General features: G+C 33.3%; 4 protein-coding genes across 13 annotated transcripts; 2 read left to right on the top strand and 2 right to left on the bottom strand.

Annotated features, from left to right (window-relative positions):
• The first annotated feature begins 21,338 nt into the window (after positions 1-21,338).
• LOC120085656 (catalase isozyme 1-like) lies at positions 21,339-24,331 on the top strand. Its single transcript, XM_039041779.2, has 8 exons — positions 21,339-21,484; positions 21,572-21,668; positions 21,797-22,074; positions 22,625-23,401; positions 23,524-23,613; positions 23,722-23,789; positions 23,926-24,019; positions 24,111-24,331. The coding sequence occupies exons 1-8, from the start codon at positions 21,470-21,472 to the stop codon at positions 24,168-24,170; spliced, it is 1,479 nt and encodes a 492-aa protein (XP_038897707.1). The 5' UTR covers positions 21,339-21,469; the 3' UTR covers positions 24,171-24,331.
• A 5,065-nt stretch (positions 24,332-29,396) lies between these two features.
• Positions 29,397-35,227, top strand: LOC120085671 (protein NLP5-like). Of its 6 annotated transcripts, none has more exons than XM_090317219.1 (7): positions 29,397-29,558; positions 30,009-30,369; positions 30,747-31,752; positions 32,352-32,399; positions 32,520-33,200; positions 33,303-33,546; positions 33,829-35,227. In XM_090317219.1, exons 3-7 carry the CDS (start codon positions 30,880-30,882, stop codon positions 34,722-34,724), a joined length of 2,742 nt encoding a protein of 913 aa, XP_090173345.1. In that variant the 5' UTR covers positions 29,397-29,558; positions 30,009-30,369; positions 30,747-30,879; the 3' UTR covers positions 34,725-35,227. The 6 variants fall into 6 exon arrangements, with proteins under 6 accessions (XP_090173345.1, XP_090173343.1, XP_090173346.1 ...); XM_090317220.1 differs by having other exon boundaries at positions 29,399-29,558; positions 30,039-30,369; XM_090317218.1 differs by having other exon boundaries at positions 29,411-29,558; positions 30,039-30,369; positions 32,517-33,200.
• Positions 35,228-37,141: 1,914 nt separating this feature from the next.
• LOC150034120 (uncharacterized) lies at positions 37,142-39,635 on the bottom strand. Its single transcript, XM_090317237.1, has 2 exons — positions 39,516-39,635; positions 37,142-37,777 (listed from the first exon to the last, which is right to left on the bottom strand). The coding sequence occupies exons 1-2, from the start codon at positions 39,633-39,635 to the stop codon at positions 37,142-37,144; spliced, it is 756 nt and encodes a 251-aa protein (XP_090173363.1).
• A 1,545-nt stretch (positions 39,636-41,180) lies between these two features.
• Positions 41,181-57,192, bottom strand: LOC120085788 (uncharacterized). 5 transcript variants are annotated; one of them, XM_039041978.2, is made up of 39 exons: positions 56,931-57,192; positions 56,186-56,259; positions 55,875-55,974; positions 55,604-55,707; positions 55,064-55,180; positions 54,182-54,332; positions 53,528-53,775; positions 53,246-53,434; positions 52,785-52,861; positions 52,587-52,704; positions 51,774-51,857; positions 51,534-51,629; positions 51,278-51,379; positions 51,039-51,107; positions 50,742-50,837; positions 50,546-50,653; positions 49,588-49,701; positions 49,301-49,384; positions 49,010-49,138; positions 47,760-47,958; positions 47,513-47,653; positions 47,362-47,405; positions 46,533-46,616; positions 46,373-46,441; positions 46,156-46,232; positions 45,305-45,374; positions 44,971-45,120; positions 44,598-44,666; positions 44,303-44,447; positions 44,120-44,184; positions 43,941-44,006; positions 43,637-43,730; positions 43,231-43,267; positions 43,076-43,133; positions 42,869-42,979; positions 42,428-42,495; positions 42,225-42,291; positions 42,073-42,141; positions 41,181-41,582 (listed from the first exon to the last, which is right to left on the bottom strand). In XM_039041978.2, the coding sequence occupies exons 4-39, from the start codon at positions 55,607-55,609 to the stop codon at positions 41,496-41,498; spliced, it is 3,558 nt and encodes a 1,185-aa protein (XP_038897906.1). In that variant the 5' UTR covers positions 55,610-55,707; positions 55,875-55,974; positions 56,186-56,259; positions 56,931-57,192; the 3' UTR covers positions 41,181-41,495. The 5 variants fall into 5 exon arrangements, with proteins under 5 accessions (XP_038897906.1, XP_038897903.1, XP_038897902.1 ...); XM_039041975.2 differs by having other exon boundaries at positions 55,604-55,711; positions 56,931-57,146; XM_039041974.2 differs by having other exon boundaries at positions 55,604-55,711; positions 56,355-57,066.
• Between the last annotated feature and the right edge of the window lie 14,897 nt (positions 57,193-72,089).

Raw genomic sequence — 72,089 nt, 5'->3', positions numbered from 1 at the left:
TCACTTGGGGAAAGAACTGCTCACTGAGCTCTGATACCACTTGTTGTCTGAGATGACTATGATCTTCACATTCACAATCACAAAACACTCAGATTTAATGGTCAATAACAATTCAAGAGTCAGGGGATGTAGTATGTTGAGGCTTGAAATTCTTCTGTTGTTTACCAAATGGCAGCTCGATCGTGTAGACGAAGCTCCAAGAACTAAACGAATTATGTAAACGATTGGATGAAACGCTAGATGATCATGTAGACGATAGTTGACAGGAGCTAGATAATCATGTAGACGACAGCTAATGAGCTAAACGATCGTATAGACGATTGGACTTGGAGCTAAAGGATCGAGTACACGATGTGATAGGAACTTCACGATCGTGTAAACGATACTTTAGTAAATTCTAAGCGATCATAGAGTTAGAAAGAAAAGACACAGGAGTTTAAGTGGTTCGGCCAAAGGCCTACGTCCACTGTGGATGTTGAAGAACAAGTTGTTGAGGAAGAAACTGAAGAAGAAAGTTGAACCACCATTTTTGTTTCTTGTTTATTCTGTGTACGAAGAATCAGGATGTTGAACCACCATTTTTTTTCTTGAGCTATATACAAGAGTTTAAGCAGTCATTTGGAGCATTTTTGCAAGAGTTTGGATGTTGATATTGTCAATTTTCTTATCTCAAACTATTTTTTAGTTTGACATAAATATATTTAAACTAGTATCAGTATTTACCAAACTTTAAATATATATTATATACTTTTGAAGTCTATCATTTTCATAGTTTACTGATAGACATCTATCAGTATTTATCAACTCTCAACTCAATTACTATGATGCTATAATGCTTCTAGTTTTGATGCCAAAAAATGAATCAACCATGCATATTCTTAATATTGCAACAAATTTTACATAAAAAATGAAATCAATATATAAATTTTAATAACCAAAACTGATATACTGTATCAAATGGTAAAGAAGAAACCCTGACTTTCAATGACCATTAGACAAGTTCGATATCAATATCCTTGATCAGTTAATCAAGTATCTTCATTTTCAGAATAGCAGTGATATACACTGATTGAAAGATATGAAAAACAGGGCCCTAATAATTATAATCAGTAGCAAAAAAACCTAAGGAAAGTTGCACCAACCAAAACCCAAAAATGGTGTGAAATACCGAAAAAGCCCAGCCTGATTTTTCCTCTTCAACCGATTTTTTCCTCCATCATTTCATCTCTTTCTTCAGCCGATTAACTGTTCATCTCCTCTCTCGCCAGACTTCGATCAATCTTCTTCTTCTTCTTCCATCATGCTGCTTCACGTTGACTTGGTTCTTTTCCATCACGCTTCTTCGATTGAAGTCGGTTCATCTTCCCAATATTTTTCTATTTAGGTCCTTTTCTTCAATCAACTTCGTTCACTGCTTTTTTTCCCTCTGTTTACATCCCTTTTTCATCCACTGTCTTGGTCTTCTTCTTCTTCTTCTTAATTCTTTTGTTGCTTCTTCTACCACTACATCAACAAAAAAAGGTATAACTCTTTTCTTTTCGTGATTATAGTTATTAAGTCTGATTTTGTTTACTGGTAATATTTATTAAACCTAAATATTTATTAATCCTAAGTTTTATGTACAGATGGTAAGCAACATCAAAATGAAGACTGTTAAAGAAGAAGAATCATCAAATAAACAAAAGAAGACAAAAACTCAAAAAGGAGAACAAGGGAAACTAAAACTAAAGGTATAAACAAACTATGATAGATATTGATAGAGGTATATCACTGTCTATCAGTGATATTAGTGATATGAACATTTTCTCATATATTTTATGTTGTCTATCATTCATACCATGTTTAGTTGGGGCCACTTACAGTTGGTGTTTTGATATTTCTTTTATAGATAATGTTTTTATCATTCATAGGCTATTTACAACTGTCATGCTTTAGTATATAACGGGACAATAGACAGTGATAGAATTCAGATTTTCATAAGTGTCTATCGATGATACTTCGATAGACAGTTATAGACACTATCACTGTTTTATCATATTTCATGGTATGCAATATATAGTGATAGAATTCAGATTTTCATTAGTGCCTATTGATGATAGACACTGATAGACTTCTATCACTGTCTAATGCAAACCATGAAATGTGATAGACAGTGATAGTATCAGCAATAGAAAGTGATAGAATTCAGATTTCCATCACTTTCTATCAATGATAGACACTGATAGACTTCTATCACTGTCTATCAATGATAGGCAGTGATAAAAGTCATTAAAAGATAATAGTGAGTGATAGTTTATGATAGAATATAGACATATATCACTTGTTTATTGCCGATACTTGTATGTTTAAACAGGTGGAACAAGAACATGAACATCAAACAATAATGCAAGATCAGAACAAGCATTTGAAGATAACAATGTGCATCTTATTAGATGTAATACAAATTATTAAAAACCAATCAGATGATAGGAATTTAAATACTTTTAGAAATGGTTCTTTCAGACATTTTCTCAATATAAAAATTGAGAAAATGCCCACAAGATTCATAAACTACCTTCTAAGAAGACAATGTATCACAAATAAGCCAAATGTCTTGGCTTTTAACTTTAATGTGCATATAACAAAGTTTGGATTGAAAGAGTTTTGTTTAATCACAGGTTTAAGTGGTATTCAACTACCATCAATAGATTTAGAAGAAAAAAAAACAAATTTCTGAACTTAGAAAAATAGTCTTTAAGAATGATGATTCGATTGATAGAAAAGACACTGAGAGAAGCTTTAAGTTTCTACATGATTCTGAAAGTGATAGTGTCAAGGTTAAGTTGGCAAACCTCCTTCTCTTAGAGTCCTTTTTAATCTCAAGGCAAGGACACAATGTTGTTAATTGAAACATATTGACATATTGGACAACGAAGAAGAATTTAAAACCTTTTTCCTTGGGGACGATTGTCATATAACTTGACATATCAAGTTTTCAAAAAGGTTTCTTCTACTGAAAAGGATTTTGTATGCCTTCAAGGTTTCCCTTTGGCACTAGTTTATTGGGCATTCAAAATAATACCAAAACTTTCAACAATAGATATTAGATTTGGAAGAAAAATTTGTAATCAAAATCCAAGAATAATATCATGGGAGTGCTTGCAACCTGATCATTGGAGAAATCTTGAAGAGAATATCTTTCAAAGAAATGATGTAAGTATTTTCTATAATTTCATAGTCTTGTTTTTATTACTTGCAATGGTTTTAAACAAAAAAAAGATAATAGTCTATCATTGATAGATAGTGATAGACTTTTATCACTATCTATCAGTAAAAACAGTGATAGACATATATCATAAAAAAACTTGTTAGTGTTTTACTGTTTTTGATCTAATGATTTAACATGTGTTTAAACTTGTAGTTTTGTGTAATTCCACTAGTTCCAAAAGAAGAAGAATCACAATCAACCACTATCAAATATTTGATAGATTTGGAAGAAAATGATAAGGATAGAAAGAGAAAGAAAAGAAGAAGAAGAAATAAATGAAGAAAGAGATTTAATTGGAGGAAATAAGAAGCATGGGAAAAATATAATGGAGAAAACAGAAGAACTAAAAAATGGCCAACAAAAGATAGAAAAAGAGTAGAAAAGTTTGAAACAAGACTAAGAAGAGATCATCAAATGTTAAAAACTATCATAGAAAGACTTCCAATTGAAAAGATTTCATAAGAAGAACAAGAAAGAGAGGTTGAGGAGACCATAGAGAAAAACAAAGCTCCTTCTTGTAGCTTACAAATTCTTGAAAGAAATTATGAAATTGACAAAATGTTGAATTATGCTAAGAATTATGTAGCTCAGGTAAGTCTTTTGCAATGTGTTATTTTATTTTTAAATGTAAACATGCATTTACTAACTAAACTAAAATTGTTTTTTCTTGTAGATTAAAATTGGAAATGAAGGATAGGTTTGTATTCAAGTTTTTGTATTGATAGACAGTGACATATCACTACCTATCAATGCATTTTTCTTCCATTGTTTTGTGTCTTTTATTATAGGAATCTCATTCTTTTCATTATCTTTATATTTGATTTATCTTTTTTTTTTTTTTTTAGAATCTTATACACAAACACAAGAGATTCAAGCACAAGATCATTTTGATGATATACAACCTCTACCTTTGGAAACCCCAAAGACACAAGAATTAACAATAGTGTTCGAGGAAGAGGATGGAAAAGAAAAGGTTTGTTGCGTTCTTAAGCTATGCGTTTTATCTGTTAAGCTACATATTTTCATGAAAGTCAATTAGATCTATCACTAGATCTATCACTGCCCATCAGTGATAGACACTAATAGAATTTTATCAGTGTCTATCACTAACAGAAAATTCTATGACTTTCTTGATTATTATGTAACAATGACACATTACATTGTATTGTATTATTACAGCAAAATGAATTTGAAGCTGTAGAGCATGTCGAAAAAATTGATGATGATCAGCAAAAAGTAAATATCTAAGTTGAAATCTAAATGATAGACTTTTAATAGGAAGTGTCTATCAGTGATAGATATTCCCGATAGAAGTCAATGAGGTCAATCACTGCCCAACAGTGATAGACACTAATAGAATTCTATCAGTATCTATCAGTGATAGACATTCAGATAGAAGTAAATGAGGTCAATCACTGAACTGATGGAATTCTACCAGTGTGTGGTATACTTCTATAACTTCCTTAATTCTCATGTTTGCAGGAAAAAGAATTTGAAGATGATGAACATATGGAGAAAACTGATCATGTTCAGCAAAAGGATAAGGTAAATAAATAGACACTATGAAATAAAATAAAGCGATAGGTTGTCTTCTTAAGTATTATAGAATTTTGAATCTATTGCAGGAAGTTGAGCTTGAAGAAGAAGAAGAATTTGATCTATCTGACAAAGAAGAAAAAAAAATGAGAAAAGATCCAAACTAAAAAATGAGAAAAAGGTAAATATAATTAATTAAGATTAATGATATTTATAAAATACTATCAATATACTATTATTTTATTTATTACAGCCTGTTGATAAAGGAAAAAATGTTGTTGAACAAGAAGAGCATGTTGAAGAACAAGTTGTTGAGAAAGAAACTAAAGAAGAAAGTGAGAATGAAAAGAAAAAAAAAGACTTGAAAATAAAAGAAAACAACCAACAGAAAAGAAGATAACCTAAGAGTTGTTGTTGTCAGTCATATCTAATTAGAAATTTGTACATATTAATTTATATAATGATCGATAGAATGATAGTGGTCTATCACTATCTATCATCGATAGATAGTGATAGACCATTATCACTGTCTATCAACAGTATATAGTGAGAGATTTTATTATAAATCAATTTGTTTGTCACAAATATGTTCATATATTTATTGATACATATATATAAATAGTTGATGATATCATGATATGTAGTTTTCAAATTCTAACACTTAACTTTCTTTCTTATTACTATTATTTTAGGTTGTTGAAATTGCAGGAAAAGGAAAACGTACAAAGTTTAGACCAAAAGTATTAGATGATGACAAGAAAATTGTTAATGAGAGACCCAAGAAAGAAAGGAAAGAAACAACAAAAGCAAAGGAAATGAAAAAAGCATCTCCTAAAAAGAAAAAAAAGACCGAAACGACTTCATTGATGGACAGTGCTCCAAGCTTCAAGAGAGGTAGTATGTTGAGGCTTGAAATTCTTCTGTCATTTATCAAATGGTAGCTCGATCATGTAGACAAAGCTCCAAGAACTAAACGATAGTTCAATTATGTAAACTATTAGATGAAATGCTAGATGATCATGTAGACAACAGTTGACTGGAGCTAGACGATCATGTAGACAACAACTGATGAGCTAAACGATCGTATAGAAGATTGGACACGGAGCTAAAAGATCAAGTACACGATGCGATAGGAACTACATCGTGTAAATGATGCTTTAATAAATTCTAAACGATCATAGAGTTAGAAAGAAAAGACACAGGAGTTTAAGTGGTTCGGCCAAAGACCTACGTCCATTGTGCATGTTAAAGAACAAGTTGTTGAGGAAGAAATTGAAGAAGAAAGTTGAACCACCATTTTTGTTTCTTGTTTATTCTGTGTACGAAGAATCAGGATGTTGAACCACCATTTTTTTGCTTGAGCTATTTACAAGAGTTTAAGCAGTCCTTTGGAGCATTTTTGCAAGAGTTTGGATGTTGATATTGTCAATTTGCTTATCTCAAACTATTTTTGGTTTGACATAAATATATTTAAACTACTATAAGTGTCTATCAATATTTAAATATATATTATATACTTTTGAAGTCTATTATTTCCATAGTTTACTGATAGACATATAGACATCTATCAGTGTCTATCAACTCTCAACTCAATTACTATAATGTTATAATGCTTCTAGTTTTAATGCCAAAAAATGAATCAACCATACATAAGCCTAATATTGAACAACTTTTACATAAAAAATGAAATCAATATATAAATTTTAATAACCAAAACCAATATACTGTATCAGATGGTAAAGAAGAAACACTAACTTTCAAATTGACCCTTAGACAAGTTCAATATCAATATCCATGATCAGTTCATCAAGTATCTTCATTTTCAGAATAGTAGTGATATACACTGATTGAAAGATATCAATGGATATCAACACAATGGTATATCAGTGTGTATAAATGATAGACACTGATAGAAATCTATCAGTGTCTATCAGTATATCAATGTTTGTATAAATGGGTATATCACATGTTTCAATCTAGGAAAGGAATATAAACAAAGAAATTCAAGAATTTTATTCATATAAAGATAGTGTTCCATTCACTTACAAACTCAATAATAGAACCAACCAAGGGCAAAAATAACTTTCATAAGTTCTAATATAATCTATTTGGCAACACAAGGGAAAAAATGAACTATAATGATTACATCATTGACTAATTAAGTGAAGTTTGCAAGTCCTAGAATTGTGACCTTTAGAATGACAACGACTACATCTTAATGAACTTACGACTTAAAGGAATTGACGGGGGCCCGCACAAGCGGTGGAGCATGTGGTTTAATTCGATGCAAAGCGAAGAACCTTACCAGGGCTTGACATGCCGCGAATCCTCTTAAAAGAGAGGGGTGCCTTCGGGAACGCGGACATAGGTGGTGCATGGCTATCGTCAGCTCGTGCCATAACTTTTAGCTTCACCTATAGATGGAATCCTTTGTTTTTTAGGTCTTCTTGCTGAACGTTTAAAAATAGGAGGTAATACTCTAATACCATCATCTAAAACCCTCCAATCTGAATGGACTCCAACAGGTCGAAAAAAACTCATATATGTCCATGACAACGCGCTTGAGTAATAATAATTAGATACATAGGAATAAATATCCATGTTAAGCAGCTGAAGAACAACAAACACATGAGAGCATGGAATTTCTTCAAAATCTCATACTCGACAGCTTTACTAAGAATTGTTTATCACCATCCATTACTGAGTATTCAACATTGTTGATAGGATGAACCTAATAAATATAAATGGGAAAAGAAATCAACACATTACAAACATACCAACATACCAAATATACAAATAAAAAAAAAGTTGTAGAAATTTATCAATGTTAGAGTGATAGACTATCACAGTCTATCAGTGATAGACAGTGATAGAATTTTATCACATTCTATCACTGATAAACAATGATACAAATCTATCACTGCCTATCACACTCAATCTCATTCTCTTATCAATTTTATAAAGAACATTTACCATGAAACTTCTTGATTATTCATGTTGGTTGCGTAATATATTCTCTACCTAAGGAGTCAAAATTTTTGTCATTGACAAACTAGTTTTCCTTCGATCATGAAACCATTTTTGCAGTAAACATCTAATTGCATTGAGTAAACTTGCAACCGGTAAGTTCCTATTCTCTTTCAAAACAGAATTTACACACTCTGAAGGGTTTGTTTGAAGGAAATTAGACACGAGGATTTCCATGAGCAGCGGAAGGATCTTTCCAAATTTCAATCATATATGAACAACAAAAATTATAGTCACAAACGAAAACATATGGTTATGCGGAAAAACACATATTACAACATGCTTTACTACACAATCAAAGGAAGGAATCAACAAACCTTTGAAGACTCATCTTCAAGTTCCTTGATCACGAACGCTCGATCACAGCAACACAACAACACACAAACGTTCATACAACAAGACCGCTACACTGCACGGTCACAACAAACTCGAAAAAAGCGATCACTATGCTCACAAACACCCCCAACACCACAAACAACCTCCACAGAACCTCGACTGTGTCGAGTTAAGAATGACACCACCAAAAAGGTTACCTCGGTATTCTCGGTGTGGGAATCTAGAGTGTGGGGTCTGTATGGACTTGGTTAGAGGAAGAAACTAGAGGAAGAACAATCGTGTAAACTATTGAGCAAGTGGGAGAAGATAAAGCCTATCGTATAGGTCGATGCCCAATCTTTTAACAAAAGCTATGTGATCATCTAGCAAAAGCTATGCGATCGTTTAGCTCATCGTCTAGCTGAGTGTCTATCGTGTAAGAACACTTCACGATCATCTAGTCTCTCCAAGCAGTCGTTTAGTAAATCTGATCTACTTGACAACTATTTCGTGAGTAATTTTTTAGATTGGAAAATCTCAAATCAACCACTTACCAAAATTAGGAAAACATTTTCCTTTTATCTCAAGGTTACCATGAAACTACAAATAACCTCTCACTCAATTGGTTGTTAGAGAAAAATAGATAATTATCCAATAATTAATATTATTATAAATATAAATGATAACCAACTTATCATACTATATTTATAACCTATAGTTTTAATATCTCATCTCATGAAACATACAAACCATAGCTATTTTTCTATTCCATGGCACTTAATGTAAATCTCATTTATATTAACCCTTCACTTGATGTATCTCATACACCATACCGATCATATCATATATAATTGAATTACCTCTTGTCAATTTGAACAATTCAAATCAACACCAAGAACTGATTCTCAACTTGAATCCTTTGAGCTACCAAGGAAACCTTATGGACCTATAGTTCGAAGTCTTGGGGTTTGTGCCCTAAAGTCTAATGTTCTGTAGTTTGTAAACAACTTTGTACGAACACTTGTGATGTATAATATAAATGATATTTATTTCACTACTTGACTTTGTACATTTAGATGTTTTTTATTTTACCATAAACCAATAAACTTAATATCCCTAGTTGTCTTTATGTAACTTAAGCATGTATGTAATAGTCTGTGGTATATGGATATAGGAGGGAAACCTTATCCTGGTAACACTATGGGCGCGGCCCGCTTTGTGGAATTGTTACAAATGTTATGACTTGTCACAGATGGTCTAATTATGATAATTCGTGTAGTGGGCATGCGAGCAGGGGCGTTCTATACAAAGAGTTTGTATAAGACTTGACCTCGGAGTGTTAATGTCTTGTCATATAACACCGTTCATGACTAAGATTTCACTTCACTAGGATAACCATAGGTAACATGACCTCAATCCTGAGTGAGTTGGGAACTCCTGCCATTGAGGGAGGCCCTTTGATTTGCATGGGTGTGAGTGGCCAGAACGTCGACTCAAACCTACCATTTTGGGGATTCGTCTGATTTGGAAGTTGGGAACTCAGCTTCACAAGATGGAGTTCATTTCTTCCCCAAAGTAGGGGTAAGTAGATAGAGTACTCTCTTAAAGGCTGATCCCGGGGCTTGAACGATGTGACGCCACACACCTTCTCATGGCCTAAGAGGTATTCACACATAGTAGGACTATGTTGTATTGTTCATTAGAGGGATCAGTGGTACTTAAGGAGGAAGATGTAATTACAGGGGAAAAACGATAAATTGGCCTGTTGTAATTACGAGCATCTGTGAAGGGTCATCATACTGATGATTGGTTATATCCATTGGGTGTAGAAATATACCTATGGCAAAAAGAGTTCAACTGTCAGTCTTTAGTGGAATGCCTGACAGCTAACGGATGGTGGATATTGTGATAAAGAGTTTAGTCAGCTATTCACGTACCATTGGAGTTTTGAGCCATAGGTTCATAAGGTCGCCTTGGTAGCTTTGATACAAGTTGAGAATTAGTTTTTGGGTCAATTTGAAATGTTCAAATTGACAAGAGAGAGTTCGATTATATATGATATAATTGAACGAGTTAATTAAATATGATATAATTAACTTTATGTATGAGATACATTAATTTGGAGGAAATTGGATATAATTATGATTTATATCTAATAGAGGAAAATATTATAATTAATATATGATATTAATTTATATGTTACGAATATGATAAGATCACATTCATTGAATGGTTATAAAGAAGATGGGAAGGCGTATCTTCTGTTCTAAATAATGGATGAGCGCATTATAAATAGCTGACGGTGTATTGATCTCGAAGCGCGCGGACATTATGAAAAAGATAGTGTCATTGTTTAGAAAATCAGTGTCTATACGATAGTGACTGCACGATCGCTTACATATACAATATTGCTAAGCGATTGCATACCGATTACACCATCATGCGCTATTATCTAAGCGATAGTTTACCTTTTTCCTAAGCAATCGTTTAGCTCCCGATATTTACTAAACGATCGTATAGACGATCAATTAGTTTTAACTACGTGATCGTTTGGACGATCGCTCATTCTTTTCCTACATGATCGTTTATACGATCGCTTACCTTTTCCTACACGATCGTTTAGACAATTACTTATTTTTTCCTACACGATCGTATACATCATTTAAACGATCAAGCATCTTGTCTATGCGATAGACGACCTCATCTCCCACTTGCTTGATTGTTGTGTACGGTCTCTCTTCCTCCTTTCCTCTACCAAATCCAAACAAAGCCCACACTTTGGATTCTCACTCCAAGAATACTGAGGGTTCTGAGTGGTGTTGTCTTCTTTGTTTCCTTCTATTCGAGTGGTGATTGTTCGAGGTAGACGGTTGGGTTTTAGATTCGCTATGAAGGAGAACTCCTCATCTGGTATGATATCTTGATCTTTTTAGCATTATGAATGTATATTAGTATGTTTTGAATGTATGTGCGGCAATTCTGTCACAATGAATTAAAAGGATCCGCTTCCGCTCGTAGGTACTCTTGAATTAAAGTTCCTTCACGAAGCTCCAACGGTACGTGAATAACTTACTAAACTCTTTAGTCACGGGATTCGCCATCTGTTAACCGTCAGACACTCCAATAAAGACCGACAACTGAACTCTCTTTACTATAGATATATTATGTGTCCATCTTAACCAATCAACAATGCGACAACCCTTCACAGATCGCTCGTAAGTACGGCTTGGAAAATAATCGTTATGCCCCCATAGTTACATCTAACTCCTTAAGTACCACTGATTCCTCTAATGAACATAAGTCATAGTCCTACTATGACTAAGTCCTCTCTTCCAAAAAGAAGTTGTGGCCACTATGTTCAAACTCCAGAATCAGCTCTTAAGGGAGCAATCTATCTACTTACCCCTACTTTGGGGAATGAGTGAATTCCATCTTATGTTATTGAGTTCCCAACTCCCAAATCAGACAAGTCCCCAAAAAGGTAGGCATGTTGAGTTGACAATCTGTCCACTCTCACCCATACTAATCAAAGGATTTCCCTCAAAGGCAAGAGTTCCCAAAACACTCATGATTGAGGTCATGTCACCTATGGTCATTTAGGAGAGATGTAAGTCTTCAGTATCACAGTGTTATATATAGAGTCTAGTTATCTCGTGGTTCGGTCTTATATAAACTCTTTATATAGGACACCTCCACTCGCATGTCTCTACATGAATGGTCAGAATCTACCATTTGTAGTAGTTTACAACACTTGAAAACCCCTACAAAGCTGGTCGTATACGTAGGTTCACTAGGATTAAGAATCCCTCCTTAATCCTTATACTACATACCTATTTAGATTATCACTTAAGGCATGATCCACTTGTATCTGTCATATACATTCTTAAGTTTACATACAATAACCATGGAGCTTTGTTTATTGGATATGAGTAACTGCTATAATAAAATAACACTTATTTATTCATAAACAATTTATATAACTACAAACAACGAGACTCCGAGAGAATTAGAACACAAATCTCAGCATTGTTGTCATCATTTCATACCTTCTTCTTTAAGAATATGCACGAGTCCACTTCTCAAATCCTAATTAATAAGGTAACTTCGAATAGTTGGAGAAATTGACTCCATAGATCTCATATTAAACTCGAAGTCATCAACAGTATAAGATTTAGCACAATTAAAGTAAAACTGGTCAATCAAATGATCCTTGAACAACTTCTTCAAATTTCGCAAAACATGTTGAATGTGTTGGAGAGGTAACAACACACAGCGGAAGAGAACAAGATCAATAAGCACTCTAATTGATTAATTTTGGTAGAAAAGAAACATGCTTAAATAGAGTATAATGGGTTTCAAGAACATACCTTTGTCGAACCGTTGAAATCTTTATTTCCAGCTGCTAAATCCTCCAAATCTTTGTGCAGACTATCATGCAAAGAGATTTGATGCATGGGATGCAGCTCGTGCTAGGAGTAAATGAAGGTTGAAGAAGTGGGTTTCATTGCAAGCAAGTTGAAGATGAACATGGAAAAATCCTATTTTTCCTTTTTGTGTTTTTCTATTTCCAAAATCCAAAATTTATTTTAAAATCATATTTTATTTCTAAAATCAAAATTTATTAATTTTACAAATTAATTTCATAAATTAATTTTCTAATAAAATTAATAAATAATTATGTAAACAATTTAAATAATTCTAATTAATTAAATATCCAATATTAAATTAATTTTTACACAAATTCATCTTCATATATTTAAATCATATTTAAATATATTTTCTCCAATTTCGTTTGATTCTAATTTGAACGTTTCAAATTAACTTATCACGCTACTTTAGAGCTAATCTATTTTCAAGCTAGTAGGGGGACCTTATGAACCTATAGATCATGGGCTACAACGATTCGAGATTAATCGGCTAAACTCATTAAACCAATCTAACTCCCATTTGTCAACTAATGGGTCACTCCACTAAAGCCCATAGTTGAACTCCCCTCACCGTAGATATATTATGTCCACTCGATATAACCATGATTAGTAAGTCGACCATTCACAGGTTGTTCGTAATAACGCCTGGGTCAAATCTCTATTTTACCCCTGAAATTACCTCTTGTTCTTTAAGTTCCCACTGATCCCTTAATGAACAATTTTTTTGTGATCTAATCAACAAAACCAAATCCTTCTCAGGCTAATGAGAGAGCGAGATCCCTTGTTCAAGCCCCAGAATCAGTACTAAAGGGAAAAATCTCTCTACTATCCCTAGGGTAGAAGTGAATTTCCTTTTGCACCTTATGTCCCCAGCTATCTATCTGGATTTACCCCTGAAATGGGAGTCTTATTGAGCTGGCGCTATTGAGCCAACCCTCACCTATGCAAATCTAAGAGTAATCCCGAATAAACAGGTCAAGTTACTAGGTCATTGCTTTGAAATAGCCAGTCTTAAACAGTAAACAACGTTATAAAGTAAAAGTGACTGATGTCATGGTCCGATCTTGTACAATCTCTTTTGCACAAGGACACCCCCACTCCTCATGTCCAATAATAACGAATTAAGATCACTTCGTTTGTAGCACTTTACAACTCCTTGTAATAACTACAGAGCAGGTCGCATCCAATAGTGTTATCAGAATAAGGTACTCAACTTTATTCATATACTATAGATCATTTTGACTATTTACTTGAACTTGATCCACCTTTATGTCTCCACATAAAGCTCAAGTACTCATCCAATAGTCAAGGGACTTTCAGGTTTATTGGATTTCTATCAAGTAATAGATCTATTCATTAACACCTTTATTAAATTTTCAGAATAAGTTCTATTGTTTACATACCACGAGTTTCAGGACATAAAACCTAACAGAATACACACACAGTACTCAACATTGTTAAACACACTTAAGAAACCCTTTGGAATACTCAAATTTCGATCAGAGACAATGACTAAATGTTCTCTATCCCCTAAACTAGTTTGTATATGTTCGAAAAAACATTATTATGATACATCATTCTCAGAATCTACAATAGCAAATGCAAAGGGAAAAATATTATTGTTACCATCTAGTGTGGAAGCTGATAGTAGAGTACCACCAAACTTAGACTTCAAAAATGTGTCATCAATGGATATGGTAGGTCTACAATACCTCCACCCCTCAATAGATGCACCAATAGCAATGAAATAGAATTTAAAATGTCCATTTTCATCAATCTTTAAAATAGTGTACGTCCCTGAAAAAATAAATGAAAACAATTATATTAGTCACAATGGTAACAAATCAATCATTGTCTATCATTGCTAGATAGATAGTGATAGATGACTATCACAGTCAATCAGTGATAGACAATGATGCACAACTATCATTAATAGACAGTGATAGATGACTATCACAGTCCATCTACAATACACAGTGATACAAAATTTATAAGAAGAATACTTCATTTGAAATAATACTTGGATTCATTTCTTTCAACCTTTCAAAAAACTATGGAATCAAGCTATATGATTCAGCTGCATCACCATTTAATGATCTTAATATTTTTTCTTTTGCCCTCCAAGCTTTTTGATAATTAATATTAACACCAAGCTTAGTACGAGCCTTATGAATAATATCTCTAGGAAGGGAGTGACCAGTAGAGATGAACCTAAAATCCTCTTTCAAGCAATCCCCAATTACAGATGAAGAAGCTTGCTTATGACAACTTTGAGTTGTATTCATTGAACAATTAGGGTCGAAAATATACTTTCTAAGCATCCACAACTCACTCTTCTTGTATCGAGATGCCCGAGCATACCATTGACAACCTTCTTGCAAACATTTCAACTCAAGCGACTTTGAATTTGACCGTGTAGTCCTGAATTGAAAATTTTTATTCACTGCTATTACATAAAAACATTTACACAGTATTTCTTTACTTCCAAATACATCTTTTTTCCCTCAAATCACCATTATAACCAATATTTCGTATAACTTGATCATTTGAAGAATTAGAAGAAGAACCTAAACATAGCAATCTATCACCACCTCTACCACCAATACCACTGAAAGGTCCTTCTACAGAGATGACTGACATGAGCAACTAAAGGATGCCTAGTCTTTGAATCTTTAGTGAAAGACAAATACCAACTGACATCCTTATCTTGCTTTATTTGAAATACAGATTGAATATTAGTTTGACCAAAATCCAACAATACTGATAAATCTATTGAAACATCCAACTAAATTTCACCCAATATCAAACTAACTAAACCAAGTCTATCATATCATCAACAAAAACTCCAGCAGCACTATAATTCTCATAAGAATTGTAATGAGTCCACTGTCTACCATAAAAAACGACTACATGAATATTAACCATAGTATCAATTTACTGCAATAAAAGTAAAAGAAGATTCACTGTTATAGAGGGTGATAGAGCTCTATAACTGCCTATCACTGGTAGAAAGTGATAGAACTCTTTCACTATCTATCGGTGATAGAGTTCTATCACTTTGTATCATTGATAGATAGTGATAGATGTCTATCACTGTCTATGAGTGCAAAGCTCTATTATTGTGTATCACTGATAGACAGTGATATCACTGTCTATAAGTGCAAAGCTCTATCATTGTGTATCATTGATAAACAGTGATAGAGCTCAACCACAGTATATCAAGCATGGTATATCACTAGTAAAAGAGCTCAATCACTGTTATAGAGAGTGATAGAGCTCTATCACTTTATATCAGTGATAAACAGTGATAGAGCTATATCACTTTGTATAACTTATAGACAGTGATAGATGTGTATCATTATATATCAGTAGTAGAGAAATGTTCACATCCATACATAATCACAACAAAAACTATCTATCTGCGGAGAAGAAGCCATAGATGGACGGTGCTACATGATCGTTTAGCATGCAAGGATGCGTCGAGTATCCAATACCGTACAATCTTCTAGCAAGCGAGCACCTACGCGACCATGCAACCAACGCAACACGATCGTATAAAAAACTCTACACGATTGTGTAGTATTAACTATATGATCGTTTAGAAAATTCTACTCGATCGTGTAGTAAACTCTACATGATCACATAACAAAAGTTATCTGATCGTTTAGCTTTAGCTACATGATACGAAAACCTCCATTTCGTTTTCTCCAACACACTACAACCCTTCTTCTGAAGCCTCACGAGCGACTTAAAATTTAACAAATACAAACTTGATTTCAAATTATTGCCCAAAAATGCAAGGGCCCTTACAAATTAACTTTGTAAAATTTAAAGAAATCCTTAAAACGAGAATTCTATCCCAAAACATCCATTAACACTTCATCCACAAGTATTTATCACATAAACGCAATGTAGATAAAAAAAAATCCACCAATACTGTAAACGAATTCGATAAAAGAACATATATTTACAAACACAAAAAATAGAAGAAAAAAACTGTATCGTGGTCGAGGAAGAATTTCGATGAAGAAGATCGGTGAGGAAGAAAACCACGGTGTTGAGAAGAAGAATGGGAGAGGAAGAAGATCACGATGTTCGATGAGGAAGAAGGAAAAACAGTATTAAGCGAGGAAGAAGATCAATGCGTTCGACGAAGAAGAAAGAAGAACAGAGTTCAACGAGCATGGCAAATCAAGTTTGAAGAAAAGCAAAATCGGCGAGGAGGAAAATCATGGTATTGAGAAGGAGAATAAGTGAGGAAGAACATCAATATGGTGTTTGTAATTAGAGAATGGCGAGGAGGAAAATCACAGCATCAACAAAGAAGCATAGTTCAACGAGCGAGCGCGACAAATGAAATTTCAAGAAAAGGAAAATCAGTGAGGAAGAAGGGTATTTTTAATAATTTAATAAAAAAAAAAGGAAAACTAGAATTTGTTTTTGCTATAAATTGAAAATATTTTTGTTTTTTTTTTCCTTATTTATAAGAATTCCTATAATATAAACTACAGGCTATATGTTATATGTGATATAATATATAGTTTTATTAACATATAATAATGTTAGGTATTATATATTTTATTTTGTTTAAAATTCAAATTTTATTTATTTATTTTAATTTTGTTTTTTTTAATAATTAGGGAGGAAGTTATTTTGATAACTTCTTCCCATTAATCTCTCAACAAAACTTTTTTACGTGTAATCAGATCACGTCTCACAGAGGCTTGGGATCGTCTTCTTCCTCCTTGGTTTTCTCTATGGAAAAAGTTCTCAGAGAAATTATCTGCTGTGAATTTTCTCTCATAAATCTCCTACTCTAGAGTTGGCAACGAGGTCGGGCCGGAGCAGGGGACATCCCCCGTCCCTGCCCCGTGGGGGAAATTCTCCCCCATCCCTGCCATTTGAAGGTGGGGACGGGGGCGGGGATTCCCCGTCGAGGAAACGGGGTCCCCACAGGGCCCCATTCCCCGTTTCCCGTGGGGATTCCCTTATTAATTCCCCACGGGGAATCCCCTACTAATTCCCCGCGAGGATTCCCCATTTTTTTAATTAAAATTTTATTTAAAATATGATTAAAATTTGGACTTGATTTTTGGGCTTAGATTTAGAATTTTGATATTTAATATTGGGCTCCGCAACATTAAGTCTATACATTATAAATTTACATATAAATAAGTTATTTTATATATTATAAATATATATTTATAAAATATTAAAAATATAAATATATCAAATCGGGGTCGGGGTCGGGACGAGGGTACTATCCCCGTCTCCGGACGGGGCCTCGGAAAATTTCTTCGGTTTGACCTCATCCCCGGTCAAACTGGGGATTCCCTGCCCTGATCGGAGCGAGCCCCGCGGGGAATTTTGCCAACCCTATCCTACTCCTTTCTCCTAAAATTAATCTAATTGTGAGCCCACAACTGCTAGTGATTTTCATCTTTGAGAATAACGAGGAAGGCCTCATGGTGGTGCCCATTGGTTCTTTCTCCTTTGGTGCGTTCATGGAGGTGAGATTAGAGAAGGCAAACATTCGTGAGATTGGGAAAGGAAACAAGAAGAACATTTGTCTTCAAGGGTGAGACTTAATTCTCTTCTTTTTTTTCTCCTCTCAAGCATGCGATAGATTTTTTTTTTTTTTTTATTTTGTTTATCCTGGAACAACAATTGGTTTACTTTGTATTTTTTGTTTTGGATCCGAATTGAAATTAAAATTATACGGTGTTCACGCACTTCCGCTTGGGATTTAATCCCTTCACTTTGAACTTTGGCGGGACCTCTTTCCTTATGATTTCATCGGTGGGGGGGGGGGGGGGGGGGGGGGGGGGGTCCACTTGTTCAATCAGAGCTTCTAGATCCACACCCTTTTTTGCAGTTTTGCAACGCATATCCCCCTGTAGGCTCTTGATCTCTTTCTGGATATTTCGTAACTTTGCTTTCTAGGGATCTTCTTGATGGTCAATCACCTTGAGTAATTCGTGCTACATCCTGTCCCATCCCATCCACCTTGGTTTCCAATTTTTCATATTTCCTTCGCATGTTAGTCTTCTGGCTGAGGCCGATGAGCCTTTTCCTTCCAGACTCGCCGATGGTGGCATTCTTGGACCAATTCATCTTCATCAAAATTTATGTTCGCGAACCTTTAACTCATTTTGAAAAGATTTTCTAGGCTTGCTTTTGAATAATCTTCCCCACAGTTGGCCCCCAATCACCCCATAATTGATTTAAGTAAGAGGTGCATCCTTGTCATTTTTTCTGTAGTTTGATTTTGGCCAAAATAATAGGAAAGTCAATCTCTAATTAAATAAAGAAGTTAATTTTTTAGGTTAAATAATACTTTTGGTCCTAAATTTTAATGAGAGTAACAATTTAGTTCTTGAATTTTGGTTTGGTAATTTCAATTTTGTAATGATTTAGTCTCTAAACTTTAATATATAACAATTTAGTCATTGTACTCTCAAATTTGAAAAAAATTAATCTCTAACATGCAAAAATTCCTCAAAATTAGATATCATTTTTTATTATTTTATAATGTAGACTTTGTATTTTATAAAAATATTGAGTCTTAAATTACTTTATTGATTTATTTATGTAGGAAATCTCATTAAATCTTAATATTAATTTCTACAATAAAGACTAAATCGTTACTTTAAAGTATAGGAAATAAATTATTACATAGTAGAATTTGAGGATTAAATTATTACAAAATCAAAAGTAGATGAACTAATTATAGAACAATGTTTAAGGACTTTTTAACCAAAATAAACAATGCCAAGAGAATAAATTTTGGTTGGAAAAATTGACTCCAAAGCTAAGTTAACATGTGACCATTTTAACTTTATATATATATATATATATATATATATAAATAAGGGACATTTGACTCATGATAAAAGTAGAGAGTTGAATTGAGTTGAGTTGGTAATTATTATCTGGAGAGTTAAATTATCTTGAAAGTTACATTGTCTGTGTTTGGTATGCAGAGTTAAGCTGAGTTGGTAATTATTGTATGTATTTGGATGCTGAGTTGAGTTGAGTTGAGTTGGGATATCTAGTGTTGTTTTTATAAATGAAATTTATTTTTATTTATTATTTTTTTTGGGCTATTGTTGATTTTAGTTTTCAACTATACACATATTTTTCTAACTTTTTTTAGATAAAAACAAAAAAACTTTCAATTCTTTTCCATTCTCAAAATATAACAAATTCTCTTCAAAATATTCATATACATAACATAAAATTTTGAATTCAATTTTTTAAACACTCAAATAGAAGTGATTATTCCATTAAAAAAAACTAATATAATCATTAATTACTGTAAAAATTAAAAAGAAATGAAAAATTAGTGTCATCAAATGAAACTATTGACATTGTTTTAGATAGAAGGGATGACACTTAAATGTTAATCTTAAAAAAAACCAAAATCTTACAACTAAATCATAAAATCAACTATTAGATAGTCTTTTTTGACCAATTTTTAGATTAAGGATTTACTTTTTTTCTAAAATCAGTGAAATGACTTTAGAAATATTGATGCTATTTTTTCTACTATTATGTTGCATCAGTCTATAAACTATCATTAAAAAAAAAAAAAAAAAAAAAAAAAAAAAAAAAAAAAAAAAAAAACTTGAGCCATAATTTTAAATTCCACTATTTCATTAAAATTATTTAATATTTGAAAACATCAAGGGATAAGTTGTTTAAAACATATCGTTGAACTTTTGTTTAGTGAAACAATAATAAGACATCGTATGTAATATTTTTTAGATCTAAGAAAAAAAATGAAATAGAAGAATAATAGTTAGATCTAAAAGAATAGCAATAGAAAGAAAATTAAAAAAGAGAAAGGAGGAGTTGAGAAAGAAAAGAGAAAATAAAACACATACGAGCCAAATAGAGAAAGAAGAGAAAATGAGAACGAACCGGACGACGAAAGAAGAGAGAAGATGAGAGTAGAAGAGTAAATGTAAAGTGAGCATGAGAGAGAGAAACGACAAAGTAATTGAGAGAATGTAATTGAGGAGTTGGGTGAGTAAATGTAAAGGAGAATAAATGTAATTGAGGGAGTTGGGTGAGTAATGAAAACACATGGGAAAACAGGTGAGAGTAAGAGTAATAAAATGATGGGTAATTAAATCCACCATTTTATTTTTATCAGTAGTTGTCGAAGTTGGGCACACAAAGGTGGTAGGCAAAGTATGTCGCCGAAGTTGCTTGTGTGAAGGTAGTCGTTGGAATTAGTCACTAGAGTTGTCGTCGGAGGTGGTTGGTGAAGCCTGGGGTTCTTCGTTGAAGTTGGTCGTGTGAATGTGGAAGTCAGAGTTTTCTTTACTAAGGTGGTTGTCGGAATTAGTTGCCAGAATGTGGTCGAAGGTGGTTACTGAAGCTCGAAGTTGGTTGTCGGAATTGGCCACTCGAAGGTGGTCATTAGAGTATGTCGCCGGAGTGTGGTAGCGATAATCGCCAATGGAGACCGATGGGGAGAGTTGAGGTGAGTTAGTAAAATAACCAACTCAACCCCACCAATATTTAAAGTTAGTTATCAAATATTGAGATAGTAAAGAATCTAAACTCAATCTAACTCATTGGTTGTCAAACATCCCTAAAAGGGAAAGAGTAGAATACATTTTGTTAAAAATAACGAGAAGTCAAAGATAAGGAGGAAAGACAATCCTATGATTTTTTTTTTCGAGGGCGTGTGGTGTGACAAAGAATAAAATATGGATATAAAGGAAAAAAGTGAGAAAAGATGGGGATGCCATTAATAAAGCGCAAGCCACGGGTGCTTGTTGCTATATATATAATCCTCATTCTACCTTTTCTCTTCGTTGATCGTCTCTTCATTCATCGGTTCGTTCCTTCCAGTTTTTCCAGCTCGTCTTCCACTTTCTGGGTTCGTCTCTAATCTCCTCTTGCAATGGATCCTTACAAGGTATTCTTCACGCAACCGTTTGATTTATTTTTCGGATTTGTTGTGAATCTTTCGCCCAAGTTTTTCCATCTGTTCCTTACAATGCAGCGACGACCTTCAAGTTGTTACAACACTCCCTTCTGGACTACCAATTCTGGTGCTCCGGTGTGGAACAACAACTCCGCCTTGACCATTGGATCCAGAGGTAACAATTGGTTTCTGAACGTAGTTGTTCAAGTATTAGCAAGACTACACTGTAGATGGTAATACCAAAATTGTTGTGGTTTGTCATTTTTATTTGAAAGAAGATTATTGATGAATATACTTGAATAGGACCTATTCTCCTAGAGGATTATCATCTTGTGGAGAAACTTGCTAACTTTGATAGAGAGCGGATCCCAGAGCGTGTTGTTCATGCTAGAGGAGCTAGTGCAAAAGGGTTTTTTGAGGTGACTCATGATGTCACCCACCTTACTTGTGCTGATTTTCTTCGAGCCCCTGGAGTTCAGACTCCAGTTATTGTACGTTTCTCCACTGTTATCCATGAGCGTGGAAGCCCTGAAACGCTCAGAGATCCCCGAGGTTTTGCTGTTAAGTTTTACACCAGGGAGGTAATCGAGTGTTATTACTCTATGCTTTATTGGTTGCACATTAACTTATAATTACAACAGTTTTGACATTTATGTTAAAAAGAAGCACAAGATTGCAGTGATAGACTGTGCAAAGATAAATAGAAAGCGTAAACAGTACATAATCAATACAAAGATTTGTGTTTCATTAACAATGCTACGTCCACGGGCAAAGGGAGGATAGTTTACTATTAGAGAATATAGTTCAAATTACAAAACAGAGGTGCCTCAAGAGTTTATATAGCACATTTTTCTAAACAAGGTAAAAAACGTAAATAATGTAAATATGACATATATGAATAGATTCAAGGCATTGCAACAATAATATGATATCATATTTCATCAGCAGGATGTACATAATAATTAAATTTGTTTCTGCTGTAAAACTATATGATGTAATTCTATTAGCTTGGAATATGCATCTTTCCATTTGCTTAAATGTAAAATGTAAATACATGCTTTGATTAGGATTTGTTTATATGACCGCATGCTAATGCAAATTTCAAGCGTCCTGTTTTCTTTCACTCTTTAGGGTAATTTTGATCTTGTGGGCAACAACTTTCCTGTATTTTTCGTCCGTGATGGTATGAAGTTCCCAGACATGGTACATGCTCTCAAACCGAATCCCAAGTCCCACATCCAGGAGAATTGGAGAATCCTTGACTTCTTTTCTCACCATCCTGAAAGCCTGCACATGTTCACATTTCTATTTGATGATCTTGGCATCCCACGAGATTACAGGCACATGGATGGTTCAGGTGTTAACACTTATACTCTGATTAACAAGGCAGGGATAGCACACTACGTGAAATTTCACTGGAGGCCTACCTGTGGAGTCAAGTCTTTGTTGGATGAAGAAGCTATTCGTGTTGGAGGAAGTAATCATAGCCATGCTACTCAGGACCTGTATGATTCAATTGCAGCTGGCAACTACCCTGAATGGAAGCTTTACATTCAGACCATTAACCCTGATCATGAAGATAAATATGACTTTGACCCTCTAGATGTAACCAAGACTTGGCCCGAGGATATCTTGCCCTTGCAGCCAGTTGGTCGCTTGGTTTTGAACAAGAACATTGATAACTTCTTTGCGGAGAATGAACAATTGGCCTTTTGTCCTGCCATTATAGTTCCTGGAATCTACTATTCAGATGACAAATTGCTTCAGACTAGGATCTTCTCCTATGCCGATACTCAGAGGCACCGTCTTGGACCAAACTATCTGCAACTCCCTGCTAATGCACCTAAGTGTGCTCATCACAACAATCACCATGAGGGTTTCATGAACTATATGCACCGAGATGAAGAGGTATTTCAATACTGATTTTGCTTTGATTGTTATGATCTTTGTCTTTGGTTTTGCTTTGTTTCAGGTCTTCTTAATAATTTGATTGTTATGATCTTTGTCTTTGGTTTTGGTTTTCTTTTCAGGTCAATTACTTCCCTTCAAGAATAGATCCTGCTCACCACGCCGCGAGGTATCCTCAACCACCTGCTATTTACACTGGAAAGCGTGAGAGGGTCAGTGATCAATATTGTACCTTTTTTAATGTTTCAACATCAACTCCTTCTACTATTGTTGGATTAACAAGTATGGTTACCTTTTAAAATTCCTCTTGCTGTCTTTAGTGTGTAATTGAGAAGGAGAACAACTTCAAGCAGCCTGGAGAGAGATACAGATCTTGGACATCAGACAGGTAACTTTTGTTTAACCAATGTCTGCTATTAATTATTGGAAAGTGTTTACATTGTTGTTATTCATATTCTGATCATGTAACTGGATAGGAGGATTTGTTAACCAGGGGTTTGTTTGTTTGTTTGTTTATAACGCAGGCAAGAACGATTTATCGGTAGATGGGTGAATGCTTTATCGGACCCTCGTGTCACCCACGAGATCCGTAACATCTGGATTTCTTACTGGTCTCAGGTGTGTATGTTGGATGTTTTTGTGAAGTTGTATGGAGGATTGTTTATGAAATTGAATTGATGGTGTGTTTTGATATGGTATTTTGGAATAGGCGGACAAGTCTTTAGGCCAGAAGCTTGCATCTCATCTCAATGTGAAGGTAGGCATTTGAAGGTGTGTGTTCACTTTTTCTGTGAATTATACTATACGTAAAGGGGAGAAGCGATTTGAGATAATCAATCGGATGCAGATGTTAATCCATGCTGTTTTAATTTATAGCATGTTTTACATTTTAAAACTGGAAAAATAATTTGAAAAATTATCCCTTCTCTGTACAACAATTTTCTAATTTAAAATGTTATATTATTATTATTTTTTAAAATCACTGTAAAGACTTTTTAAACTTTTTTTTTTTTAAAAAGAAAAAAAAATTAAAGACTAAAAAAGTTACATCTTAAAAACTTTGAGATCAGACACACTTATTCTTTCATTAATTTTCTCCTTTTTTTCTGTTTTCTGTTTTTTGTTTTTTTGTTTTTGTTTTTTTTTTGTTTTGTCTGTGTGAGGTTGGAAATTTTAATTGTCTGGATATTGAGAGAAAAAGGGACAAAATAAGAAAAAAAGAATCCAAACAAAATAGTAAAAATATAGTTCTTTGAATGGTGGGGTAAAGGGGAGGTTACTTCATTTTTTCATTCACATGCAGAGGGTAGGGTAGTGGCAGGATAATAAGGAGGGAGCGGGAATAATTTTTTTTTTCTGTTAGCTAAAAGGAGATGGAAACGGGATTATATTCCCTGGTCTCGTCTCCATCCCAATGAATATATTATATGATTATATTTATATAATAATAATTATTTATTATTGTTATTATGTTTACCTGAACAGAATAAGAATTTATAATAATAATTATTATTATAATTATTATAATAGTTATAATAATTATTATTATTATTATTTTATCTATATACTTTTTACAAAATTTGTTGTATAGAAAGTTAATTATTTTCTAATTTTCATTTCAATATTTCCATACTTTAATACATTTCTAAATTGTTTTAATCTTTAAAACTTTCTATCTTACGTCATAAATGTTGTAGTATTTAATTGGAAGGTTTGACTATGATATTATAATATTTAAATTTTAACTTTTAGAAATTATAGGATTAAATTATATTTTTAAACATATAATAGTATTATTTTTATAATGAATTTTTATACTATTTTCTTTAAATGAAAAATTTATTGGAAATAACTCATTTAATATATATAATTTTATTTGGTTGAGAATAAACAAAATTGCTAAAAATAAATATATTAGAAAAAAACAAAGGGAAAAATTTTTCCGTCCCCGCCCACCCCGCCCTATAAATATCTCTACATCTGGTTTTTGGTTTTTGGTTTTTAATTTTAAGAAATAGAAAGTGTTCTCTGTATTTATTATTAATTTTTTGGTTCCATGATATTTCTAAATTTGTGTAGAAATTGAAGACGCAACAGAATCCTTGATTCTTTTGTTATAGTTCTAATATATTCAGTTTTTTTTCCCTAAAAAAATACTTTCATGCTTACCTATAAAATGTATGATAAATATCTACAAATAAATATAACCTACATAATTTTCGAATATTTTATTTTAAAATTAAGAAAAAGTATTTTTTTTAGTGAACCAGTTTTTTAAAATAGGTTTAAAAAGTCCCTAGATTATTTTTTTTTCTAATTATTTTAGAAAATGCTTTGATATTTTAAATTAAAAAAATAATTTTAAATGATTTTTTTCCCTCTCCCCATATTCTCTCTCTATATCCTCCCTCCCAGTCCTTCCCCCCTTCTTCTTTCTAAGTATACTTTTTCATAAAGAAGTTTCTAAATCAATTTGATTTTGAAAGGATGTTTTATTAGTCATCTAAAATTATTTAGATAGCTAAATTAAATAAATTTAATTAGTAATTCTTCACAAATTTAGCCCATAAACTTTTATGTTTGTATCGAATAACTTTCTCAACTTTAAAAACATAATTTTCAATTTCGTATCTAATTTCAGAACATATTCTCAACATTTTCTTAAATTAGCACATCTCTTAAACATAAACTTGAGCTTTGTGTGCAATATAACATTAATCTTTAAATTTTTATTATTAATAGATTTTTTAATTTTAGAAAAAAATTGAATAGGAAAATACTTATTAGACATAAAATTAAAAATTCTAAAATTTATTGCATATTTAAATCTTTTAAAGTTTAAAAACTTACTTAAAAGTCTAGAGGTTGAGCATGTAACTTCTTTTTCTCCCAAAAATCTTTTAAATATATATTTATTTTAATTCAACATGTAGATGTAAAAATGTATACATCTAACCTTTTAGGGGCGTCTGGGGTAAGGAATTAGTTATTATAGTTAGGTTACAATAGTTTGTGTTTGAGGTGTAGATTATTTTAGTTTGAGAAGTAAATAGTAAACACTACTATAGCATAGAATAAAAAAATGATGAATGTAAAATAGAAAATATTGTAGCAACTTTGAGTTTTGAAATAGTATTGACAGTAGTTAATTGGTGAATACGAAATAGTATTTACTATAACAAGAATAATTATTATAGTCTTAAGATAATTCTTGTTTCAAACTTACGACATTTATTTTTTAACTAATTAAACTATGTTTAGATTGTCAAATATATGCTACGTTTACCTTCCAATGGCGGGGAATAGAATTGGGTAAGCTGTCACGTTTCTTTAAAGTTCTCTTGACGTGCAAATTACCACAAATTTGCTTAAAATATTTAAATAGTCAATAGGTTATAGTTTTGAAAGAGAGAGATTTTATTGTTTTTTTTTTTTTTTTTTTGGTTGGAAAAGAAAGAAAAGTTTTGTTTGAATTGATATGTAATGTAAGAAAATGAATGAGGTTATTATTGTTTTTACATATTTGGGTATATATTTGTTGTTTAGTGGGAGTTTGTAAAATTGACTTCTACTTTTGGGCACTGCCACTGCTTGATTGGGACCAACCTATGTGCTCTATTTCTGGATCCTAATTTTTCCTTCTTTCAAATCTCAATATTGTAGCTCTATAAATCAAAGCCTCAGCCTTTCCATACAATTTTATCATTTTCTTGATTTAATGTCCCATCATAATTATATTTTATGTACTTTTATTTTCATTTTTAATCATTCATCCTCTATAATATCTATATTCTAATTTCTACAACCTAAAACATTTCTCTATCCTTATAATCAACATCTTTAGTTTTCTCATCTCACATTTTCTTTTAATGCAAAAACACGACTTAATGTATTTTTTACATTTACCTAAAAGTCCTGAAAAGAAAAAAAAAAAAAAAACAAATCTTACATATTAAAAAGGATTGAAGGACAAAAGATGTATTGAAAAAGATATGATCGAACTATTCAATTATCAACTTTTGAAATAATAATTGATGTTTTATCTATTAACCCATGTTTGAATTGACAACTATAATGAAACCAATAAATCATGAAAATTAAATCAAAATTGAGCTTGAATTATAAGGATTATAATTAAGGTTACATTATCAAGTTGGTTCCTATGGTTTTAGTTTATTTGTAATTTAGTACCTATAGTTTATTTAAATTCTAAAAAGTACCCACCAATAAATTACCCACCGTGCCCATGAAAGAAAACCCTAACCTATATGTTCCTATTTATTACTCCATCTTCAACCTTAAACAATAACTAATACAAAGACCTAAACATTCATTGTCATGTAAATAGAAACGTGACATGTAGTCTATATTGCTAAATACATCCATTTGTAAAGTATAACATAATCACATGAGCCAAATTGAAACTTTTCAAATTAGCTAAACTGAAACCAAAACATGGTCATTTTTAGGAGCTGTTTGGAGGTCCAACATGATATGGTATATCCCCACATTCTACATCATTGTTTGGGGGCCCATTTTTTTTTATCTGTTCTTTATAAATATTATCTCAAAGTTAGTTTTTGAAAAGAAAAAAAAAAGTCAAACACTTATTAAAGTGGGCATAAATAAAATCCTTAGAATGATAAGAAAATGAAGGTCTTAAATTCTTTTGGACGTGTAGACATTTTCATTAATATTTTTAGGAGTTCAACATCAATATAAGAAGAAAATCAGTATTTTCATTATATCATAAGTTGGTAGGCTAAGAAAACCGACAAGTTAGTTTGATTATATTTGAAGAAGGAAGTGAAAAAGAAGTAAAAAAGAAAAGAAAAGAAAGCTTTTGATTTAAGGAAGATGACATCACAACAATAATTTATATGAAAGGAAATAGAAATTCTTCAACTCCAAAGCCGCCTGTTTTTCAGTGTCGCATCGCAGGAAGTATGAGAATTTCAAATGGGACTACTCAAGGAATCAAGGCCAAGGGCATAGGTGAAATGACGGTTTTGCCCTCACTTTGATTCTTCCAAATTCCGTTGGTCCCTTAATAGAGTTGTCTGTTTTGGTAAAAAACGAGAGGCTTTAAAACCACTTAACCCCACAAAACAACATCCAACATTATCATGTCCACCACCACCCTCTTTTTTATGATCATGACATTTCTTCATTTCCTTCATTATTATAAAACAAATTAATTAACATCCGAAATTTAAACACATTAATAATAATAATAATAATAATATATAACATAATCTTTCAACATTGGATCTCAACACCAAGATGCAATGATGTCAAAACCATGTGATCCATACAAATCTCATTCTATAATACAATACCACCAGATATCACTCCTCCCTGAAGATATCCATTTCTTACCTCTATCTTCCCTTAGTTTCTAGAGGCAAGAAAAAAAAATTGAAACACAAGGAATTGTCATGTTAAATCATGATTGATCCAAAAAATTAAGTTGATAGATGAAGACAAATTTTTAATATTAGATTGTTTAACGATATATAGTTTGACGTAGTTCATTAATAATGTACTAACTATATCCACGAAGGAGAGAAATTGGTTTATTATCTTGAAGGAACAACTACAAAGATATGTGCATATATATAACAATCTATGTTGGATCATTCATTCATAGAACAGATTCAAAGCATTTCTAAGGGAATGAATTCATACAAAACAAGGGTCGGAAATGAATCTGAAATGGAAGAGTGTGGTGTTTATGAAAGAGAGAATAAAAGAACGAATTTGGTTGTGTCAGCAGCTGATAAAGGAAACCCACATGGAGCAGAAGTCACAACAAATTTGAACTGAATTAAATAATGCAAATGGGTGATGAGCTCATCTTTTGATGAAGTTTCTTTAGATTTTTTTATATCCCAATATTTTAATGGTGGGTGTGGCTGACGTCTGAATCTCAAACTTATTTAATATCATAATAAACAAAAGCAAATGCTTAATAATGTTGGGTGTTCAACAAAATTGTCTTTTTTTTTTTTTTTTTTTTTTTTTTTCTTTTTTTTTTAAATCTAAATTGGTTAGTGGGAAGTCCATTGGATGCAGCGTATGCAGTCAGATTAGTGCACATGGCAGTAAACTTTTAATTTCTAGTTTCATCTCTGTTTCAGGAGCTTTGAGATTGCAGGTAATTACTAAAATTAGTTTTTGGAGAAAATTCAGGAACTGGGTCATCGTCTTTATCGTCAAAATTTAAAATTGTTATGAGCATCTTCTTCATCTTGTTCGTCAGTGGGTTTGGTGAGTGGTGGTGGATAATCCGAAGGATTAAAGAGAAGTGGGGGGAGCCTGCAATATGCAAGTGCTTGTTAAATAGTTTTATACTTTTTAAACCCTTGATTTGAAAGATTCTGATTCTGATGGATACTTTTTGTATTTGTATATAATTCCGCTTACCCAAATTAAATAATCATGTCAAGTATTCAAAGATTTATTCTTTAATCTCATCAATGCCATTAGTTTTCTTTTCACCCACACATCACATAATTAAGCGAAGCGAGCGAGAAAGCTCTGTTTTTCATTTGCTTCTCATTTTTCTGTGTTTGTTTGTTTTTTTTTTTTTTTTTGTTTGTTTGAGAGAGTGTGCAATTGCAAGTTGACTTTACAGCGAGAATTCCAAAGCCGGACGCAAAGTGTTTGTGGGGTCATACTCGAAATTCGACGGGAGAATCTTTAGCATTAGAATCATACTGAATAAAAGCAGTTACAAAGGGAGGGGGCCGGAGAGAGGCATTATTGGGAGAAGAACTTTGCTGATTTTCTTCTGGTTTAGGCTGTAAAAAGCTCTCTCAGGAGATCATTCTTCACTTCTGTTTCTGTACCAGACCTCTCTCTCATGTTCCTATTCTTCAGACACTTCTTCTTCCTGCTCATTTCAGGAACAGTGCAGAAATAATTATAACTACCCACTTGGGAATCTCTTCGAATCTTTCAAATTTGTGAGTTCAAACTTTTCTTCTTCTTCTTCTTCTTCTTCTTCTTCTTCTTCTTCTGTGTTACAGACCAAACTGCTTGAAGAAGCAGTGTTGTGTTGAGGTGTGTTTGTTTGGTTGTCTTGACCTGTCTTGTCTTGCTGTGTTTTGCTGGGAGAATCAGTCAGTGAAACTTTGGCAAATATGAATCTGAAATGAAACCACTGATTTGTTGATTGTATTTTTATTCTACCTTCTTTTGGGTTTTGGTGAATACTAAGCTTTTTTGACCGTGGGGTTTCTCTGTGTTTGTTAAAAGTCTCCTTCGGTGGCTAACTTGTTCTCTGAACCTGCCCTTGTTTCATATAGAATACACTGAATATGTTTCTTATAATATTTAACAGGTTGGTTCTTCCTAAACCTGGACTGAAATTTCTTCTTCTGGGGTTGTATCTGATACTGGATCGGTTTAGGCTATATCTGATTCAGTGGTAAGAAGTTCTAAGCATCTTGGGGTTTTCTGGGGAGTTTTCTTTTATGGATGATGGTATGTTATCACCAGCTACAATGCTGGATGCTCCAGCTGACACTGCCATGGATTTGGACTACATGGATGGGCTGCTTTTGGATGGATGCTGGTTAGAAACAGCAGATGGTACTGAGTTTCTTCATACTAGTCCCTCAAGTTTTGGTGTCAACTTAGACCCTTTAATTGGATGGCCTGCTACAGAGATGAATGGTGATTTTAACATGATCCAGATTGCAAGAAATAATCAAGAAGAACCTAGGAAAGTCTTGACTGATGAGATGTCTTTGGGGAGGAAAAGAATTGATATGGGGCAAGAGGGATGCTCTGGTCAATCAGAAAACAATGGTTTTGAAGGTTCTGAATTGTGTAGAAGATTGTGGATAGGACCTGGGGAACATCTGGGTTCTGCTGCTTCTGTGATGGAGAGATTGATTAGAGCTGTTGGGTATATTAAAGATTTTGTAAGAGATAAGGATGTTCTTGTACAAGTATGGGTGCCTATAAATAGAGGGGGAAGAAATGTTCTCATCACAAATGATCTGCCATTTTCTCAGAATTCCAGCTGCACAAGACTCACTAAATACCGGGATGTCTCTGTGAAATATGAATTCACTGCTGATGAAGATTCTAAAAATACTTTGGGATTGCCTGGTCGAGTCTTCTCAAGAAAGGTTCCAGAGTGGACTCCTGATGTTCGATTCTTTAGAAGGGACGAATACCCGAGAGTCAATCATGCTCACGAACACGATGTACGTGGAACTGTTGCACTTCCTATTTTTGAACAAGGTAGCAAGAACTGTTTGGGAGTCATTGAAGTTGTCATGGTTACCCAGCAGATCAAATATGGTTCAGAACTTGAGAATGTTTGCAAAGCTCTTGAGGTTGGTCTCCTTGATATTTTATCTTTAATTTTTACCTTTCACCTTCTATGCTTTTCTTTATCACATTTACCTCAAGGTTTGGATCTGTTAAACTTGTATAACATTAATTTTGAGCATTAAACTTGTAAAAAACAGCATAAAATCTCATTCACTCACAAACATACAGGAACTGTTGTTACCTTTATCAATGCTTGAACGTTTAACGGGAGAAAAATATGCTTGCTTGCTAATAGCCTGTAATTGTAAGGGCCTTAGTAAATTGGTTTGAATGTGCTCCTTTGTAGTCAATTAGATTAAACTGAACAGTTCAAAGGTAAAGAATTCGTTAAGACATTTCTTAATGGTGTAATCCATGAATCAAAACTATTGTATCTGTGTATGTGAATTTGGGTTCCCCCCACACTGAAGATGAATCGGGTTGAGATAACACCTGGCAGAAGTTCGAATCACGGTGTCTTGAAGCCAAATTCTGGTCTAACATATTTGTAGACTCACTTTTGGTTCAGGATTGACATTTTTGTAGTACTTGCTGAAGCTTAACATGCTTAGTTCACGAATCCTTTACTGATTGGAATTGACAATTTTTGTTTTGATTGCAGGCAGTCAAGCTTAGGAGCTCTGAAGTTATCGGCCACCCCAATAAAAAGGTAATTGAATGAATTTCATTTGACACAGTTGAATTATGCAACTCTTTTCCTGCTGTTCATTTGAACATCAATTTTTTTTTTTCCACTTAAGAGTTATCTCTTGATCCTCTCTTTCAGCAGGCATTTAACAGGTCCAACGAAGCTGTATTATTAGAGATTCAAAACACTTTGGAATCTGCTTGTGAAACGCATGGCTTGCCTTTGGCGCAAACCTGGGCATCATGTATCCAACAAAGTAGAGGGGGTTGCCGGCACTCGGACGAGAACTACAGTTGTTGCGTTTCTACGGTAGACCGGGCTTGCTTTGTTGCTGATCAACGAATTCGGGAATTTCATGAGGCATGCTCTGAGCATCATTTGCTAAAAGGCGAAGGCATTGTGGGGATGGCATTTAAATCTAACGAGCCGTGTTTCTCAAGTGATATTACATCCTTTTGTAACACAGAATATCCTCTTTCTCACCATGCCAAGCTATTTGGATTACATGCTGCGGTTGCAATACGCCTTCGTTGCATTTATATTAGTAAAACCGATTTTGTATTGGAGTTCTTCCTGCCTGTAAATTGTAGAGATCCTGAAGAGCAGAGAGTGCTACTCACTTCATTGTCCACAATTATACAACGATCTTGCAGGAGCCTGCGTCTTGTAACAGATAAGGAGTGTAGGGAGGAAAATATGCAACAATCTTCTCGATGTTTACATCTTGTTACAGACGTAAAGCTTGGAGAGGAAAGCAACTTTCCATTCGGAGAGGCAGGTGTCAATGCAAATGGGAGATCCGTTATGCTGGAAATGTCCAAGGTACAAAACCATCAGTTAGAAACAAGTCATCCAACAAATTCATTGTTAACTTCATCTGTTCAAAACATCCAACAACATAGTGGCTTTGTCTCATTATTCCAGGGGAGCAAAACAGCGGAAGTCTTAAGTTCCTCTGGTTACCAGCCTCATGAATTTAATTACGATCTGAATGGAGTTGTCGAGGACAGTGAAGAGTGCGCGACTGTAGGTAATGGTAGCTTTTCTGATGTAGGTTTGGGAAGAACTGGTGAGAAAAGACGAACCAAGGTGGACAAAACTATCACCTTACAAGTTCTTCGGCAATATTTTGCGGGTAGCTTAAAAGATGCTGCAAAGAGCATTGGAGGTAGCATTAGTACCATAATCTGAAATTATCTTACTGTTTTCTCTGGTCAAGTTTATGGTCTTTCCCCCCTATATATAAGTAACTAAATATCCTATAGCTCGAAACTAGTATCTTGGTTGGTTGCATTTGGAAGTAGTGGTGTTCAGTCTACTTTATGTGCAAATTGCATAACATATGAATTATCATCTACTGTTTTACATCTTAGTGAAGATGGATGTGAACTTGAAAACATTCTTTCTACCATCAAACTGTTCATCTTAACCCATTTTCTTCCTATTTCAGTTTGTCCTACCACATTGAAAAGGATATGTCGGCAACATGGGATTAAACGTTGGCCTTCTCGAAAAATAAAAAAGGTCGGTCACTCGTTGCAGAAACTCCAGCTCGTAATTGACTCAGTGGAAGGCGCATCTGGTGCTTTTCAAATTGGATCCTTGTATTCTAATTTCCAGGAATTGGCCTCTCCAAATCTATCAGGTTCAGGTTCAGGTCCACTTTTAAGTGCAAAAATTGGAGATGGCCTGAAAACATCAAGCAATCAAAATGAAGTTGGTATGAGCAACCTCCAAGGTGCAGCATCGAAATCTCCATCTTCATCATGCAGCCAAAGCTCGAGTTCAAGCCAATGCTTTTCTAGTCGGAGCCATCAAAATCTTCCCCACTGGAACGAAGCCGGAAGTGAAGATCAAATGGGTGGAGAGAATCCTTGTGATGGAGAGCTAAAGAGAGTCAAAAGTGAAGTAGAGATACATGTATCAATTATGGAAGGATCAAACGTCCCTCGAAGATCCCAAAGCTGCAAATCCCTCTGCAAACATCCAGCCACTGAATGTCTAATGTACTTAGCAAAAGAAAGCGATGGGATGACCGAAACGGTTGAAGTTCAGAGAGTAAAAGTCGCCTTTGGGGAGGAGAAAATCCGGTTTCGAGTGCATAACCGCTGGCGATTCGAAGAGTTACTGAATGAAGTTGGAAAACGATTTAGTATCAGTGACATAAGTAAATTTGATCTCAAGTATTTAGATGACGAATCTGAATGGGTGTTATTAACAAGTGATACAGATCTGCAGGAGTGTTTTCATGTTTACAAATCATCTCGAGTCCAAACAATAAAACTTTCACTTCAGGTGTCTCGTCGCCATAAGAGAAACTCTCTTGCAAGCAGTGGCTTCTCATGAGCTTGCAATGACAGACATTGCAAGAAGCTATGGAGGAGCCACAAAGCTTCTGCATTTCCCATTCTAAAAGGACTCAAATTTTACAAAAAAAAAGGGTCTTGGGTTTAGATCTTCAGATGGAGAGTGGAAAGCCATGAGCATGCAAATGTGTTTTGTCAATTTGAAGACAAGAAAGTCCAATAAACTATTGAAGGCATCTTTTTTGCCTCTGTTTAAGAAGCAAGCCAAAGGTTGTGTCCTTTGTGGTTACATGTTGGCAATGCCATGGCAACTACCTCGTATGTAAATTAGCTCTTTCTTTATCTCTTTCTTAGCAATTGGAAAAATAGTTTTTTTTTTTTCTTCCTTTTTTCTTTTTGACTTTTGGGGTTTGTATGTAAATTTGACTTGTTGAGGGTGACATAATTGTGGCTGAGCTGGGAAAGACTTTTTTGAAGAAACAAATATTTTATATGCTCTGACGTCAACTTCATTGTTGGCAATAAAATTATCAATTATATATATATTATTTGCCCTTTTTAATATTCAATGGAACTCATTCATTTGAAAATGGGATTCGGATGGAATTTTGAGAGTGTAAAGCAATCCGGTTGATATGGTGCAATGGGTGGCAGCTAAGCCTCCGATTTTATTCTTCTCTCAAGAATCTCTCGTATCCAATTCACCAGACTGCTACCAATATTCTCTTTCTTTTTTGTTATTGAAAATTCCATTTTTTTCCCCCTCTAGTCTTCCATAATTTTAGGTTGTGTTCGAGCTAGTTCTAGAGAGCACCCTTTTCTTTAATAATAATAATAATAAGCATTTTAATAAAAAAAAAAAAAAAAATTGATCATTTTATTCATTTAAAGCTAAAGATTGTACTCAGAAGTTTAGAGAGAATGATAACTCCTATTCTCTCAATCAGGCTGAAGATACATATATAGGTAATTAAGAAACCCTAATCTAGGAGATATGAAATTACAATAAAGGACACCTAATTATATCTACAATATAAATACATATCATAACACTCCCCCTCAAGCTGACTTCCCCTCAAACTGGAGCAAATATATCAGTCATGTCCAGCTTGTTGCACAGATAACTTATTCTTGCTTCGTTTACTGCTTTAGTAAGTAGATCTCCCAACTGATCACCAGTCTTCACATATCTTGTAGATATCAACTCTTCTTGTATTTTCTCGTGAATAAAATGGCAGTCCACTTCAATATGTTTAGTTCGTTCATGAAACACAGGATTGGATGCAATATGGAGAGCTGTTTGATTATCACACCATAATTTAGTTGACACAGTAACACTGAAGCTCATCGTAGACAACTACACTATTTCACACACAGATTGTCCCATCGCTCTATATTCTGATTCAACACTCAAACGGGAAACTACATTTTGTTTCTTACTTTTCCTCGACACCAAGTTCCCTCCTACAAAAACACAATATCCCGAAGTTGATCTCCTATCCTCTCGAGATCCAGCCTAATCAGCATCTGAAAAACATTCAACTTTTGTATGACCATGATCTTTATATAAGATCCCACGTCTAGTTGCAGCTTTCAAATAACATAGGATTTTTTCAACTGCAGTCCAATGATCCACAGTAGAGGAAGACATAAACTGGTTAACAATACTCACAGAATAAGCAATGTCAAGTCGTGTCACTGTTAAATAGTTCAACTTCCCAACTAATCTCTTATATCTCTCAAAATCTTTAAACACTTCTCATTCCTTTGTAAGTTTCAAATTTGGTATCATCGGAGCACTACATGGTTTGACTCCTAGTTTACCTGTCTTGGACAATAAATCAAGTACGTATTTCTACTGGGATAGGTAAATACCTTTCTTGTTTCTCATCACTTCAATACCCAAAAAATACTTTAATGATCCCAAATCTTTGGTATAAAATTGACCTTAGAGAAAAGTTTTGAGGGAGGATATACATGATACATCATTTCCAGTTATTGTGATATCATCAACATATACAACAAGCAAGGTAATACCATGTTCAGATCATCGATAGAATACAGAATGATCAGACGTAATCTTCTTCATACCAAAACATTCGAGTGCTTGACTAAACTTACCAAACCATGCACGAGGACTTTGTTTTAGTCCATACAAGGATTTTTGAAGTCGACATACCTTATTAGTTTCCCCCTGATCAACAAACTCAGGTGGTTGCTCCATATAGACTTCCTCTTGAAGATCATCATATAGAAAAGTATTCTTAATGTCAAGTTGATGCAAAGACCAATTGTACGTAGCAGCCATCGAGATAAACAGTCAAATGGAAGTTAATTTAGCAACAAGAAAAATGTATCAGAATAATCAGTCCCATAAATCTGAGTATAACCTCTGGCAACCAAACGAGCTTTTAACCGAGTCATTGTCCCATCAGGATTAACCTTGATAGCAAACACTCATTTACACCCAATAGCCTTCTTTCCATCCAGACATGAAGCTAGATCCCAAATACCATTATCGTCCAAGGCAATCATCTCCTTAATCATTGCACTATGCCACCCAGGATGAGATAAAACTTCATTGGCAGATTTAGGGATAGAGGTAGGATCAAGCGATGTGAGAAAAGGATAAGTGGGAGAAGACAACTGGTTATACGAAACAAATGAAAAAATAGGATAAGTACAAGTGCATTTACCTTTTCGAAGGGTAATGGGAAGATCGTCACTCGGTTCCGGATCAAATGTCAAAGAAGCTAGTGGTGGAAGACATGGATCTGAAGGTGGCTGTGGAGGACGCCTGGAGTAGACTCGAATAACTGGGGGATCAGAAGGAAGAGATATAGAGGAAGGTGAAGGAGAGGACGATGGAGAAGATGTAATCCCGTAGATAAAAAGATCTTCATCCTCCCTTGGATAAGAACTCAACGGTGATGGACTCAAGGGTATATCTTCGAAGAATGTAACATTCGGAGATACAAGATACTTATTTAGAGTAGGAAAATAACAATGATAACCCTTTTGAGCACGTGAATAGCTTGAGAAAATGCATTTCAAAGATTTTGGATCTAATTTAGTACGATTTGGACAAATATCCTGAACAAAAAAAACACAACCAAAGATCTTAGGAGCAACGGAAGGAATCTCTCCATTTAAGACAGAAGAAGACGTTCTATTAATCAAGAAGTAAGCAGTAGACACAACATGAGCCCAAAAATTCTTTGGAACATGCATTTGAAAGGATAAGGCACAGACTATTTCAAGGAGGTGTCTGTTTTTTTCTTTCAACAATTCCATTTTGAGATGGAGTGTCTGCACGAGAAGATTGATGAATAATGCCATGACCACACAGGTAAGATCCAAGTATGTGAGAGAAATATTCACCAGCATTATCAGTTCGCAAGGTTTTGATAGAGACATTAAATTGATTTTGAATCTCGACATGAAAAGTACAAAAATGAGACAATAACTCATAACGATTTTTCATTAAATATAACCAAGTTACACGAGAATAATCATCAACAAAGGTAACAAAGTAACAAAAACATGTTTGAGACATGACAGGACAAGGTCCCCAAATATCATAATGAACTAACTCAAAAAGAGCATTAACTCGTTTATGAACCCTAGGACTAGAACTAAGATGATGAAATATTGAAAACTGACACGAATCACAATTCAAAGACGATAAGGAACGAAATTATGGATGAAGTTTTAGCACAAACAAGGATGGATGACTCAAACAACAATAAACATCAAACAGGGATATAACTCCAGGACAAGCCACAGCTCTTGGTATCTGATTGTTGAAGATGTAAAGACCCCCCCGACTCATGTCCTTTACCAATAATCTTCTTCATCATACGATCCCGAAACAAGCAATAACCAGGAAAAAATGAGACAAAGCAATTAAGGTCACGAGTAAGTTGGCTAATAGAAATTAAGTTAAAGGACAATTGAGTCAAATGTAAGACAGAGGATAAAGAGAGTGATGGAGTGAGAGAAATGGTATCGGATCCAAGGACAGAGGAGGTTGATCTATCTGCCAAGGTGACAGACGGAGATGAGACAGGAGACAGAGGCATAATGTCATATGGGTGGTGGCCCCAGAGTCTACAACCAATTTGGTAAATGGTATAAGAAGACATTTCGTATTAACTGTCTCGACAATGGTGGCAATAGGATTAGATGAAGAAGATGGCTGCAATGATTCTTGGAAAATTTGAAATTTAGCAAAGTCGTCAGTAGAGATGGTAACAGATTTTTTAGCCATATCACTGGTGAGTCTTATGCAACAATTTCCGACATCACATTTCATATGTTTTGGCTTACGACAATAGTGACATACGATCTCTGGAGAATCTGATATTTGATTATCATAACTAGGTTTCTGAAAATTGTTGGCCGTCCCTGAAGTGCCATGGAAGGTATTATTATTCTTACTTGTTCGGTTGAGAAACATGCGAACTGGACTGAGAACTCTCAATATAGAGAACACGACTGAAGGCTTCCTCTAATGATAGAATTTTATAGTCTGAAAGAATCTATGTTTTAGTCATTCCAAACTCAGGGAAAAGTCTAATAAAAAATATCATAACAACCATCTTTTCTCGTGAGCTTGTTGAACTTTGACATTAGGACTAAACGGCAATAATAAGGCAAGTTCAACCGCTGTTTTCTTAAGCCTCATAAAATAACTTTTAACAGATTTTGCTTTCTATTCCGCTCGAAAGAATTGCATACAGACATCAAACATTCTATGAACATGTTTTTTCCTAGAGTACAGAAATTCTAAGAATTCTAAGAGTTATTTCATAGAATCACAATGATCTACCAAACCAATAACCTCACTCTCAATAGAATTCTTAATCTGAAGATAAAGTCGAACGTCATCACGAAGCCAAGCCTTTTTCTTTTCATCTTTCGGTGGTTCCTCCGTCACATGATCATCCATATCTGTACTAAGCAAGTAAAATTTAATCGTTCGATGTCAATCATAGTAATTCGATCCATTTAATTTGTGTCCGGGAATTACATTAAAGACGACTATATGCTTCACTTCATCCATTATGAGCTAATAAGTAATTTGTAGACCTCACAAGGAGAAAGAACAAACTAGAACCGAAATCAAAGGCAAACAAAAGAGCAAAACTACTCCAAGTTGAACAAGGCAGCAACAAACCCTAAGCACAAAAGGGTATTTTATCCAAAAAACTCACAAACAAGCAAATTTCAATGAAACCAAATGCACAGAATGATCATAAACGATGAGTCGAGAAGAACCCAACTGTCTAAAAATGGAGATGAAGCTCCACGCACTCCCACGTGCCGACGCGTGGTGAAGGAAAACTGTTGTTCCAACGGCGCATGAGCCTCACGAGCGGTTGTTTCCGGCAACAGACGGCTATAGACGTGATTGGACGGTGACAGCGCTTCTCTTAGGATGGGTGGTGAGGCAAACGGTCACTCAAAACTTGATGACTCAACTCAAACCCTAACCTTGTGAGAAGCGTAAAGCCTAACGTAGTTGCCGAACAAATATTCTGAACCCTAGATGATACCATATACTCAGAAGTTTAGAGAAAATGATAATTCTTATTCTCTTAATCAGGCTGAAGATACAAATATATAGGTAATTAAGAAACCCTAATCTAGGAGATATGAAAGTACGATAAATGACACCTAATTATATCTACAATATAAATACATATCAACAAAGATATCCTGTAACTGCTTTCCCACTAAACATTTTTAGTGTTGTGTTGAGTTGTTGGTGTCTTTCCTAAGGAAATTTCAGTTGTTCCATTAGTGTTTGTATCTGATTCTAATCACCAATATGTTGTACAGAAAATATTTTTTTATAGAAAGGAACAAAATGGTGAGTTAATAAAATAAGTGATTACATCCCCAGTTTGTGTTGCAGCTATTTAATTTTATCAGAAATATTTATTCTCTGTTCCATCAAAATAATTTTATCTTACTTTGACTGCAGTTTTTCAACAATTATTGATAATTATTTCATGATGCGATTTGCGAACACATCAAAGGAGAAATTCGAATATTATGAAAACTGACGCAAGCTAAAATGGTCTATTCAATGCAGAGAACGTGTTTCTTTTTTAATCATTCGATTCTACTGATAATTTGTGTCCCATATTGCCATTTTGTGATTGTATTATAATTGAAACAACAAAATAGCCTTAGATCGTCAAATCCAATAACATAGACCAAAGTGAGTTTAGCCCCGGAAAAATTGGGATGAAGGGGAGGGAGAAAAAAAAAACTCACCTAACGAGTAAGTACCTCAAAGTACCGTTTTGTAGAAGTTTATATTCATTAAAATTTTATGTTATCCAAAAAAATGGGAAAGCTAAATTCGAAATAGGCATAAAACACCCTTCTGACCTGAAATGCATTATCGTTGCAAATTCTAGTTGGGAGAATTTTGTAATCTCTACAGACATGGATGAATGAACATTTGATCACCAAGAAAATCATCTACAACTCGACAAACAAACCTGCACAGCTACTTTGGATTTGCCACAATAAAAAATTACAACAATATCAGAATTGTCTGATACCGTCAACTTAAATGTCATTTTCTGATTACAGGGAAGCAACGCCTTATACAAAATACAAAAGAAAATAACTAACACTACCTGGTATGGCAATTTCACTTTACAACTTAGAAGCTACTCTATATTTTCTCTTCCTTTCTTTATTGGCGTTTAAGCATGTATGCCAATGAATGCGCCAAACCTTCAGAAGCCTACGGAACCCTGTTCATCTAAGATGCAAATTAAATTATAACTCTTTATGATCGAGACGAAGTAGAGGGCCGATTGTCCTGTTGCTCAACGAATACACATCTTGAAGGTGGACCGAACAAGCTCAGCATTACCTGCAATCCATGATGGTTTCACAAATTCATGTCAAATTCGATTGGATGGTCACACTGCAGAGTACCAAGAATTTGGTACAATTACCCATGATAGTTCAATGAAGGTACAATAGGAATAAAATACCATAGGTCAAAGAGAAAAAAATGTCCAAAATGGTGTAAGAGCTTCATTACTAAAATCAATTTTCATGTGCAAACGTGATTGTATAAATGACTCAAATAACCTAAACCAATCCAATACAAATATTTCATAGTTTTGGGTCTTATTTAAGAAAGGTTATTTTGGTTGAAAATTTTTTCAACTTGAATAATTGTGTTAGATCAAACAAGTATCCCAACCCAACCCAACCCACGAATATCCCTACATGTCATGTGACACAAGAATGATTGTTCCTTTTTATGGGGGTTGATTATAGTTTTCGCCCTATCATGAAAAAGACAAACTTGCACCTAACCACCTCTTGTACAGAAGATGCACGTCTATACTTACCGGCAAGAATACGAGGCCGTGCAAAAATCCAAGAAGTACTAATGCCAAGTACACTTGGAAATAGTAAACCTGCAGAACATAGAGTGAAGATATAAATGGACTTGACCTACGGATTACTTAAAATTGAAATTTGGGGGGTTTGAAATTAATACCACAAAAACTTCAGTCCTAGAGAAGCAAAGTACAAGGACTCCGACTAGCTTTGTTAGTGTGATTCCACTACAAACACCAGTATAAAATAAATGAAAATTGGCAAATAAATTTGATTAAAAAAGATGATAATAACTACACAAGGTTAATTTTCCAAGATTTCGTATCTAAGCATAGCTCCATTGTAAGATATGGAAAATGGTACCTAAGAACAGATGCTCCCATTGTACTAAGAGCCTCCTTCATCCGTTGGTTTCTATCTCCACTGCTTACCTGTGAGAGTTAAAAAAAGAACACATATGACTGGTGATAGTAGTGCACGACCAATTCTTTATGACAGGAACTTGAGAAAAGTTTCCAAGATTAAAGGCTGTTCTTTGTTGCAATGATATGATAATTATGGCTCTAGTCACTATATTAGGTTTAGCAAATGATGTACACGTTGATAGGTAGTCTATTAATTCAAACATCACTTCTGATTGATCATGCAACAGTGTATAATCCGACTAATTAGGGCTACTTCGTATGTAATACTTATTGTTGAGTTGTGGATTTTATTATACAAAGGAAATTCTCTATGAAAGGATTATGACTATGGTTGACTTTAACTAGAGTACATTAATGAAAAAGGAAATCATGTACTGACCGAGAAAGCGTGTGTCAAATGAACACAAAATTCAACAGCAATACCCACAGACATGACAAGATTGACGACAGAGATTGCATTCAATTGGATATTCAAAATTGCCATCACACCCTGCAAAGTATTATCTTGTCAGCAAAGGGTAAGACATAAGGATTAAACTAACGTCTAATATAGTGTTCCAGAGATAATTAGGAACAAAGAAAGTACCATGAGATCCACAACAATCATTGTCAACACCAACAAGATGATAGCCGAGGTCCATAAGCTATAACAAAGAAATCAAGCATGAGGAAGCCTAGTTAGCACATTTGAAGAACAGAAGAATATCTGTCTACGTCAATGCCAGAAACACCCACACTAACCTGCATGTGATGATCAGACACACAATAAAAACCGCACCTGGAAAACAGTAAAAGAATATAAAATAAATGCTTTTCAGTACCACCAACACACCTTTCATAACTTTAGTAGAGATGAGAATTTTCCTTAAAAGGTCTTCAAATGAAAATAAGAGAAAGAAATAATAAGAAAAGAAGACCAACTTAATGAGGATCTTTGGACAGAGAAGGCACACTACAACATGGACTTAAGTTCTTAACACGATATACATTAGGACACAATCTCTCCTAATCTTCTTTCCCATTAAAAATAGCAGAAGCATAAAGCATTTGCTATTCACGGTAGACAAAGTTGAATTGCAGGAAGTGCAAGGCAGCCTTCTACACTATCAATTAAACAATGCACGTGCAAATGTCCTTATTTACTGACCGATAGCGATGGCAAGGTTGATCAATGCTGTTCTCCATATATTGAGGTATTGCTCAAAGAACATGTAAAATACAGAATATGGAAAGATCTCTATCTGCAAATGACAAGGAGGGTCAGTTCAAGATCAAGCTAATGCAACAGAAGCAAGTAGTTCGAAGAAAGAATTAAGGTGAAAAAAGTGTTCAGCAGTTCGTCTCTCCTATTCAATCAAATGATGAAACCAAGGTAAAGGTACACTCATTATTAGTTTCAAATAACATGATAAGAAAGAGAATAAAACAAAATTTGTAATTGAAAATTTTACCTTCAAAGAATCAGAAATCCTCAAACTCAATTCTTGAGCAGCCCTCATCGAATTAATATAGTCAACCTGATAATTTTTTATCATTTACAAAAATAAAAAACATTTAAAAAAAAAAAAAAAGAATTATATTCTTTAAATACAAATATCTAAATTCCAATTATTAACTAGCCACACTACACCTGCTTATTCAGGGGAGTATGGTATGTTCTGAAAGAAGATGCTTGAATAACACCATTTTCATAGTCTGATGACCAAAAAAAAAATTATGAGTGTTATTTAGTTTAAGGTAGTAAGAAATATTCCATTCTGAGTTAGCATGTTATTGTCCAATAACGCAACAGAAGAAATTCAATCCTGCAAACCTTTCAGTTCAACACTACTAGTGTATGCCCCATGACCTCCTTTAGCACAATCAGCAGAAGGTAGAGCACTGAGGAACCATGGCAATTTCTCCTTAAACTGTGTAGTAGATGGCCTACCACCATGCAGATCCGAGTGAAGAAAGCACTGCATAAATCCTAAGCATTAATATTTACAAATTTTAAGATGAAATTAGCACCTAACTCAGGATTGGCTGCTAATTTAGCAAAATACTGAAAAGCAACCAAGCAGAAGTTTTATTTGTTATCTGTCATCCAATTTAAAGGGAGTAATTACCGTTGTACAATCTTTGCATACTCCGTTCAGACCACAGGAACCACCATCACTTGAAGTACAGCAAGGGGGCTGAAAAAGACTAAATTCAGTAAATTTAAGGAGATAACATACAGGACATAGAATCTACCAACAATTCTCAAATATTTCTAAAAATAACGACCCAACTGTTATCACCGGTATATCTTATAATTGGTAAAACATAAAACAACCACATAGTTACAAGTAAACGAACTTCAAAGGATAAGTCATTGCATTAGAAGGAAGAGAAATGAAGATAAAATCAAATATAGAAAACCAAACCAACAGTGGAATGAACAGTGGTCTGCAGCTATGATGTTATTTCACAAGAAAATTTTCAAAGGAACCACATGACCTGGTCATCAGGGGGGCAATAGCTCCCATTTGTGAACTTCCGACAGCATCCAAATGCTTCTGGAGATATCCACACAAGATAATCATCAAGCCATGAAGCAGCTGGTTTAGCAATGAAACTTGACTCTGGTATTAGTGAAGCTTTTGCAATCTACAGGAAAGAGGAAAAGATAAAGACCAAAAAGATCCTTGGTTCGAAAAAATAATGTGAAATAAGCCATGATAAAACAGCAAGAACGTTATTCTCCTACGCACGTTGGAAAAGATTTGGAGCGCATCAAGAATATTGGAAAAGACGTACATTTTCCTGTGAAAATGAAAGGAAATAGACATACCTCATTTAAAAGAGAGTCTGAGTCACATTGACTGATGGAGCATAATTGGTTTGTCTGTCTTGATTCTGAGCTGAGCATAGTAACAGGATATCAGGATGGAGAGAGAGAGAGAGAAAATACATATGAGAACAATCCGTCCTTGATATTCCCACTTTCGTATTACAAAGGATTGCAATATATGCCAGTTACAGTGGTGTAGAGAATCCATATAATATATATTACGGTTCATCACAAAATGTATATTATGAAAATAGGTTGGCACAGTATTTTTATTTAAAGTTGAAACCATACTTTGATATTAAAGTGAAAGCATACCTTCAATAACTGATTAAAAAATAATTCCCCTAACGTTTATTTGCCTTTGCATGTAACAAAATAAAATGAATAAACTTCATTAAAAATCACTTGAAGATATAACTTCGTCAAAAAGTTCTACCCCTGGTAAATTTTAAACTCCTGGAACAAAATATGATGTGACAGCCAAGAATAGCAAATAAGGGAAGACGTAGGAATAATACTGCCTACAAAAATGGTAAAAGGCCCCAAATTCTTTCAGCACTTCAACAACTAAATATTCAAAATTGCAGAACCTATACTATAAAACACAACATAGAGAGCCATAAAATCCATAAAATATGAATGTATACAAGAATAATACTTGGTCCCAACCAACTCTGAACGTTATAAACTAACCACAAGAAAGAGTGCAGAACCTACATCATCAAACACCATGGAGAGCCATATAAATCCATCAAACATGAACGTATACGAGAAAAATACTTGGTCCCAATCAATTATAAGTATTATAAACTAACCACAAGATAGAGTATGTAAATCTTGTACAGTTTTACCTGTAATTGTAGTTCTTTACAACAAAATATACTGGTGGACCTATTCTGAGATGTTCTGAAATGTTATTGAAATACCCCTGCATAAAAAGTAGAAAGCAGCTTTATAACATGCCAGGCAAACAAATCATGAAATAAGTAGTTTTGGGATGTAACTATTAAGACAGAAAGGCATCCCTTGAAAATATATAATGAGATGAATAAAAATAAAAATAAAAACCTGAAGATAAGAATCTTTGGGTAGGACAATTTTTTGTTCCAAACCAGCTTCAATTCTGGTGCATAGTGCCTGTGAAATTTGAAATAAAGGAAAATAAACATCACATACAAACAAGCATGGTCAGGGAAACTAATAGCCAGACAAGAGATCGAGAACTCACAATGCTTGCCAATGTGAACCCAACAAAGATGGATATGACGACTATTTTGACTACCCAGATGCTAAGAGCTGGTGCATGGATCTCCTGGACAGACAAAACATGGAGTGTGAAATAGAAAACAGCCCAATAATGAAATGTCAAATACTATGCAAAAATTGACATTAGGAAAAGATAAATAATTCAAATTAACTGACAATCTAAGAGGAAGACACCAATGAGAAGCTTGAACATTTACATCAACTTTCATGAATTATATCTATAGTTAGGTTTGGAGTATGTTTGGAAATTTGGAACGAATAAGCCGAAAACAAAGCAACTTTTAAATCAAGAACAAAAGAAAAGGAATTGTCTAGATTCAAAGCAGAAAACAACCTAACGAAAAGAGAATGGTAAAAAGACACTGAAGCCCACATAAAATTGATAAGATGGATTTGTCATTCATTCTAAAATTAGTTTTGTGCTTGGACTATTAAAATATGCATCCAAAATTATTATAAACTAACTAGTCAGATTCATATTTTACCCCATCTTTAGTTTCTACCCTAACACCATTAATAAATAGAACCCAGTAAACACACCATACATACTTTACACACCCATAAAAAATTACCTAACTAAATGATATATTCCAATTTTATTTTATTTATTTTTTTCCTTCTAAATATCCCACAGTTCTAGTAGAAGAGAACAAATGCAGCATATTTGTCAAGGTTACAAATTTACAAAGGTGTTAAATTATATACAAGTTAATATAAAATACCCATGGAGTGAGCCCCCCCACCCCACCACCCAAGAAGCAAAGAAAAGTTGTTTACAATTAGAAAGTTACCTTCATGTATCGGGCTAACAAGCCAGGATTCCTCTGAGTGATGCCTAAATAATATTCAACAAGACAAGACATCATCGCAATGAAGAGCACCAATAAATCTGAACAAATATATGTAAAAAGAAAAGAAGAACAAGATATAAGAAGAGACTACCTTTATCACTGCCAGCATAGCCTGAGCTCTTAATACATGGAAAACAGTCAACTCTCTTATCCTCAGTTCTTAGAAAATCAAATACTATGAGAGCAACAAAAGCTGTAACTTGCAGCAGGAAGTCCAGAAGAACAGCCAATGCTGTATAAGAAAATGAAAATCACGATTGGGAAACTATGCCTGTCTCAGTTAAAATATATATATCTCAAGCATCCTTGAGAGCTTTGCAATGGGCAAATACTCAAACCTGCAAACATGGAAAAAACACGACATGCTGGCATAGGAATGAAACTTCCAACTGCAAATGCAAGAACCTCGGATAAACTAGCTAGTGTTATGGATGGTCCAACTTCAACAAGTGCATTGCTAATTCGTCCTTCCAAAGGCAATTCAACTGACTGCCGTTTAACAGCATGTACCAATATACACATATTATCCACCCCAACCTGACATTTGGATGAGAAAATTTATTAGAAATGAAACATAAAAAGGACTTCACGAAAGAGTGCAAATTGTTACGTTTTTGACAATATATCCAAGATACCATCAAGATTTAAGAAGACGTTAGCCATCAGTGATTCAGTGGATATACTTTTCAAGAAGAATATAGATCTTATACAAGGAAATAATAGGTTATCATGTTTAACAAGACATCAATTCAGCTTGTTCCTGTTTCTTTTTCTTTTTCTTTTTTTTTCTTTTTTTTTTTTTTTGGATGAAATCAACAACTTTAATCGAGAAAAATGAAAGAATACAAGGGCGTACAAAAAAAAAGCCAACAAAACATCCTTCCTACAGAAAGGGGTTTCAACTAAGTAAGATGATTCCCAAAGAGTAATTACAAAAAACCTAGGAAACCGAAGTCCACAGCGAAACATGAAACCTCAGAAGGGACCAAACCTCACTAGGGTCCATATTCCTACCTTTGAACCCTTTCCCTGCAAATATTCCAAAAAACAGCACAATGACAGCACAAACCCCAGCAAACCACAAAAAGTGGCCTTTCTGATCAAATGAATAGAAATTTTGGGTATATAGAGCTGTCACTGTAAGACATTTTCTCTCCCAAAATTTGTCTTTCCAAAATCTTAAATTCCAAAATACTTGCCAATAGCATGTGAACAAATTGACTAGTAATGTGACAAATCTCATTCTTCAGCCAAACCAACATATTCTAAGGTTCAAAGTTTGAACAAAGTTCTAGGTTATACAAATAACAACCCACTCCCTTTATGAGTACCCAAACAGAAGAACAAGCATGAAGCAACGAAAGTGTAATCTTAGAAAATATGGTAGATAATTTTGGCCCAGGTGCCATTGAATTGACAAAAAAAAACACACAGAAGTTCATCAGAGCTTGCACAGGATGTTGAATTAATATGATCATCTATGCATGAAGTCCAACTATGGCAAGTAAAAAATCCAGAACATGAATATCAATATCAAATCATAATCAGGAGTGCAATGACGGAAAAAGCAGATAAAGACAGAACTTACTGCCAGAACAAGGAAAGGAATAACTTCCATAATGATTAGAGTAGATTTAACTCCAATTGCACTGAAAAAACCTACTGATCCAAGAACAGACAACATGACAAGTACAACTCCAGAGAGACCAAGTAACACCTGATCATAGAAAAGAAACACAAGTTATTAATGCAGAAACTCCAATGCTTGGGAAGAAACATCAGTGAAGTAGAGAAATAATCTGTCCAAAGAGGAAAAGGAAATTAAAGATGAACAGACAAAGTAGAGTTAAATAAAGTTATAAGAGCATCCATTGCATACCTTTGATGAAACGTAAAAGGTAGATAAATGTGGTCTATCACCCAAAGTAAGAGAGATGTAAGCAAACATCACAAGATAGCTTATCTGCAGTTAAATTAGGTAAACAGGGTAAATTGGCAATTAGGAGGGAAAATGGCACGATGGGAAGCCACCTCCACACAATCGAATATAAAATAAAATAAAACCTATAATGTAAGTATCAGGAGAAATATAAAAATATATAAATAAGGACAGAGAATGATAATTTAACTGAATAGCACATAAGTTATCTCTAGAAAAGAACTAACCAAGATTGTGATGACATCAGCAGTACTCTCTCTTTTTAATTCTTCTTCAATGGAGCTTTCCGAAGAAAAAGAAAGCGTCAAATTTTGAGATTGCACCATTGTCAATAATTCAGCCTATCACAAAAGTAGATTAATATCGAGAAACTCCATTCACTCCTAGATGAAGGACAGACACCATAACATTAATATCAAATTATAAACAAATGAAGGTAAAAACAAATATAGAATCCAAAAAACTAGAGCCCGAGTGTTATAGAGCCAAGGAGTAAGAAGAATGAGATTAGTAAGAAAAGTATGGGAGTTGAAAGGCGTATGTTTGGATGTACATGAGTTTGGGATTCATTAGACTGTGAATTTAAATGGTGTTTGTTTTATGGGAGGAGAAACTTGTAAGAATTTGTTTTTTATTTTCTTATCATTATTACGAAAGTAATAATTTTTCATTAATAAAAATATGGAAAATGGACAATTTTTTTAAGTCTATTACTTTATAATTACATTACATATTTCAGCTTTTATTATCCATAATCTTATTGTATTATTTGTTTAAATTACTTGAAGTATGATTAAACGTTTAAAAATATATAATTGGTTATTTTTAATAAATTATTTCATGATGATTGAATATTTGAATAGGACGAACTGAATGCCAAACGATTACAAAATTCATTCATCCTAAACACAGTTTGGGATTAACAAGCTAACTAGCTAAGGATGATTAAACCCACAACCAAGAACTCAACTCCAAACACCAGTTCAAGAATGAAGCAAAAAGGAACGTAAATAAAGGATGTTTTTTGGGTAAAACTACAACTAAATTTCAAAATTAGGCAATATTTCGCTCTTGGAAGTCACAAAAAAATGAAAAGATTTCACACATTTCACAATGAAAGCAAAGTATAATAAGAGAACACAATTTAAAGAAAGTCACTGCACAGAAACAGAATAAGAGAGAAACCTTAGCCAACTGAATGAAGGCTTTCTCCCAAGCCACAGCTCGACCAGATTCATTCCCTTCTTTATTAATAGCATTGTTCACTGGATAAGTTATTAAGAACGCAGAAGCCTGTCTTGGAAAACTAATGGTCAGATAACTATGGAGATTAATTTGTTCAATTTAGATTACCAACACGCAGTGAAGTATGGCAAATTACTTCTGAAAAGTTGTTCCCAGAGTATCCCCCTAATGCGGTGCTTGGATCGAGAGGAGCTTCAAATGCACTCCTGCAATTGTCTGCAGAGGAATAGTGCTGAAATAAAAAAAAAAAAAAAAAAAAAAAAAAAAAAAAAAAAAACACATACAAGAAAAATAAAAGATTGTCAAATGTGCCAACAGGAGAAGACAATACAAAAGATTTCTCTAATCATTCTACTCTGATATGGCTCATGCATCTAAATTCTCTACTATATAACAATCAAAACCGGATCAGAAAACAAAAAATATATAATACCTGAAAACAATATTCAAGATGCTCGACTCCTCCATAGTTATCAACATTTTCTAGATTCATCTGGAAATACTGTCAAATAGAGTGGATAATTCAGTATTAAATAGTAAAATTATGCTCTATAACCTAAAACCAAAAGATTGATTATCCAGTAAATAATATGTTTTTTCAATTGAAACATTTCAGTGGACGTGTAGTTGTTTTTATAAGATAAGATCAAACGAGCAATCAAGAATATCCACCTGCAGGACACTCTGGGTGGCACATTCCTGATCCAGTGGCTTCAAGCAAATGTCACTTAGAGATACGCTTGAACCAGAATAATTAACTCGAATACTATCTACCTGTAAGAATTCACACGTGGAGTAGAAATTCTGAGAACCGCACCATCATATGTGAATATTACATTTAAACTATGGGAAGAAATATCCCAGGTACTACAGTCTAACCCATAATAAAGAAATAAATCCTGAAGTGTTATTCTCGCCACACAAATACCTTCTTTTGTATGTCAAACAATAACTTAATATTGTTATCATTCAAAATACTTGGCGGCTTCCCATGAACGGTATCTGGAACCGTGGCTATTATAATCTAGAAAATAAATATGGCATTAGAAGTTGTCTGAAATCATATCAGACGATAATCATTCTGCAACCAAACTTCACAATAGATATGATAATCCATTAATTAAAATGATTTTAATAGTTTGCCGAATTATTAAACAATAGTCTCTACCTGTTCAATCCTATAAAAAGGGGCTAGATGTGCATCAAAAAATTCCTTCTCTTGGGATGCTTTGCTTCCTGGTCCTACCCATAGCTGAAACAAATACAGAAATCATCAAAAGGCCAACAACTGACATTCGGCTAGAAGTAAACAACATTCTACTACAAAGGCAACTAAAACTTTCTTCACTGAATTATATAATAAAAGGATGTTCAAAGTTCACAAAATGTTGTCTAGAATCTGACTTGAATCAGGACCATTATAAGCGGTTAACAGAAAGAGGGTACCCAGTGTTAGCACTCATCCATAACAAGGAAGACTAATAACAGTAAATATGTGATGATATTCGGCCACTAAACTATCTCCATATTACGAGTGACCCTCTGTTGCCCTCGTGCAGCTAAGAAACACTGGCTACCTGATTAACAACATGACTCACTGATTCACACCATTCTAAATACAACCAAGTAAATTGCTATGGTCCACATGTTTGCATCTTTTTGGCAAAAATTGTCACGCCATTTGCTTATCAGTCACATTATAACCCATCAATGAATAAATAAACATAAATACATACATACATACATACATACATACATATATATATATATATATATTAGAAAGAAAGAAGGACTTGTAGTACTTCAACTGAATACACACATACATGCATGTCTGCATATGCACCGGATGATGAAGAGAGAGAGAGAGAGAGAGCAGCCTCAAAAGAAAAGTACGGATTAAGTTAATTTAAAAAATAAAATAAAATAAAATAAGTAGCACTCCAACTGATTGAAACAGGACTTTTCCTTGTCAATCATTTACCTTATCAGGCCTTGTCTCCACCTTGAAACGAATGAGACCCAAACACAGAAGTAGAACAATGGCAAGTGATGAGATCAACACCAATGTTGGATTTCTGGCCACCCATGTTCCATATTTCCTGAGAATGCACATGAACAAAAATAAGTCGGAACTGTTTTTTTACATCTTACCTAGTAAAGCAGCATTGACATTTAGTACCTGTAAAAATTGGACATGTATCCCTGAACAACTGAAAGCTGAATCCTACTTCTGATTTGAGGAGCATCTTCAAGCATCTGAGTATATGAACAGTGGGCAGAAAGACAAACAAGAAAAACTTCAGTCAACCAAATTGCAAAATTAATGTTAATGTACAATTGAAATAACTGGTAGAATTCAAAGACAGAATGACTGGCAGCGACTAGGATCTTGCATGACCTACAGTTATTTCAAAAAATGAGAGTTGCTAAAAAGTATTAGCAAAGAAATTGCTTATAGTGGACCAATCAATCAGCATAACTCGCAAGATGAACAGATATGTGAAGCATAATAAAACATTACCTTATTAGCGACATATTACCTACATGAAGATCAGGAGGGTTAATGGCAAACTAATCTAAGATGGTTCATTAAGTTAACTGAAGATATCATAACAGAAATATCTAATTTGAACTACGAACCTGCATCGGCAAACTTTCATCCTTTTGCCTAGTAGCAGAATGGAGACTGCTCCCATCCATGATATTCGGCATTGTTTTAGTTCCTGAAGAAGGGCTCTTTCGGGATTTGCGATAAAAAAAACTCCATACAAGAAAAGCAGAGGCAATTATGATGTACAGGATACACAGAGTGAAGTCAACACATTTGACCTATAGCAGTTAGAAAAATAAATCTTTTAATACAATATGCAAAACTAGTACACACAAAGAACATGATGGCCAATTTATGACGTATTTTCTCACCTTGAGAGACCCAATTCTCACTGAACAAGAATTTTTTCTATGGAAAACGGGGGTTGCAGTACTACTACAGACTGGTGCTGAAGGGCAATCACCACAGGAACATCCCAGTGAAGTATCTCCACAAGAATAAGCAGATACATTCATATGCTTCATTCCAGATGACACGGACACAGTAGATGGAAATCCAATGGCATATGGTGAACCAGGCAAGCCAGGGCCAGCTTGTTTACCAATAAAAGCAAACCACTCTGCCCGCAATCATACCAATGTTCAAATTTTAGAAGGAAGAGAGCACACAATAAAACAAGCCTTCATATATATAAATAAGAGAAAGTTTGGTATTCCGAATAAATTACACACACACATGTATATATATAGATATCCCTACAGGCCAAAGTAGAGAAAACAGCCCCCTCCACAGAAAACTTCATTTTTTTCACACTTGGAGTACCTCAACTTCTTCTTCCCCTTTAATACTTTTCTCCAATTCCCCCACTTCACAGAAAACTATTACAAAAAGACTTTCTAGTTTATTTATTTATCATTTATATTTTTTAGAACAAATACTTTCTAGTTTGGGTACGTAAAAAATGTGAGTAATCTCCACAGTATGAGTGTGCACATACATGCATGAGAGGAAGAGAGGGTGTTAACCTTTAAAATTTTTAGCATCAGCACCAATAAATTGCATGGCTCGAGTGTTCATCGTACCAAATTTTACATCTTTGCAGGACTCAAATAGACCTTCACCAAAAGCATCAGCTACATAATAATCAATGCCATCAACTGTGAGGCTGTTATTGACCTAAAAACAGAGACAAGCCATCAAAATTCGATGTGGTCCTCTAGCTGCTTGCTATATGGAGAGGTCTAACATTCAGCTAAAGGGGAGAAAATCATAAAGCGGTCAGCATTGGGAAAAAACATGCAGAGAAAATGCATGGAAATTCTAAGCAAACGCAACAAATATGCATAGTGATTCCAGATAAGCACATTTATTTGAGCTGTAATTTGTGCAGTCAAAATTGGAATTTACTTCCATACAAACTCTAATCTCAAAAAGAAAAATCAGCCTACAATTTATTGACAGAGACTGCTGGGAGGAAAGGGAAAAGAACTGGAACTTGCTTGCATACAAGCTCAAATCTAAGAAAGATCATACGAAAATTTACTGAAAACTAGAATGGGATATTGAAACAAAAGTTCTATAATAAAGAGCAAATGTCATTAATCATTGTTTATATTAAAAAGAAGTGAACTACAATATAACCTTGCCCTTACACATCCCTATCTTTTACAAACAACTATGTGCAATTACTTGGTAAAGTGCGTGCTTTTATGAGCTCCTACTCGTCTTAAGAATAGAAGAGAGAGATTCAATCGGAAGAGCAACTAATATCTGCCTCTCTAGCAGGTTAATCTTTGCTTACAAGTGATGGCAAACAAAGAACACAAACGCATGAATATTGGAACAAATACTACCTACTAAGTGAATTGCAGAATTATGCGAGTGTTATAAGAAGGAAGTATTCAAACCTTTAAAACAGAAGTTACATTGATGAATAAGCTCTGATTTGGAGAACAGGTAAGCTCACAGAACAGGTTCAAAAAGTTTCTTAAGCATGCTGGACAACCTACAAGAAATGGAATAGCCTGCATAAAATACATAAGTCATATTATGGGCCATATATTTGAAGTACTTCCATCAAAAGAAGACATGAGAAAGCTGAAACTTCAATGTTCCTTTAACATTACAAAACATAATGTGTACATTCGGGTACTAAACAAATAATGGGCACAGTATTAAACAAAAATCAAAAGGTTAATTCTCAAGTGTAGGAGAATTAATACCCAGAGAAAGGCTGTATAGTGCGTAGTTGGCATTCAAGAATACAGGGGCATGCATTCTAATGTTTTACATGCATTTCAACCAAGAAGCAATATTCATTGGTTTTAGAAGAAAACTTGTCATCAAAATTCTCATGCTGCATAATTCGACCCGCTATTAGTGTGCAATGAATAACTCTGAAACTATGTAAGGCAGTGTTAATAATACAAGCCAGTTAGAGATCTTACTTGCATAACTTGTGATCGTAGGGTGTCGAATTGTTGTTCTGTGCAACAAACATTGCCAGTAATAGTTGGACATAGACTTTGGATCTTTGATGATAGAAGATTATCTGGCTGGGAACACAATAATTTGAGATCATAAAGAAAAAATGAACGAGCAAAACCAAACATTAAGATGGAAACAGAAAGGCAGACCAGCAAATCCTGCATATTTTATTTTAAAACCGCGAACATACTAACATATGGATAGTGCGACAACAGGAAATCAAAAGTGTACCTGCACAGATGGGGCACCAGTAGGACAGTTCAGCGCTTTACCATCTGCTCGTTTTGCACAGATACCATACATTGCGCAATATCCTTCAGAGTGTTTTTCCCTGTAAAGGCGGAGAAAATGTTCCTTATTCACAGATTCAAGCGAAAAATAAAGGAAAACTTCTTTTAACATATATATATATATAATCCACAGATTCAAGCTACCGTATTTACAGCAATAAATGCTTCAACAAGATGGGGAATGATATGTGTAGGCAGAGAAATAACTATTCTAATGAAACGCAGAATGGTCAATCAAAATGGACTGCATACCGGGATATGCCATTCGTAGATAACAGCAACCGTGTATTAGACCTCTCTGCATACGCTCGGTCAAAACATAGAACCTGCACATATCTCAACTTTTAGTAAGAAATCAAGGTCAGCGATCGTTTCTATGAATCACACGATGAAATGAAGTTCTAAAACAGATGCTGAATACCATAATAAAAGCATTAGCTAATGGAAAGTACAACGCTAGACAATTTTCACTCTGATTTCGTTCGAATCGGCGCATGATTGCAGATGACCGTTATTCGCAAGTTCATAAGAAGCAAACACTTGAGTCTGGGAAAATTAATTTTAAAACCACTCAAGATGCTCACAAATCATTCGGTTAAACATTTTCTGATGCGTGATCAACCTCTGAGTCCTGTAAAGCAGAGCCGGACTATTTACCCTGTCCGCCGAATGTTTTCGATATACAATTCATTGCCAAGCTCCTCCAATATCCTCGTATTCTTTAGCCGAATACGGAAAACTAAATCAAAAAGAGAAACGAGCGACAGGAAAATAGTGCTAGACAGCACAATTTTGACGATTCATGATGTTCATTTTGCAACATTCGTTCAGCAACCAACCACTGAAACACGGTATGATGGAGAGAAAACTACAAAGAAGAGTTCACCAAATCCCAGTGTCCAGAGAGCAAGGGCGAAAGCAACTAATGGAGAACATAGAAACGGAAGAAAACAAAAGAGATTCAAGAATCAAAACGTTATAGCTACAGAATTCTTGCCTGGAGGAGATAAATTAACACGATAAACCCTAGACGGAACCTCATTGTGGAGTAGACGAGTAGAAGATGAGTCCTGCACGAAGAAGAGCAACCGCCAGGAAAGAAAAGCGGGAGTGTAAAAGGGGCCACAGAAGTTGAGTAAGAGTCAACACAGGCGTATTTATACTTATTACTGAGGTCAGAGAAGGAAATCTCCGGTGTTGACGCTGGCAACAGCTTCACGGTTTTCGAAAATGGTGAGGGGTAAATAAAAATGAAAATCGGCGTAGGGAATGAAATATTGTGATTATTTACGTGAATGCCACTACTTTCGGTTTGATTGTCAAGCGGGCCCGCATGATAATGATTTTTGTGTTCTATAATTTGGAGCCAATCCGAGGGTGTTTCAGTAAATGTGCTTTATAAATTAAACGGCCACCTTTACCACACAAAACGACAGAACCTTAAGCCGGGCGTTTTTGGACAACTATTGAGTTCATTCAAGTCTATTTGCTCACCAAAGTCTGTATGATCAAATTTGGGTTTTGGGTTTTGGAAATGATTTTCAATGGTTATTTGAAAAAAAAAAAAAAAAAGTTACATGCTGAGTTGGCAAAATTTAGAGGAGTTTAGAGACTTTTACTAATTTCTCTCTCTTTCTCGGGTCTCTTTTTCTTTTCTCTCCATCTCATTTTGATGTTTGATACTCAATCATTGATCCTCGATACTTGATATTTGATGTTTTGCATTCTATACTCTATATTATATACTAGTTACATGTTACTCAATCCTCGATACTTGATGTTCAATGCTTTATGTTTTATGTTTTATGCTCTGTGTTATATGTTTTATGCTATATACTAAGTACATGTTACTCGATCCTCGACACTCTATGCTCTATTTTGTATGTTTTATGTTCGATTTAGAAGTTCGTCTGATGCTCTAATACTCTATACAAAGAAACGCAAAGATGAAGAAGAAGAAATACGAAAAAAATGCAAAAATAAAAAAAAATGGAAGAAGAAATTAAAAAAAAGGCAGAAAAAAGGAAAAACAAAAAACAAAAAAACTCAAAAAACAAAAAAAAAATGTTGCAAAAAGAAGAAAATATATGAGAAATGCATTTAAGGTTAAAGTAGTAATTTTACACCACGATAACATAAATAGAATGTCAAAATTCATTGATTTTAAAAAATATCTATTTTTCATTTATGTACTTTATTTGGAATCCAATTGTTGCCTTGTTTCTTTATATATATATATATATATTTGTGCATTTTATTGCAACATTTATGCCTGTGCTTGTTCGGGAAAAAATCAATAACTTCAACCAACTAGAGTGGAATGGTAAATTTGTTTGCCTCTAAATATATAAATATACCATTCTTATTTACCCATCGAAGAAGGTGAGGAGAAAAAAATGACGCGGGGATATAGAAAATGTTTTAAATAAATAATTATGAAAAAAAGTCATATGTAATCTAAAAAAACTATACAAAAAAATATATAAATTATTAGAGTTTCCATCACATTTAAAATTATCACATCAATTACTTTTTCTCTTAATCGTCAAATAAATTTAGTGACCATTAAGATCATTTTCAATACTTCAATAATTAAAATGTGACTTTTGAAATATGAGAAATTAACTGAACACAAGCTTTTTTACGGTTGTTAATCTTCAAGAATCATTTGAAGTTGTTAATTTTTTTTGACGGTTTAAATTTGAACCTTTTAGAAGTTTGTTCTTTTGTTGAATGGGACTCACTCTCTTGATTTCTCTATGAATATTTATGGCTTAATAAAATCCCAAGAGAGGAGAACAAAGTTGCCAATCGATTAAAGGCTTCGGCTTTGGCTTCTTTTTCAAAGGTTTCTTGGTTATTATTCATGAGAGAATTTTAAGGCTTTTTTTGCACGTTTGGATTTTATGTATTAGTTGCTTAAAAAATAGTGTATTTTATCTAAATCTAAATAGATACATCATCTTTTCTATTCATTTTAGTTTAAATGAGTACCTACTAAAACTAGGTTACATCCCCGTTGAGACAATAGTATTTTAAATGGGGTTTATCGATGAACTTTTATATTTGTGTCTAATATATATTCTCGAGAGTTGGGATGTAGGTAAATATTGAATTTTTAATTTTGTGTCTAATAACTTCCTTAAAATTTAATTCAATATTTTTTAAAATTAATATCTATATTTGTACATTGTCTGAATTTTGTGTCTAATAAACATATGTGAATCTTTAAAAATTTTCAAATAGGTCAATGACTGTCTGATACAAAATTGAAAATTCAATGACTTATTAAATATAAAATCAAAAGTTTAATGACTTATTAAACACTATTTAAATTTTGGTAGTTGCAATTTGTAGCATTTTTAGGAATAATAACCAAATGTTTAATATTATTTAAAAAATTACTAATAATATAGACTCTTACTAGTGATATCAGTGATATGGCTTATCACTTTATAGACTCCTATAGATAATATAGTTTATCACTTATACACTATTTAAATTTGGTCATATTTGCAATTTGTTTATATTATGTTATATCTGCTAATACTTTGGGTCTAATGTCTATATTTGCAACGGTGCATTTCATAGATTTGTGGGTCATTTTAGATTAACTTTCTAAGTGTTTAAAAATAATTTTTTTTTTCTACTTATAAAGACACACTTAAAAAGTAAATATACCCTCTTATTAAACACAAAATTTAAAATTTACATGTCTAATACAATATTTTTAAAGTTCACATATAATTATTTAAGATAAACCTAACTTAAATGAATGTATTATAGTGATTTCAACCTTTTTAACTTGTTTATTAGTGATTTTAACCTGTTGATTTATCATAGTGAGTACAACTTAATTGTGATTAGCATGTAGTTTGTCTCTCAAATTTAGAGGTTCCAAATTTCATGTTTACCCCATTGAAAAAAAAATGTAAAATCATTTTAACACCACGGTTAATAAGCTGTGCATGCATAATATATTTTTTACTGTTTTTTTTTTTAAAAAAAATCGACTACGAAGAATGGTGGTTCAAACCCCAACTATTGACCCCATAATTTTTTTTCTTCATTTAGTTACTTATGATTTAATTCTATTAAATTAAATATTTTGAAAGTTTCTAAAAAAAATAAATATAAATATAAATATATGTTAATTTGAACATAACTCAACTGGATAGAATAAATAAACAAATACTTAAGTTCAAATATTAAAATATGATTTATAGTTCAAACTTCAAATCTAAAACATTTCCATCATTAATAAATAATAATTAATGAATGCAGAGATGGCAACAATCTACTGTGATAGTTTCATGATAAATGAGAGTTTTAAGATCAAATTAATGATATTAAATTAAGTTGAAATAATATAATAAATAGATTGTTAATAAGATTGTAGCTCAACTGGCATAAGGTTTTTTTTTAGTTTTCAATGGTTGACTTAGTTTTTTTTTAAACATAAATATAAATTAGATAACAAAACAATAAATTTAGAAGTAAAATTAGTGTTTGTAGTTTTAGTTTTAAAAAACCAAAAACAAGAACCAAATGATTATCGGATCTAAACTTTTAGATTTGTTTAGATAGGTCTTTGTTAAATCTTGTATCTAACAAATCCTTGAACTTTAAAATGTATATTTAAAGTTTCTAAAGTTTGATTTTATGCCTATCAAAGCTCTAATTTTTTTGTTTTTTTTTTAAATATTAATTTACATTCATAAACTTTAAAGTTTTATTAATTAAAACCATGAATTAATAATTGTATCGGTTTAAATTTTGAGCTTTTGTAGTGTATGAATTTATATCCTTTATTACATTTAATTTGAGTAAATATGTGTATGACTTATAATTTTATCAATTAAACTTCTAAACTATGATAAGTGAATCAAATTGAAATCTTAATTTGAGTTTCAAAGATTACCCATCCAAAAAGATCTACACACGTGTAAGAATTGATGTATTGACGATTTTCAAAAGTAAAATTAATAAAAAGGTTTAAATTGATTCACTTAAGACGATTTAAAAGTTTAATTTAAATAACTTCAAACACAATATTATTCAGATGAAATATGAATGAAAATATAATTTGATACATAATTTAGAGTTTAAATTGATACAACTATTAGTATAAAGATTTAATTGATACAATTCCAAAATTTAGTAATATAAATTGATATTTTGTCAATAAATTCTTACCACATTTGAAATCGTCCCAGAGGTGAACTTATTAGTAATATAAATATTTTGTTAACAAATTTAGTAATAATTTGATACATAATTCAGAGTTTAAATTGATACAACTATTAGTATAAAGATTTAATTGATACAACTCTAAATTATTTTGTAAGATTTCTAGAATTTACTTTTCTATTTTTTAATACTATTTTTTAAACTAATGTTGTTTGTTATTATTATTATTATTATTATTTTAAATTTGCGCCGTTTAAGGTTGATAAGCCATTTAGATTATGTTTTATGTTTTTAGAATCATGTAAGTACATATACTTTTGAATAGGAGCGAACAAGGTAGACCGATAAACCAATACAACTGATCTAAACCGGTCGAAATAGGGTCGGCTGGTCGAAAATTCAAGTAAATCGGGTGGGAGTCGGTTTGGAATCTTCCCACTGATTTAGGGTCGGTCAGGCACCCAATGGGTCGGGTCTCGACCCAACCCGACTGACTTTAATAAAAATAAATTTATTATTTAATTATTAAATATCGCTTAGGGTTTTTCTTTTTCATCCCAGATCGCACTCACTTGCAGTCACACGCCCACGCCCAAGCCATGCTTCGCTCCTTCTTCCATTCCTCTTCGTCCACGACTCATCCTTGCTTTGTTCGTCATCTTCTTCCGGTGTCCTCTTCAGCTTCAGTTCAGTTCTCTTCCTCTTCGGCTTCAATTATATCTCTTCCTTGCTCTTCGTCCTCTTCCGTTTAGTTCAGTACAAGAGTGAAGAGACCTTCGTAGCTGTTTTCAATTTTCAGCCCGAGGTCCGTTTTCGATTTGCAACTGCAGGTCCGTTTTCAATGAACTAAGAATGAGAATTTAGTGGACAAATCATTGAAAAAACTTGTGTGAATTAGAATCATCGTTTTAATAAGGATTCTTTTGTAATGTATTCTAATTTTATAGTATTATAAGGCTATCCATCGACAAGACCGACCGATCGACCGATCGATCGGCCGGTCGTTTTTTAGCCTATTCGCCGGGCGGGACCAGTTTGGATATATTCTAAATCGATCCTGGTCGGTTCGGGGTCGGTCTAGTCGGAAAATCAACTCCGACCGGCCGATGATCACCCCTACCAATTTTGAAAACTGTTTCCGAATTCTATGATCTAAGTAGTATAAATTTTGAAAACAACATTTTATGTTTTCAATGATTTTGAATTTAGAATTTTAAGATATAAAATTATATTGAAAAGGATAAAAACATTCATAAATGTAGTATTAAATGTTATAAAATCAATAAGTTATAATATATATATATATATATATATATATATATATTATAACATATCATAGATTATGTTATTTTAAAAAATAATAATTATACGAAAACGTTAACATATAAAATAAGTTCATAAATTAGTTAACAACAATTTATTTTCAACCAAATATTTAGTGATTAACCATAATTAGATTTATGGTTTATAATTATAGTATCAAAATACTTTTTGAACGATTGTTTAAATTGAAATTGGAATTTGATTTATAAATTTGCTACCAAACTCATAATAGAAAACATGAAAGGCAACTTCGTTTTCATTGAAACTCTTGTTTCTAAATTTATATTTACAAATTGTCTACCAAACGGTCCTTACTTTTTTTTTAAAAAATACTTAGGTACATCTTGGGAAGTATCTATCTTGATGCATCTTATCAAATTGTCCAACAATAATTTGATATGTGTCAAATTATTCTTATTTCATTTTTTGTAATATTTTAATTCTTTTTTTATGTGAGTGATGAGAGTGAGATGTATAGAAATGGATGTATCGTATTACTTTACTTCCTTTATAGACAAGAATGTGCACCAAATAATATATTAAATTAAATATAAATTGTACTTAAAAATAATCTTACAAATATAGAAATGACGAACTTTCGTGTAAAAATATAAAATAAAATTGAATTTTCAATTTTTAGTACAATTAGGGGTGTTTGAGGCAAAGAGTTTGTTATTATAATCCTAGGTTATTATAGTTGGGTTATAATATTTTGTGTTTGAGGTGTAGATTATTTTAGTTTGCGTTATAATAATATGCATTTGAGGTATAAACTATTTTAGTTTGAGAATGAATTAATAAAAAAAATGATGAATGTAAAATAGTAAAAACGGTAACAAGTGAAGGTTTTGAAATAGTGTTTATTGTAATTAATTGAGGACTGCAAAATAGTATTTACTGTAACACGAAGTAGTTATTATAGTCTTAAAGATAATCCTTGTCCCAAACGTCCCTTTAATATTTTTTTTCTCTCCCTAAATAAAATATCTTAATATAGTTGAATCATGCTTTCGAGTTAAATCTTTTAGAATTATATTTTAAAATAGAAAATAGAGAACTTTTAAATGTATTTTCAGGGAATGAAAAAAGAGAGAGAACAATTTGAAAGGATGCAATTATGCAAGTGCCATAAATTGCTTATAAACAATATATAATTAGTCATTACCATTATTTATAAGAAAATGACAAACTATAATCAATTAGATACATTTACAAATTCATATCAATAAATTTGTTTTCGTGGGAAAAAAAGTGTTTTAAACTTTGAAATTTGTATCTAAATTATTCAAATTTTCCAAAATTACAAAATTGAATTTCAATATTTTTTTAAAAAATTCATATATCTATTAGACAAATTTAGAAAATATATTATGGATTTAAAAGTTAAATAATCAAAATAACATAAAATTTAAAAGTTTAGAGACTAAACAAGTAAATTAGTCGAAGGTTGTTGGATTGTATTTGAAAGAGAATATATGAGTTGGGGTTTAGTGTGAAAATAAGAAAAAATGTGGGATGTGAACGTAATATAATTCCAGATGTAGGCAAATTCCAAAGCCCCAACCACCGCACTTTTTAATCAAAGGCCAACACAACACGCAAGCAATTCCCTCAAATTCGATCTCATTCGGCTTAACACAACCAAACAAAACCCACTAACGGCTGTGCTCGATTCAATTTTGGTCTTTTTTCCCCCCTCGCACACTGAAAAAAGGGTTAAAAATCGGTTTAATTTTGAAACTAACATAGATAAATAGGTTGTTGGAAATGATTTATTATGAAGTGGGGAAGTGAGAAAATTAAAGGTAGAAGCAAAAGAATTGGGAGAAAGTAATTGAGAGGTTGGGAAAATGGAGGAGGTGGGAGTAATGATGACAGTGAGGGAATTGAGAAGAAAAAGTGGGTCCAAATGGAGATTGCAAGAAGCCATTGCAATTTGCCACACACGACACGCCACGACACGCACCATTGGCTGATGACAAAGGCTAAACAAAAGCTTTGGGTCTTTGGGGCCTTTTCACAAACAGATGGTGAGCCATTCATCCTCATCATTGCTTTCCTACTCATTTGACGCCATCATCGCCATCATCGCCATCGGCGCCACGCCTCGATCATCCACAAATTTTAATTTTAAAACCAAATTCCATCTCACCCACATGCCCCTACCTATTATGTAATATGTACTATGCACTTTCACAATCCGTTCCGTTCCGTTCCGAACAACGTGATCTTATTAGAATGAATTTAATTCAATGATAATTTACATTATTTTTTTCAAACGTTAAATGTTTAATTCTTCGTCTCTTCATTTATTATATTTAAAAAAAAGTGATATGAATAGGTCGTAAAAAAATGTTAGAGTTGTGTGTCAATTTTAGACTTAAAGTTATGATTTCAATCATAAGTCTAGAGTGTTATAATGTGATTCATTCCAAAAAAATTAAGACGAACGCTACTAGACATATAACAAATGAACCACAACTTCATTAGAATGAGGGACATGCAAGTATGATATTAAAAAAAATAATAATAATAATTGCAACAAGTAATACTTTTAAAGCTAATAATTAAGTGCGTAAAAACATTTTTAGAGAATTGCAAATATAGCAAAAACCATCTTTGATGGACTCTACCAATGTAAGGCTTAGTGAAAAAATTTATAATTGGTAAACTCATATTAGCTATGTAGTTTATAACTTATGGATTCTGGGAACTATATTTAAATTTTGTTATATTTACAAATTATTTTACATTGTGTAATGTTTATAAATATTTTAAACGTGATGGTTATATTTACAACTTATTCCTACAAAAAGTTTTAAAAAGATTATAATTACTATCTTGTAGTGCTTAATCATTGAAATTCTAAAATTAAATCTAGCCTGAACAATCCAATGTTGAGTGAACTATTCAAAACTTTCATGGGGTAGCTAAAAGGATAGTAAAAAACCGCTAACTTTAGACTTATTTTTTTAAAAAAATAAAAAATAAAGTGAAAACCATGGTAGTGGCCGTGGGTAGCGCCGCAGCAGAACAGAGAGGAAAATTGTTGTTAATTAAAATAAAATTGTTAATTAAAAAGAAAAAAGTATGAGAAAGAAAGAGAATGGTGAAAGGCAATCCGAGATGCAGATGTTAAAGCGCAGCGTGGTCACTGGTCACACCATTGCCGGTGGGAATTATGCAATATACTTTTTCAGTTATTCGCTCTGGTCGTGGGGCTCCGATCTCAGATTATATACATATTTTAGAGATTATTAGCCATTTAATTATTGGATTAGGGCTTGATTCAAAGAAAAACAATAATTGGATTAGGGCACTTTATCAAAAGGGGCAAAAAAATGGGGCAAAAATTTTCACGAAAGCTCGAAAGTTGAGTATTTGGGAAAAGGAATAAAGTAGGTAGTAGTACCTAGGATGCTTTAACTTGGGATTGGAGGAGAATTTTTCTAAATCACTATCTTATTTTTAAAAACGTGTTAAAGTAACCGACAATAAATGAAGATAGTATGAAAAATTGTTCATTGTTTGATTCGAAACTAATCTAAAATCCATATTTTGAATATTGTCACATCCCTTCCCGTTCTTACCTCTTTCACTTAAGAGGAGGCGTAGAGATGGTAATTACTACCCTTCTGTGATACTTACTGCCCAGCCTTGACTTGTTTTGTCCACAACTTACAAGATCTAGTAAACACCTCAATTTTAAAAAATAATTATCTTATTACAACATATTTAATGTTTATATAACTTATGTTGTAAATTCCTAACTCCAATATATACACCCCCAACTTCTCAAATATTAAAACCAATAAAACAAAAAACCAACTCTGTGATGTGATAGATCTCAACTTCACGTGGCACCCTGGAACTCATTCCTTTCACTACCCGGGGGAGAAAAATAAAGCATTTGGAAAACATGAGTTGTGAAACCCCGTGAGTGGTGATTTTAATACGAACATAGGTTTTTCTTTCAAAAATCTTTCGAAAATCATTTTAAATGTAAATCAAAACTAGAATATTGAGATATTCGATTAAATTCTAAACACGAGCATCAACTAGAGATGTCCAATTTTTCCACGAGAAATGGGTCCCACGGGGCCCCGCCTCGAGCGGGGCGAGGATTCCCCGAATAGGCAGGGAATGAGGGAAAAAAAATTCCCCGTGAGCTAAACGGGGACGAGGACGGGAAATGCATTCTCCATCCCCGCCCTCGACCCCGACCCCCTTTACTCCGATTAGCTTTTACATATTTATTTAGTATAGTTATCTAATGTTATGTCATTATTATTATTATATAAATATTACATTTAAATTTCAAATTTGATTATTTATTGGAAAGATAATCAACATGTTTAAATTGAATGTTAAATTTAGATTATATATGTGAATAATTTGATTTATATTTATTTATTTCTACTAAAAAAAATTAATTAGCTTTTTTAGAACAAAATTTGAGCAATTTATCTTTAAATTCAAATTGTCATTCAAAGCTAACCACAATAAATAATTTAGTGATAAAATTAATTATTTAATTAAAATTTGCTCACATTAGTGATTTAAATTAATTGACTTTTTACAAAAAAAAAAAGAGTAACGGGGAAAAATTCCCCGCGGGGAATTTCACGGGGATGGAAAATGAAATGGGGAACGGAGACGAGATGAGGAATGGCATCCCCGGCCTCGCCCCGCCCCGTGGACATCTCTAGCATCAACGGATAAAACATAATAAACAGTAGTATGACATGATCATAAAATTTCTCCGATATAGCTAGGAATAAAATCCACATAAACCACATCCAAGTTCCGAAGTTGATTCTTGTACCCAATACACCCCGACTATATGCACATGTTGATATAGAATCTCGTTATAGGCTCAGAAACTGGGTCTACAGTCCTTCTGACCATCCTATACGAGATTTCCTCCACCGGCTCAAAGACTAGATCCAAAGATCTTCTGACTATCCAGTGGGAGATTATGCCACAGGCTCAGTGATGGAGTTGACATTCAACATATGGAAGCTATTAGGATCATAAGCACTCTAACTTCATCAATTTTAGTGGATTAACATGCATGTTCATGGTTTTTCCAGAATTTGGGGTTTCAAGAGTTATCTTTAATGAATCCTCTTGATTGCTCCAGATCTCCACGAAATTCTTCTTCAAACTTTGAAGTGGACTACTACTAGAGCCTTTTCTACTATTCTCAGATCTTAGATTGGATTGTGGGATCCAAATTCATAGAGTCTTGAGGTAAAATTAGAGCGTTGAAGAGAAAAGGTTTGACAGAGAACTTTTCCTTCAAAAATTCGTTTTGCATGATCCTTTTTACTGAACTTAAAATTGATATATATTGAGATTGATCATGCAACCTAATTTAATAGGAAATTGACACTCAAATTCCCACTAGAATAATAGATTAGGTGTAATTTGTAATGGGAAAAGTGGGAAAATCCCACTTTCCTATTATTTTATCAATTTCCTTTTAATTTTAATTTAATTTTCAGATAAACTCAAATTAAATTAAAAGAATTTAATTTTCAGATAAACTCAAATTAAATTAAAAGAATTTAATTTTGAATTTGATAATTCTAAATTCAAATTTATTTAAAATACTTTTTTTTAAATAATGAATTAAAAAATTAATTTAATTAATTAATTTAAATAATTTAATATCAAACATTAAATTAATCAAATACCTAATCCAAACATGAATCCTTATTCATGTAATTAATATTTAAATCTTATTTAAATATTTTCAACTCTCCAAAATCGTTTAATTTGTTAATTAAATAATATCGAATATAATAATCCAAACCCTAAGCTGAATTTGAACATTTCAGATTCTTTCAACACACTAATCTAAGGTTTAATCCTTTTACGAGTTAGTAGAGGGACCTAATGGACCTACAAATTATGAACTCCAATGATTTGAGATTAATTTGCTAAACTCTTTTAACCAAATTAATCAATTTTCTTTAACTACCAAGACACTCCACTATAGCTTAGTAGTTGCACTCTCCTCATTATAAATATATTTTTGTCCACTTGATTTAACCATAATCAGTAAGTCGATCATTCATAGATTGTTCGTATTTACAACTAGATCACAATTACCGTTTTACCTCTATTATATATCTTGCTCCTTAAGTCTCCACTAATCCTCTAATGAACAATTGGTTTATAGTCCTACTAATAATTGAGTCCCTCTAAGCCATAGAAAGGGTGGGCCCCTTTGCTCAAGACCAGAAGTCAATACTTAATGGAACAACCTATCTAGTAAACTTAAGATGGGTATGCATGAATTCCATATTGCAGGACCATGTCCCCATCTATCTATCCAGTCTTACCTTTAAAATGGGAGGTTTATTGAGCGGTGATGTTGAGCCACTCTCACTCATGTAGATTAAAAAAAAGTCCCGAATAAACATGAGTTCATAGTTAGCTTAAGATTGAGATCGAGTTACCTTAGGTCATCGAATTAAAATAGTCAGTTTTGACAGTTAATGCTTAGTAGTCGTTATAAAGAAAAGTGATTATTTCGTGGTCCGGTCTTATGCAAACATATTTTGCATAGGATGTCTTCACTCACATATTCCCATATGAGCGACTTTAGGATCACATCGTTTGTATCAATATACAAAGCGGGTTGCATCTATAATGTCCCCAGGATAAGGTCTCAAACTCTAACCATATACTTATAGACCGTTTTGGCTATATACTAAAACTTGGTCTTCTTTTATGTCTCTACATAAAATTCAAGTATTGATGTTATAGCCATGGGTTCATTAGTTTATTGGATTTAGGAATCTATAAATGAAATTTGTATGTTCAATAACAACTTTATCGAAACAATCTCAATAACATATTTATTGTGAATAGAACCTCTTTAAAGTTTATAAACTACGAGTTTTATGACACATAACTCAACACTCAGAATCTAGATCCACAGATCTTCTGACCATCCTGTGCAGTCCATCAGGATACAACAACTAGCCTTTAGTGGTTTTGAAATCCAGATCCTCAAACCACAGTAAAAATATGATTTTCTCAAATCAACCAGAGATTTAAATATTTCATTTTCCATAGAAATCATGTTGAAAAAGTGGATGGAATATGGTAAAAACATGCTTTTGTACAAACCATAGATAGAACATATTTATCTAAATCCCAAACTTAAACCAATAGAAAACCAGTGATTCCTAATCAAATCTAAGGAAATCACATAAAAGGATCATGCCAGCATTCCAAACCATACACTGTTGGAATGCCTTGAATTTATTTGTTGGGGCTTCAAACAACCAAGTATGGGGGATTCCTATTTAGCATATTTATTTATTTGTAGTTATTTACGATTATGGTCATAGAATTTAGAGTAGTGCGCTATATTGGGTTTTATGTCCTAAAACATATGGTTTGTAAACAATGAACGTATTCTATTTTACAATAAAGTTAATATTGAGGTTTATTCAATAAAGATGTTATTGAATATGTGCATTGCATTTAAGAACAATAAATCCAATAAACTAAGAACCCCTGACTATAGCATGAATACTTGAAGTATATGTGAGGACATGAAAGTGGATCAAGTTCGAGTAATAGCCAAAACTGTTTATAGTATAGGGATAAGGTTAGGTGTTCTAGGGATAATATGGATGTGGCCCACTTTGTATTTGATACAAACGATGTGATCCTGAATCGTTCATGTGAAAACATGCGAGTGGTGGCATCCTATGCAATGAGTTTGCATAAGATCGGACTGTGAAATAGTTACTTTTTCTTTATAACATCGTTTATTATTAAGACTAATTAATTCAATACGATGACCTAAGTAACTCGTTCTTAATCTTGAGTTAACTATGAAATCCTGTTTATTCGGGATTATCATTTAATCTGCATGGGTGAGAGTGGTTCGAGTTTGCAGACTGAATAAGCCTATCATTTTAGGGATAAGACCAGGTAGATAGCTGGAGACATAGTCCTGCAAGATGGAACTCACCCCTACTCGGTTTTAGAGATAGTAGATAGGTTGTTTTCTTAAGTGCTGAGTTCGGGTCTTGAAAAAAGGGCCACACCCTCTCATTGGCTCGAGAGTGACTTAGTTTGGTGGTTGGACCACAAACCAATTATTCATTAGAGGATCAGTGGGGCTTAAGGAACAATATATAATTACAAGGGTAAAATGGTGATTTTTGACCCAACTGTAGTTAGGAATAACTTGTGAAGAATTTGAAGGGGAACGAATGACAGTTTTGTGCGGCGGAAAGCGGGTATCGTTCCCATTTTTCTTATTTCAAAGAATTGCCAAAATTACAGAATAAACCACAGAAGGATATGCATTAAAATATCTTAATTTTACAGCATGTTATTGAATAAGGAATTGGGAAGAAGAAACATACCATTGAAGAACATTTCTTCGCGTATTCCATCAAACAGATCTCGATTCGATCTTCCAATTGGACACCACCACAGATGGAGCCTCCTGTATTCTCTAGGGTTGAAAATTGGTAGAAGTTGTGGGCTCTACCTTTGATTTGGAAGAGGGAGGATAAGAGATTTTTTTAGAGAACCTTTCTCTATGATTTTTCTGTAGAGAACTAAAGAAGAAGAAGATCTAGTGAACCATTCAACCAACCCCCACTACACGTCAAAAAGTATGAGAGAAATTAGGGGGAGGGAGTTGTAACTCCCTTCCTTTAATTAAATTAAAATTAATTTATGTTAATTAAATTAATAATAATAATAATAATAATAATAATAATAATAATAATAATAATAATAATAATAATAAGCACCTTATTATATATATATACTACATGTTATATCAATATATAACACATAACTTATAGATTTATATTCTATCAAATACAATATAATCTATAGCTTTATTTTCTCTCAACAATGCATGACATTTAATATAAATCATATTTATACTAAATTCAATTATATGAATCTCATCCATATAATTAATATTTGATTCATATTCAAATATTTAATTCCTCTCAACTAATCATGGTATTTAACATAAATTATATTTATATTAAATTTAATTATATGAATCTTATTCATACAATTAGTATTTGAATCATATTCAAATTCCTTTCAAAATACTTTATATTATAATGTATCTAATACATTATATTTATCATATCAAATATAATCAATTTAACTAATTATATCATATATAATTAATTTAATTAATTATAGCATATATAATTAATTTCCTCATTTAATTTGAACAATTTAAATTAATCCAAAAAAAATTCTCAACTAAATCCTTGTTAAGCTTTATAGGGGACCTTATGGATCTGTAGATAGAAGCTCTAATGACATTTGGATAATTAACTAAACTCTTTAATTAAATTACCCAACTTCCATTAACTGTCGGTCACTCCACTAAAGGCCGACAACAGCAAATACAGATATATTTCTGTGTCTATTGGATATAACCAATCAACAGTACGATGACCCCTCACAAATTGCTCGTAAGTATAGCTGGGCGAAAATTTCCGTTTTGCCCTCTAGTTACATCTAACTTCTTAAGTACCACTAATTCATCTAATGAACAATAAGTCATAGTCCAACTATGATCAAGTCCTCTCAGGCCATGAGAGGGTGTGGCCACATTGTTCAAGCCCCGAAA

This window comes from Benincasa hispida, chromosome 9, assembly GCF_027475165.1.
Source record: "Benincasa hispida cultivar pf3 chromosome 9, pf3_genome.v1.1, whole genome shotgun sequence".
In the NCBI taxonomy this organism is placed as follows: Eukaryota; Viridiplantae; Streptophyta; class Magnoliopsida; order Cucurbitales; family Cucurbitaceae; genus Benincasa; species Benincasa hispida.
This window is presented reverse-complemented; position numbering and strand designations above follow the sequence as displayed.

Coding starts and splice junctions, on each gene's coding strand:
- LOC120085671 (XM_039041799.2), top strand. CDS start 30,880: ATGGATGATGGTATGTTATCACCAGCTACAATGCTGGATGCTCCAGCT. Junction 31,753..32,351: donor ATGTTTGCAAAGCTCTTGAG/GTTGGTCTCCTT, acceptor TTTTGATTGCAG/GCAGTCAAGCTTAGGAGCTC. Junction 33,547..33,828: donor TGCTGCAAAGAGCATTGGAG/GTAGCATTAGTA, acceptor TTCCTATTTCAG/TTTGTCCTACCACATTGAAA.
- LOC120085788 (XM_039041974.2), bottom strand. CDS start 56,429: ATGCGCCGATTCGAACGAAATCAGAGTGAAAATTGTCTAGCGTTGTAC. Junction 44,007..44,119: donor ATACTCCCCTGAATAAGCAG/GTGTAGTGTGGC, acceptor AAAAATTATCAG/GTTGACTATATTAATTCGAT. Junction 42,142..42,224: donor CTAGGACTGAAGTTTTTGTG/GTATTAATTTCA, acceptor TATGTTCTGCAG/GTTTACTATTTCCAAGTGTA.
- LOC120085656 (XM_039041779.2), top strand. Junction 22,075..22,624: donor TTAAGTTTTACACCAGGGAG/GTAATCGAGTGT, acceptor TTCACTCTTTAG/GGTAATTTTGATCTTGTGGG. Junction 24,020..24,110: donor GGATTTCTTACTGGTCTCAG/GTGTGTATGTTG, acceptor ATTTTGGAATAG/GCGGACAAGTCTTTAGGCCA.
- LOC150034120 (XM_090317237.1), bottom strand. CDS start 39,635: ATGGATGATCATGTGACGGAGGAACCACCGAAAGATGAAAAGAAAAAG. Junction 37,778..39,515: donor AGAGTGAGGTTATTGGTTTG/GTAGATCATTGT, acceptor TTTTTTGTTCAG/GATATTTGTCCAAATCGTAC.